General features: G+C 32.7%; 3 protein-coding genes and 3 long non-coding RNA genes across 12 annotated transcripts; 3 read left to right on the top strand and 3 right to left on the bottom strand.

The window, feature by feature from the left end:
- Positions 1-9,893: 9,893 nt before the first annotated feature.
- On the bottom strand, positions 9,894-12,571 carry LOC108471305 (uncharacterized). 4 transcript variants are annotated; one of them, XR_008274321.1, is made up of 6 exons: positions 12,393-12,571; positions 12,094-12,316; positions 11,894-11,988; positions 11,518-11,801; positions 10,699-10,983; positions 9,894-10,334 (listed from the first exon to the last, which is right to left on the bottom strand). It is a non-coding gene; the product is annotated as an uncharacterized LOC108471305 (long non-coding RNA). The 4 variants fall into 4 exon arrangements; XR_008274322.1 differs by having other exon boundaries at positions 11,894-12,093; positions 12,170-12,316; positions 12,393-12,565; XR_001869505.2 differs by having other exon boundaries at positions 11,894-12,304; positions 12,393-12,565.
- Positions 12,572-18,154: 5,583 nt separating this feature from the next.
- LOC128283833 (uncharacterized) lies at positions 18,155-18,958 on the top strand. The gene has a single exon (XM_053021227.1). The coding sequence runs from the start codon at positions 18,155-18,157 to the stop codon at positions 18,956-18,958; it is 804 nt and encodes a 267-aa protein (XP_052877187.1).
- A 14,279-nt stretch (positions 18,959-33,237) lies between these two features.
- On the top strand, positions 33,238-39,613 carry LOC108474200 (uncharacterized). 2 transcript variants are annotated; one of them, XR_001869875.2, is made up of 5 exons: positions 33,238-33,447; positions 33,707-34,226; positions 34,503-35,298; positions 35,400-35,524; positions 39,362-39,613. It is a non-coding gene; the product is annotated as an uncharacterized LOC108474200 (long non-coding RNA). The 2 variants fall into 2 exon arrangements; XR_001869874.2 differs by having other exon boundaries at positions 35,381-35,524.
- A 520-nt stretch (positions 39,614-40,133) lies between these two features.
- Positions 40,134-42,935, bottom strand: LOC108472929 (zinc finger protein GAI-ASSOCIATED FACTOR 1-like). The gene is made up of 3 exons (XM_017774494.2): positions 42,420-42,935; positions 41,759-42,155; positions 40,134-41,434 (listed from the first exon to the last, which is right to left on the bottom strand). The coding sequence occupies exons 1-3, from the start codon at positions 42,682-42,684 to the stop codon at positions 40,372-40,374; spliced, it is 1,725 nt and encodes a 574-aa protein (XP_017629983.1). The 5' UTR covers positions 42,685-42,935; the 3' UTR covers positions 40,134-40,371.
- Positions 42,936-45,427: 2,492 nt separating this feature from the next.
- LOC108470600 (uncharacterized) lies at positions 45,428-50,156 on the bottom strand. Of its 2 annotated transcripts, none has more exons than XM_053021500.1 (4): positions 49,940-50,156; positions 49,704-49,833; positions 48,175-48,999; positions 45,428-47,590 (listed from the first exon to the last, which is right to left on the bottom strand). In XM_053021500.1, exons 2-4 carry the CDS (start codon positions 49,707-49,709, stop codon positions 45,947-45,949), a joined length of 2,475 nt encoding a protein of 824 aa, XP_052877460.1. In that variant the 5' UTR covers positions 49,710-49,833; positions 49,940-50,156; the 3' UTR covers positions 45,428-45,946. The 2 variants fall into 2 exon arrangements, with proteins under 2 accessions (XP_052877460.1, XP_017627447.1); XM_017771958.2 differs by having other exon boundaries at positions 49,704-49,749.
- A 3,039-nt stretch (positions 50,157-53,195) lies between these two features.
- On the top strand, positions 53,196-58,324 carry LOC128284026 (uncharacterized). 2 transcript variants are annotated; one of them, XR_008274320.1, is made up of 3 exons: positions 53,196-53,305; positions 53,505-53,555; positions 58,042-58,324. It is a non-coding gene; the product is annotated as an uncharacterized LOC128284026 (long non-coding RNA). The 2 variants fall into 2 exon arrangements; XR_008274319.1 differs by having other exon boundaries at positions 53,251-53,383.
- Positions 58,325-72,089: the final 13,765 nt, after the last annotated feature.

The following is a 72,089-nucleotide window of genomic DNA, read 5'->3' as shown; positions in this document are numbered from 1 at the left end:
AATAGACAAGCTTTTCACAAATGGTCATACCGACCATAAATATAGTAGATCATCAGAAGAGATTTGTATTCAACCCGTTGAATACAATTTTCCACATTCACTTTCGAAAACAACAGTTGGCTGAGATCAACTACCATTGTTAATATAGCAAAACAACCCCTAGATGCAAACATGTCATCATATGTTTCGGATAATAGATACTTGGCAGCCCAGGTAAACAGATCCATGTCATCATATGTTTCGGATAACACTCATCTGTTGAAAATCCCGTATTCCAAGGCTACACAACTAGATAATGGCAAAAAACAACACATGGACCTTTTGTCAACACATTCAAGAAGTCATCGCTCAACTTAAACCTCACCATAAAGTAGTAATTATCTAAGTCTATAAGTTGAAACGGTTAAATCGATCTCCAAATTTCTAACCCCATGTTAAACAGAGTGTTAAACCCGATCTTCCTTCCCAAGAACTTGACAACGGTTGTGTTCTTCATATTATCCTCTAACAGTTTGTGCACTTGCTTAGAAAATTTGATTGACGGCATACTATAATTGGCACCCATCTGCACATCTTCAGCCTCAAACAAGATATCCTTCGCTACAAAATCATCACCCCTCATACCACCTCTCCCACCAAACACGACCACCTTATCTCAAAAAGACACCCCTGACCAGGAAATGCCCTCGTCGTCGGGCATCGCTTGTAAACCAGATGTAGCCTCCTCCTGAAAACGTACCTTCTTACTTGCACCATTGTCAACCTCACCACTATTCAAACCCGCCCCCTTTGAAGCCCCATCTATCTCCACATCTAAGAAATCCGTAACTTCTATGAGTTTCGCAGGCTCCATAAATATTCTCCACCAATAAGTTTAATATTTACTTTTTTTATTAACTATATGTTTAGTTTTTGTTTTGTTTTTTTTTAATTTAAGTTATTTTTTTGTTTTATTTAATTTTTCTCATAATGTTAGACTATCCACGTGGACTTGATGGTTTAGAAAAAAATTCTAAGTGTCAAATTTTCATTGGCTAATTTGGCAATTTACTGATGGTGCTAACACCAATTACCATAATAAAACACAAATTAATAGTTTAGGTATCAAATTGAGTGTAACGACCCGAACTTTAAGGTTATTAGAAAGATGTATTTTCGGATCACTGTTTCGAAAATGGATTAGAAAATATTTATTAAAAATATTTATGAAGTTAATCGAGTGGTTAATTAGAGTTTTAGTTAAGTGAATTTAGCTTAATTAAGAGTAATTAGGAAAAATAACTAAATTGAATAAATGATGAAAGTTGAATTGTAAATTAAAAGAAAATAAAAGGGACCAAATAGGCAATTATGCCTAATGTATGAATTTAGGTGGCAAAAGATGGAAGAGTCTAGGATTTTCTTATATTAATTAATTAATTTATTATTATGGTTATTATTATTTAATTGATATTAAGTTATTATATTATGAAATAAATTGAAATAAAGACAAATGTCTGATGATAAAATTGTACAAGTGTAATATATGTATTTGAACACTTGGAATATAATTGTATATTTACTTAATTTTAGAATAAAAGATATTTATTAATTAAATAATTAAATAATGAGATTTTTGTTTGATAAATAAATTAAATAATGACAATTGTAATGAATTTATTGGTACAAATGTGAAATATAAGTGTGTACAATTATAATATTAATATTTAATATTAAATAAGATATTTATTAATTAAATAATTATATTATGAGATTTTTATGTAATAAATATATTAAATTATGACAAATGTATGGTAAAATTTGTGACATGTGCAATAATAAAAATGCGTACAAGTGTTAAATAAATATTTGTTATTAAATAGATTTTTAAATATAGATTTTTATTATTATTATATTATATATATATATATATATATATATAGTAAATAAATAAAGAAAAGAGAAAGGAAACAAAGAAAAAAACAGAATAGGCAAACGAAAAGCAGGGAAGGAAAGAAAGAAAGGAGAAAGAAAAGAAAAGGGAGAATTAGGTTTGAAGGTTTGGAAGTTTAATAGGTAAGTTAATTTAGCCATTTTACTTAATTTTGATGTTTTAAAAGCTTTAAAACAAAGTTTTGATGAAATTAAATTAATATTTTGAAAGTTATTAGAATTCTAAATATTGTTCATGTTGAATAAAAAATGAATTAGGGGTTAGATTGATAGGAATTCAAGTTAGAAATGAAATAAGGATTGAATTGTAAAGTAATTCATAAGTTTTATGTTGAAGGACTAAATTGATGAAATTTTCGAAATTAGGAAAATATGCTGAAAATTTAATAGTTAAGTATGAGTTTGGACAAAATTTGAATAGAAATGAAGTATGAATTGAGATAGAAAAAGTAAGTGAATTTAGTTAAGATTAAATTGAAATTAAAGTAGAAATTGAATCAAAATTTATTAATTAGATATAAATTAGCAGAGAATTAACGAATATGAATTGTTTTAATTCCATAGCTAATGTTGTCTCGGAAATCTCGGCTAAGCAAGGAAAAATGGCAAAGACAACGGAGTTAGCTCGAGAAAATACGGTTTGTATTTCTATAATCCGAACTCAGTCATTATTTGTTATATTTATATACGATGACAATTGTTAGTGTTAGAATTATGACATTTTACAATTGAAATTGATTGATTTTGGTATGTGATGAATTTATCAAATTTATATTGATTGAAATCATTTTGATTGAATTTATATTGATTGAAATATATATTATATATATGATTTATGTAAAAATTTGAATATTGAATGAATGTTATATTGAAAAATTATATTGATTGGAATATGAGGAATTGATATGAATATATGAGATTTGTGATAATTGAATATTTGATATTGAAAAGTGAATTGTGTTGTATTGAATTATGAATTAATGTGAATAATTGAAATATATTTGTTGAATTGAATGAAAATATATGAAATTATGGAAATGTGTGAATATATGTGATTATTAGAATGGTAGATTGATGAAAGATTTATTAAATTGAGAAAGTGAATCAAATACCCTATTAACAGTATCGGACCAGATTGGATACAAATGGCATGCCATTGGATTTATGATGTGATGAGGAGATTTGTAGTTCGGCCGAGAAGATGTTTCTGTTATTATATACTTCGGTTTATCTGAAGAGGCATTTAATGCCTTATTGGTGTGTTTGGGAGTATATAATATACTGGTGTGTGGATTTATAATATTCCGTGGTGTGTTTGGGTTGGATATTCTGGTGTGTTTGGGAGGAATCCACGTATCTATCAGAATCCGAGTCTTGTTAATAGGGGTAAATAAGTGAAAAGATAAATCGAGTGAATTTGATTGATTGAGCTATTGGAATGAAATGAGAAATTGAATTGAGAATTGAAATTGAGATATGAGATTGAAAACATGAACCAAAAGGTTCGTGAAATGAGTGAAGTTCAAATGGATGATGATTGATCTTAGAATGAATTAAAATGGTATATTGTTAAGAAGTAAAGTGTGAATACAAATGAATTGTGAATATAATTTATACGGTAAGCAAATGAAAAGAATTGAGCAAATATGTTGTTGTGTTTGTTATATGGCTTGTATAGAATTTTTATGGTAAGTAAATGGAACTTATCTATAAAATAAATAAATGAATAGTTATATTTGTTATTGTGATTTTAAGTTTAATTGTTATATTATCAAGTGTTTGGATTATAGAAATACCACTGAGTATACCATACTCAGCGTACGGTTTGTTTCGTCTTGCGAGTAAAGTAAAGATAGAACGTTGAATCAGCATCCCAGGCCGATCCCGAATTCAATGAGGTAAAGTGTGTTAATTATGGGTAATGACATGTACCTAAGATGTCTTATGTGTGTGTCATTTTGAAATTTTAAATGTAAGGATGAAATAAATAAATTTAGGTTTGGTTATGGTATAAAATAGGATTTGACTAATTTGGTATGAATTTGAATTTTTGTGAGACAATGTCAGATTGATTTTGGAATTCCCTATTCTGAATTGGGAAAATCATTAAAAATTGTATAAAAATAATTATGAGCTATAATTTATATTTTTAGAATCTTTAATGAGTTTATTTTCAAGAGAAATAAACCGGAACATCATCCGAGTCCTATGCTATGAGATAATTAAATTTTAGTAAAAAAGGGTCGAAGTTGTCAAATAACAGACCAGGGGTAACTTTGAGGAATAAACTGTACTAATTGGCTATATTAAAAATTCTGAAAATTTTATGGTAGAAAGGTATATGAGTCTAGTTTTAAGGAAAATTAACGGAACTTAATTTGAAGTTTCGTAGCTCCAGTTATAAATATTTTAGTGACTGCTGCTCAAGAAGACAGCTTTGACATAAACATAAGAAAATAATGGAATTCTGTGTAATTATTCTGTAAACTCCGGTAATGCTCCATAACCCTCTTCTAGTGACGGTTTGGTTAAGGGGTGTTACATTGAGCATTTCCAAAGTACAAGTACCACATTCGACATATTATAAAAATATATGTGCTTAAGAGTGAGCAAAACTCGATGCGATTCGAAAAATTGAAAAAAATTCAAATTTCGAGTTAATCGAATCAAGTTATTTGAATTATTCAAATTATTCGAGTCAACTCAAATAAGTAATTCGAGTTTCGAGTTCGAATCGAGTTGAATTTTACAATTCGAGTAACTCAAATAATTCGAATAGCAGATTTGTGTAAATACCATTTTGGTCCTTATCAAGTTTGAAAATGAGCAAATTGGTCACTCTCTTAACAAAAATTACAAAAAAAATAAAAATAAAAATTTAAAATAATTTTTAAAATTTATATTTTAAAAAATTCTAAATATTCCAAAAAAATCTAAAATATATAAAGAAAGTTAAAAATTAAAAATTTTATAATAAATTTGGGACCTAAATAAGTTAATTAATTATTCAAGTTTATCATACTAAAATATTTTTATTATTATTTTGCTTTGAAAAAGTTTTCAAATATATATGGTTTCAAATTTATGTGCTCCAACATGAGATTATTTATACTGTAACAAGATTTTAATTTGACATGTTTAATTTTTTAATTTAACTCAAACATTTCACTTGATTCAACTCGAATCAAGTTTTATTTCACTCAACTCAATTCGAAAAAAATTTCAAATCGAGTTTGATGATAAAGTAGGACTTGTTAACTCGAAATTTTATCACTCGATTTGATCGAACACTCATTTTTACATGTGCTATAATAAATACATATTAATAGTTCAAATATCATACTAGACATTTTCAAAATATAAATATGATACTAAACATTTTATGAAATTACAACTCAACTTTCAATCAACAATCTCATCTCCTCTGTGGGAGGTTCAGAGGTGGAAAATGGACTTTGGGCTTTTTCCCAAAACCCAAGGAGATTACCCATGAATTTGCAGTAATGGGTCTCGCGAGTTCCAGATGCCACAAGAGTTTGAGTCTTGCTGGATGACTGTATTTTTCCTTATAATTTTTATCATATTTAATCATTTTATAGCATTAGGCCTAAAATTAAAAAATTTAAACTGACGGATGCAATTAATTTAACTAAAGCAACTCAAAATTGGAAAATAAAAAAGAAAAATAAATTAGTTGTGTAATTAACCCCTGCCAGTGGGACAAAGGCAAAAGCACAAATTCTGTAAAGGTGAATGTCCAATTCCTATGACTAGACAAAGATTTCAATATTGAGTGATAGGTATTGGGTTCCAATATTGCACATGGAAATTCTTCTAATGTAAGATTCCACTCGTTTTGATATTAAATTTAATTAGGATATCATAATTTTTTTAAATAAAGCAAATGGATTTAACTGACTTAGTTATTGAATTTTTTTAACAGTTTAAATAGGTTTCAAAATTAAATTCCATCAAATAATTTAATCTATTTTTGTAATTATGTTAAAATATGATGATATGTCATTTTAAGATTATTAAAAATATAAAAATTTTAAAAATGAAATCTAAATAAAGATTTAAAAATTATCAATATTATATATATAAAAATTCGATCGAGAGCTGCATCTAGTAACAAATTTGCCTTTAAATTTGTGGTATGGGGTAGGGATAATTGTTTGTGTTTTGCTTTTATCTCCGTATCATTGTTTCCATCTTTTTGCGTAGGAATACAACGTCCCTTTCTTCATTGCAAAAGAGAGGACGTGGGGCTGAGGGTGGGGCACGTATATTTTAGTGAGAAGCAGTAAAGCAAGTTGAGAAAGCCAAAAAAGAAAAAAGAAAAAAGAAAGAAAGAAATAAAGAATTTTTTTGTTATTGAAATTGGATTAAGTATGGTTTTTATTGGGAAATCCCTTATTTGCTGGAGAAAAGAAAAAAGAAAAAGATATCCCTTATTTGATTAAAAAAGAAAAAAGAAAAAAAAATAAACCAAGAAAACAAACCCAAAAGATGGTGGAAATTGAAATAACAACATCGGGTGTGTTGATGTAAAAATTAACTAGATCAACGATGATGAAGATGAACATTTTGAATTTAATTTTGTTATAACTATTTGGAAGGGACATGTGATACTATCAGAAGGCATTTAAGAGACTTCTATAATGGCTATTTGCTTACCTCTTAGCATACAACACTTGGCATATTCTTCACCTAAGCGTTTTGATAGTCTCCTACCCCCCTGGTCACTAGATGCCCAATCACCCGGAGATCTCATCCTCCAAGCCACTCGCTTTTAGCTAGTGCACATCTACTTTCAAAGAGGGGACTACTAAGCGTAACAATTTTGTATTACCTTAACTAAGGGAATGTCATAACAATATCGTGCATGAGGACCACTCATGTACAACGATCTTGCAACCTAGACAATCGTATGATCACCATATCCTAGATTTGCCGATAACATGACCTCATTGAGCACGAGCCCTCCTTCCTTATAAATATCTTGTGGGATGATAAATAAGGGATCGAATCTCCTACCTTTCAGAAACCTTAAGCACTACTCAACACCTAGTCTCCTCTACTACCTCCTCCTTACTTACCTCCTTTCTCTAGCTTGTTGCTTGCTTATGTGAACTAGAGCCTTCCTTGTACCACCACATCCACCTTTTTATCTCCTCTCTTTTTGACACTTGTACCAACAATTTTTATTAAATTAAAAATAATTTTTAATGTTTTTTGTTCAATGAAAACTAGAATTAGGTGAGTAGATAATTTTTTATTTTATATTAATTTTATATGTATATTTTAAAAAGGAGAAGAATCCACTTATAGTAGTATAAAATTGCATTAGTTTTACATTATTTTGTATTTTTTGTACTATCAATATTTAAATGATCCAACCTTTATATTTCATATTTCATTTACGTGAACCATGCATGTTAAATTTGATGTAAATTAAAAAATTCTAACTACTTATTTTATGTAAAAGAACTTTTAACTATTTAATAAATATTTATATACATAGTAATTTGGACCAAAGTGATAGACATATCAAATTGATTTAGAAATTTACGTGCATGAAAAATATAATTATTTCTATAAATTTAACGGTTAAATTGTTAAAATATTAATAGTACAAAATGTGTTTAGATTTTTAATATATATATATATATATAATATTTTATAAAAATTCAAGTGATGATATGACACGATATTTATAATATCACATCATCACATCTAAACTACATTAGAAGACAAACAAACACGCTTAATGGAACATAAATTTAAAGAACAATTTAGATAAAAAAATTTAAATATCAAATTAGAAAAACAATTCAAATTCAAAGAATACATTGGATTTAAATTCACCCCAATGAGTTCAAAAATAAAATCCTTTCTTTTTCCACTGAAACACAATGGTAAGTCTAGGTGTTTGGCAAGACATCAGTCCATTGGTATAATCTCACTAGATGTTAACAATGAAACTGGTGTTTTACGCACCGTCAATCCAGTGGTATAATCTCACTGGATGTCAAAATTGAAACTGAAGCAAAAGAGTATTTATTTAGGTTTTCTTTGGATCACAGTTCAGACTATAATCGGTGAAGTTAAAAATAATGATGGTTGTGAGATTAATTATTGTATTAATGAGATTAAATATTGCAATAGTGAGATTAAAACCAATGATAAAATGTATATTTGGATTCAAACGCAATTATAACAATGAGATAAAAATAAAAATGACCATTAAAAACATTAAATCAAATTGTGTATATGTAAGATAAATGATAAAACTATTAAAATTCTATTTATATTAATAAAATAATATATAAACCAAATTATATTTATGTAAATAATAATTTATTGATACATGATGTCAATGGAAATAGAGAATTAGTGAAGGTGGTGTCGAAGAAGGCCACTTCACTCATTCTAGGGTTAAGAGCCAGAAAAGTAAAAAGATTCAGGTAGAAGTAATTGAGAGCTTAGTGTATTACGATTTTTGAGTGGAGATGAGTCCCTTTTTATATGATATCCTGGGATATTTATAAATAAGGATCCTACTCAATTATACTACTCATTGGATTTTCGGTGAATGGATGATCTAATTAAAGGTCGAACTAGATCCAAATTAAAGTATAGATATAAATAATTAATTAATAAACTAAAAAATAATTTATTTTTATATGAAAGAAATTAATTATATATATTTTGATAATAATTACAATATTTTATAATCTTAAATTATTCAACTAAAATATTGATGCATATAATAGTTAATTCAAAAAATAATTCAAAAAGTGCATATAATAATTGTTGTTATTTTATTACATAATATTATACATTTACAAGAGTAAATAAATAAAATCATGGCTTCTTAGGTAATAATGGAAAATGGTATTGCAATAAGGCTCCGTTTGTTTACCAGTAAAATATTTTCCGGAAAATGATTTCTAAAAAATGATTTACTTTTCTGGTGTTTAGATGAGTCTGTTTAAAATATTTTCTGTTGTTTAGCAGATTTCCTGAAAATATTTTCCGGAAAAGTTGTTTTACATATATTAATAAATTTATATTTTAAATTATTTTTACATATATTGCAATGATTTATTTATAAATAAATAAATCAAATTAAATATATAATAATACTCAATTATTAAGCTAGGATATTAACCGTCATAAATTGAAAACAACCAAAATCAAACAAATTATTTCTAATTATGTTATAAAATAATAAAAACAAGGATTGAATAATTATATAAATTAATACTAGAAACCAATATATATAAAACCCTTAATTTTATTAAAATACTCATGTCATATATATATATATATAATATTAATATGTATAGACTCGCGTATGGGATAAACTCTTTAAATACATGGTTCAACATAAGTGTTAGAACATGAATCTTGCAAGAAAAATGAATAAACTCCATAAAGCAATGTTTGATGAAAATTATGACAACTGACCATAAAAGTCTTAATTAGAATCTTAATTCCTAAGAAGAATGTATATGAAAATCCATTAAATTAATCTCTTCTTTTCTATTATCTTCTTAAACATATTTCATCTTTGTTTCGATCTTCAGTAGGTACCAAAATTTTGTTCCTTTATGTTCCTAAAGCTCCTGCCATTTTCTTTTAATGGTTGAAAAAAAAGGAAAAAGAGTGCATTGAAACGGCGAAGCTCCAAAGGAAAGGCTTCTAAAGTATAACAAACCCTTCTCTATATGTGTATAGCAATCAATCATTAATGGATAAGCTATGAACAGGTATTGAGACCTATACATCATACATACATACTTACATACATTTGAATTTTAAAGGCGATTATAATCTGTCAAACTATTTATCAATTCTAAGATTATTACAGAGATGTCCTAATTCAGGCCTTGCATCCATCCAAGTTGTGAATTTCATCTTAATTGGAGATGTACTATATAGGTAAGATCGGAACGTGATGAGAAAGAAATAACGCTTGCAAAATAAACAAATACAAAAGTTCAAGGGTCATGAAATACAAACCCTGGTATGTTTCAATCCATAGTAGCAACAACCTAACCCCGATCAGGCACTCTAGATTATCAAACCATGAAAGGAGGAAAAAAAGAGAGAAAATTGAGTTTCATTAGCAATGAAAACCGACTAAATGCAGGAGCATGGCTTTGAAGTTCAAGTTGAACCCATCAATCAATACACAAACACTAATTGACATGCTACTTGATTGAGGCAGTAAAATTGTAGTTTGCTTTAGATGCAACTATGTAACAACTAACCTCATACCCTTAACGCCCATATCCATGATGTATGCTCGGTTCTCATCATCGTCGCTTGGGACCTTCTCCAGTTCCTTACTATAATGGAGGATATCATCTCGTAAATGCCTTGTACCAGCACACCTTCACAAAAAAACAGAACAAACTCAGCACCATTTAAGGGTTAAAAAGCTGATAACTGGAATGTTAAATGGCAAAGGGCAGGGATAAAAAACTGGTTGCCTAAAATATGAAACAAAATAAAAGCCTTGAAATGAAAAAAAATAAAAAAGCAAAAGGTGGGCACGTTCAATTGAGTCCAAAAAGAAAAGAAAATGAAGAAATAAACTCAGTACAGTTATCCATCATTTTGTTCTCTAGACCATCTGAATCACGAATCTGATTATACATATTGCTGGTATAGTAAAAGAGTGAGAAGATAAATTTCATTCTGATTCTTTAATATCTAAATAAAGGGGGAAAAGAGAAAAAAGGAAATGAGACATACCTTTCAATAATAGTATCAACATTTTCTTTGCTTTTGGGACTATGTATGAGAACTCTTGTAAGGCTTAGAATGTCACGGTAATCACCCATCCTTCGTGCTTCTTCTTCAGAAGTCTAGGATGGCAAGTTTTCTTTAGGTGTAGAATGTAGATGTGCATCACCCAATGATTATGCATTGGATGTTCCAAAGTTCACCTTTGCATCAAGTCTGCAGCAAATGATTGCCATTGCGTATGCAACTCCTCCAAATCCAATGTGTGATACATAAAGGTAACACCCTGAGGAGCTGTAGAAAACATAATTGCATCTTCAAAACAATGATTTAATTTCAAGGAACCATTTAAGTATATATTTACCTCAAAGTCCCCCTGAGCAATCACAAGAGAAAATACTTCTTCAAATTCTTGGTATTATAATGACTAAAATGGTCATCATATCACTAAATGCAGTTTTGGAAAAAGAACAATCCTTAATAGATGCTGTTTGCTTTTCCAAAACTACAAATGATGAGGACTTTTCCAATTGTGGCAGTTCTGTTTTAATTGCCATTCTCCCCCAACAGGAAAAGAACATATAGGATATCTATTCATATTGACAAATTTTAATCTGTGCTGCAAATTTTTGAAAATAACCATAAAGCCAGCCACAACACATTATTCACCTAAGAAGCCATTAATACATAATATCCTGAGCTAAAACTATGTTACTTGTGCAAGCATGTGTGAATAGATGTAGGTGGAATCAGATGCAACAAAAACTTTGTAGGAATAACTTCAATAGACTGATGAACAAAGCACTAGCTAGGCATACAAATACATACTCATCTTGACAGTTCTGGATTTCATCCACATCAGAAGCTAAAGCCTCCCTCTCTCTAGTTAATAGAATCATCCTATATTCTATATTATACCCCTCATCTTTTAGAGCAGCATATAGTTCAACAGCTATCTTCACATCATCAGTAAAAATGTTTTCCCAGTATCCCACAACACTGGACTGATTTGATGATGGACTGAATTCTTCACGATGTACAAGCATTCGACCACCGGACTCTCTAACCTCTGACAATATATCTTCCTTTAGTCGTGCCTCCATGTGTTCCACCTACATAATTTTTCATAATGCAAGAAGTTGGCTGAAGTAATGGTGCTAAATAACTTGCCAAAAAAAGTAAAATAGGTGTTAAGATAACATACCACAGGTCCAGTAATTCCGACATGCTTTAGGGTATCAACAGGCTTATTTAACTCCTTCAGTACAAATGGTGTGCCATTAATGTACACAATTGCTTCTTCTCCAAGATCAGTTACCACCACAAAAATCAAATGCGTTCCAGTAATTCTCAATTATTTACTCCATTTCAAAGAAATCAAATGCGGGAAAATCGAATCCCAACCTGTAAATATAAAAAATGAGTTCTCTGTAGAAGATGTCCGAGAACTTCTCTCTCAAGGTCCGAAAACTGCACGTACAAACTCAAGTTTTGGCTCAAACCCGAAACCATATTGCCAGCATTTTAACACCGACCCTAGCATTGGTCCTTGACCAAAATTTCTCATCATTGTTCTTCGAAATCGCACAGCTCTTGAGGAAATTATGTAGGGTACCTGGCAAATTTGCTAAGAGATTGAAGAAAATAAGATAGATAGATAACAAAAATCAGAATGATCGGAGAGATAAAAATGGGTAGGGTACCTGGCAATGGCACTGATTTGCAAGGGGAAGGGGAAGGGGAAGGGGAAGGAGAAGGGGAATGGGAGAAGGCGTTTTCCTACTGAAAAAAAAATTGTAAGACATTTTCTTAAAAAAAGACGTGAATTTCCCGTGTTTTGGAAAAGCATTTACAGTGGAAGTTTATTTTCCACCAAACGAATAGCAGAAAATGAGAAAAATATTTTCTAAAAAAGTTTTTACCTCCAAACAAACGGAGCCTAGGAAGTAAAATTTTTCGCTCCACAAAATAAAGTGTTTCTGCTGTACGCTCTAAAAAATTTAATAAAATCTTTTATCAAATTAATCGATTATAAGTCCAAAGGAGACTAATAGAGATAATGTTATGTAAATAAATTTATTGATATATATTATAGATTTTGTTGAACCTTATATGATGATTTGATGGTTAAAAGTATTTACCGTCTCAAGTGTGAGTTGGTTTTGAGTTATGCTAGTCACATTGGTTGTTCGGGCTTTGCCTATTACTATAATTCACCAAAAATATTATAGATTTTGTTATTTATATAAAATGTTGTTATAGAAATAGATATGTTAAAAATCATTAAAAAATTATAAAATTATTTATTGGCATTAAAATTTTACAATTTTAATTAAATTTTTAAAGAATTTTTACAACATTAGATTTCCTATAAGACTTTGAGTATTTGGTTAGAAAATTATATTTTTCATTACGGGTTTGAGTAAATAGTTGATGGTTTTGATGGTTGTTAGAGAATATAGTTATTTGTGAGATATATTGTTATTTAAGGGATATTTTGTTATATATCATATAGAGAAATTGTGAACTGATGACATGGCACGTTGACCTGGATGTTGATTGGCCAAAGGGGTTAACGTGTCATGTCATCTTTTCACAATTTCTTTATATGATACGTAACAAAATATCTCCTCAATAATAATATATCTTATTAAATAACAATATTATTTAACAACTACAAAAACTATCAACCCCTAATGAAAAACACAAATATCTAATCAAATAATCGAAGTACTGTTTGAAAACCAAAGTTTGTAGATATTTAAAAAATAATAATAATTAAAAATTGTAAAATTTATAATGCCAAAAAGAATTATAATTTTTTTATGATTTTTAAAATTTTTAATTAATAACGTTTTTACCATTTTTAAAGAATTTTTACAAATTTAAATTTCCAATACGACTTAACTATATTCTCTCTATTTTAGTCCAAGAGTGCTTTGCTTAGAGTCCTAGAGAAAGCAGTAACTGCTGCGGCTTGGGATGGAGGAAAGTGGTGGCGGCAATAGAGAGGGGACAGATGAGATCTCTCTTCTGCCAAAAGAACTTATTCAGTTATCAGTTAAAAGTTCGATGGTAGTACCAAGTGCAAGTCCAACCCTGATCTGTACAATCTAGACAAAAAAATTATTAAGCCTAAAAAGTTTTAGGGCACAGATGAAAAGCATATGGAAGACAAGGAAGAAATTTGAAATTCAGATGGCTGGGCAGAATTTATTCTTGATTGTGTTTGATTTAGAAGAAGACCTGGAGACAGTAATGGAAGGGAGGCCATGGCTTTTTCGTAAAAATCTTATATTATTTGACAAATTAACTAAATCGATGGAAAGGAACTAACTACGGCTCAATTCTTCACCATTTTGGATTAAAATAGGTTCATGTTTACTAGAATTTGACAAAAAAGACCTTCTTCATGCAATTGGAGTCACGTTTGGAGGGGTAATCAGATCTGAAATTATTGGTGATTCATGTCGTCTCAGGATAAATCTTAATGTGAAGCAACCCCTTCGACGAGGTATTTTTGTTTAAATAGATAATATAAATAAATCGTGGATCTCGTTCAAATATGAGAAATTACCAATGTTTTGTTTTGGATGTGGAATAATGGGACATGATTTTAAGGTTTGTCTTCAGCTAAGTCCTGCAAAAAAGAGTAAATTTAAAGACGATCCACCATACCTGTAGCATTAAAAGCAGAATCAAATTTAGTTGGTAAAGAAAATATGAAATTTAATGCATTTTTTAAAAAGGCGGCTTCCCAATATTCTTATACTGGTTGTTCAGAGTCGCCATTGAATTATGCCAAAGTAGCAGTAGATGGGAATAATATGTTTTGGAGGTCTCATGAGAATTTAAAATTGGTAGGTTCGAAGGAATCGTCAACAAAACAGGGGATAATAAAGATGAAATAGTAAATGCAAGTAACAACAAACTGGCTACAAATCTGAATTCAGCAAAAAGGGCATCCTGGGAAAGAATATATCTAGTGGCTGGGTTGAATAAAAAAAAGAAAGAATGCACTTTAAGGAAGAGGAAATCCCTAGAAGAGGAAATCAGAGTTTTCAGCGCAGAAGTTGAATATGATGATGGACTAAAAAGACTGAAACATGAAGAAGTAGCAGATCGAAGTGTTGGTCGAACAAGTATGGAGATAGAAAATCTGGAGCAGAGTGTCAACTCAAATTTTATAGGATCGGCGGCTGCTAAGAGGCAAGCCGACCGAACACAATAAAAATCTTAATCTGAAATGTCCGTGGATTGGGGAGTCCACGGGCAGTAAGAAGGCTGCGGTATTTTGTAAAGCAGCAAAATCCTCATCTGATCTTCTTTATGGAGACAAAAATTGATAAAAATCGTATGGAAAAAGTTAAGAGTTGTGGACTACTGAACGGGATCGATGTTGAGGCAGAGGGTTCTCGGGGTGGATTATGTTTGGCATGGAAAGCGGATATCTCCGTTAATTTGAGAAGTTTTTCAAAAAGTCACATTGTCGTCACACTAAAGGAAGAAGGCATAAAAAAAGAATGGAGATTTATGGGATTTTATGGCTCAACTTATGTTCATAAAAATAATGATTCTTGGAATCTACTAAGATACCTGGGTCAACAACAATCTTTCCCATGGCTAGTAAGCGGAGATTTTAATGAAATCATGTTTTCTTTTGAAAAAGTGGGGGCTTACCAAGGGAGGAGAGACGAATGGAGGCCTTTCGTGAGACTTTAGAGGACTGTGAATTAGTGGATATAAGGTATTTAGGGGTTTGGTTTACATGGGAAAGGGGAAACTTGCCGGAAACAAATATAAAAGAAAGACTTGATAGGAGTGTGGCGAATGAAAAATGGAGGCAGCTATTTCCAACAGGATACGTTCATCATTTAACCCACTCATTGTCTGATCATTGCCCAATTCCTTTGAATACAAATAGCGGTAACTTGTATAGGGGAAATTCAATGTTTAAATTTGAAGCGTGGTGGATCATGGAGGAGTCTATAGAGAAAGAAATTAAGACATCATGGGAATCAAAAGTAGGCACACTAAATGAAAAACTTGAGAGACTGCAGATACATTTAAAGAGCTGGGCAGGAAAAATTTAAAAAAAAAGGACAGAGGGGCTCAAGAGGAAGCTTACTAAGGACTTAGAGATACTGATTGAGAAAGAAAGAGATGATGATACGATGGCAAAGATTATTGCTACTAAAATTCATCTCAATATGGAAATGTACCGGGAATAGAGGGCAAGGGCAAACTGGCTGGAACTAGGAGATAAGAATTCAGCCTTTTTTTCACAAATATGCCTCAAATTGTAAACGAATAAACACAATATCAATGCTTGAACTCGATGAAAGAGGAGAGATTACTGAAGAGACAAAGATTCATGAGGCTACCACATCATTTTTTCTGAAGCTATTTACGTCAAACGGTGTTGGAGACCCATCTTATCTACTAACAGGTATTGAAAACAGTATTTCGCAAGATATAAATACTTTTCTACTGTCAACAATTACAGCAGATGAAGTGTACATAGCTTTTTACAGCAGATGAAGTGTACATAGCTTTAAAAGGGATGGGGCCTATTAAAGCACCAGGACCCGATAGTTTTCCAGCATTATTTTTCTAAAAATTCTGGCACATCGTTGGTAAAAACGCCACAACCTTTTGTTTGGGAATTTTGAATGAAGATAAAAATTTTGGGTTTTTCAATTCAACGGATATAGTGCTGATCCCAAAAACCTCAAACCCCCAAAACCTTGTTAATTACAGGCCTATTAGCTTGTGCACAATTATTTACGAAATTGTGGCCAAGACAATAGCCAATCGACTCCAAGAAGTAATTGAGAGATGCACTGATATGACTCAAAGCGCTTTTATCCTGGCAGATTAATCACTGATAACGTGCTTTTAGCTTATGAAATTTTGCACACTCTCCGACTAAAGCGTAAAGGAAAGAAATGATATATGGCAGTGAAGCTAGATATGAGCAAAGCCTATAATAGAGTTGAATAGGACTTTTTAAAGGAAATAATGTTAAAGATGGGTTTTGCTAGGGAATGGGTGGCATTGATTCTGAAATACATTACCACAGCTTCGTATGCAGTAAACATTAATGGAGGAAGAGGAAAATTTTTTGAATCTACTAGAGGGTTGAGACAAGAAGACCCTCTGAGTCCTTTTCTTTTTCTTTAATGTAGTGAGGGACTTTCATCATTGATGAGATTGGCAATAAAAGAGGGTCTGATAAAAGTCGTTTGTATATTGTTTGGAGAAGCAACTTGTAATGGAGCAAAGGCCTTAAAAGGTATTTTGAAGAAATATGAAAAGTGCTCAGGACAATGCGTGAATTTTAACAAATCTACAATTTTCTATAGCTCGAATACATTGGAGGAGAGAAAATATGAAATTTCGGCATTAATAGGAATTCGCAATTCTACAAATCCAGAAAAATATTTAGGACTTCCCAATGTAGTTAGCAGACAAAACAAAGAATCTTTCCAAAATCTTAAAGAGAGAGTCCAAGCAAGAATTGAAGGCTGGAGTGTCAGATTATTATCACAAGGGGCCGAGGAGGTTTTTATCAAATCAGTGCTTCAGTCAATACCCACCTATGTTATGTCTTGTTTTCTTCTACCAAAATCTTTCTGTGGGGACTTAGAAAATATCTTTGCTAAATTTTAGTGGCAAAAGGGATATAGGAAAATAGAAATTCATTGGCGTCAGTGAAAATTTCTATGTCAATCGAAAGAAGAGGGTGGAATGGGTTTTCGGAGTATGACCCAATTTAATACTTCATTATTAGCAAAGCAAGGATGGAGAATCTTAAATAGTCCAAATTCTTTAATCGCGCAAGTCCTTAAAGCGAAATATTTTCCAAATAAGAATTTTTTAAATTCGCGACTGGGGAACAATGGCTCGTATACATGGAAAAGTATATGGGCGGCAAAAGGAATTTTGGGAGAGGGACTTTGCTGAATGGTGGGTAGGGGCACGGATATCTCAGTTCTTCATGATGCGTGGATTCCAGATAAAAGAAATTATAGATTATCGTCGATTGTTAATAATTTATGTGATTTTAAAGTTGCTGAGCTTATTGATGTTAATAACAGAAGATGGAAAAGAGAGAAGATTGTTAATTCCTTTCCTAACGAAGTAGCTGAGAAGATTTTGCATATTCCTCTGGCGAAAGCTCCTCATGATGATTTCCTGGCTTGGAATGGTGAACTCTCGGAAGAATACTCTGTCCGTAGTGCCTATAAACTATTACAAAGGTTGGAAGATCCTAGTGCTTATGCTTTACAGACCGACTACAACAATTTCTATAAAAAAACTATGGCTATTAAATCTACCCTCCAAAATTAAGATTACAGTTTGGAAAATCTCCTGGAATTATTTGCTTACATGAGCTAACATGCAATACAAAAAGCTAATTACTAATGCAATCTGCCCCCGATGTGAATCAGCAGTGGAAACAATGGACCATCTCTTCCAGGAATGCCCTGTATCAATGACAATAAGGACAGAACTATTATTCCAGAAGCTTCTACAGGAACCTAATATGGAATTTCTACAATGGCTAACCTGGGTGTTTTCCCAGAATAATATTTCCTTGTGTAGATTATTTTGTTGCGCGTTATGGGCAATCTGGGGAGAAAGAAACAATAGATTACATAAGAAAGTTAGTAGATCTGGGAAAGAAATTGCAAATTTTTTCCAGAGCTACATCAGTGAGGTAGATGGGAATGAAAAAGAAACACAAAAAATTACCCAAGAAGTCAGTAAACGGAAACATCCACCTGATCAGACAGTGAAGATTAATTTTGACGCAGCATATGATGAAACATCTAGTCAAGCGGCTTTGGGGATAGTGGTTAGAAATAGTGAAGGAAAGGCCTTAATATCTTGCTCAGAGATTCATCACCAGATAGGCTCAGCTTTCGCTGCGGAGGCACTCGCTTGTCATAGAGTAGTCCAAATCGGGATGGAGATGAAATGGTCCAAGATCATTATTGAGGGTGATTCATTATCAATCATCAAGAAATGCAAGGAAAACAGAGAGGACAAATCACATATCGGAGCATATATACATGACATCGAGCAAATAATGTATAGATCTAGAAACTTAACGTTTGCATATATCCCAAGAGTAGCAAATATGTTAGCACATTTACTAGCCAAAGAATCAATGAAGAAAAGGGAGGAGATATACCTGGTGGATAGTTTTCCTGAATATGCCGAATTTCAGAGAGTAAATGATAGTGTGCGTGAACCGGATTGAAAATGGATAGAGAAGAAGAGAAAGAAAGGGAAGCTGTGAAAATGGGCAGATCAACAGACAAAGTGTTAAATGCTCCCCTTGGAATTGTGAAAATGTCTTGAAGAAGAAATGCTAGCCTAGCAGACAAAACGTGCAACAAATTTTCTGATTGGGCAGAATAGGGGTTATAATTATGGTATTCTGGAATACTCTTAATTTAGTTTTTGAATTTCCTTTCGGGCCAAAGCTTAAGTGTTAGGCCTCTTTTTGTCTAGTTTATTTCTGTTTTGATTTGTTGGATATTATGTTTTATAGTCAAATAAAGCCCAATCTGATTTTTGTCAAAATAAAAATAAAAATTTCCAATACGACTTTGAATATTTGGTTAAAAATTATATTTTTATTAAAAATTTAAATACATAATTCATGGTTTTAGTAATTATTAGAAATTTATGGAAATAACCAGTCATCTTTCATGAAAAGGGCAATGAGATTATCAGCCACAAGTGAGTTGAGTAGTAGAACATATTCCTCAAGATTCCATACTACTAATGCTAAAAATAGGATCCAAGGGACCACTCTATTATTATTATTATTATTATTATTATTATTATTATTATTATTATTATATTTTTAATAATTTATTATGTATTAATATATTCATTTTAAGGTCTTTTAATAATATTTTTTTATTCTCACTTGCATTTGAATTTAAGCATAGTTATTTTTTTTTTGATCAATGATTGACTGGGTGTTTATTGATAAAAAACTAAAAACTACAAAGGGTTCAGGCTTGTAAAGATGGGCCCAAAATTCAAATCGGCCTGCCTCATATCTTAAAAACAAAACATTAAAAAAATAACAAAAGAAAACATAAAAAAAATGAAAAGGTGAAAACAAATGTGCCTTGAAAAAAGGAAACCTACTCCACCCACAGTCAATCTTCCAACGGCTGAAACCCTTTGTCAAAACCATTTTTAAAGTTTTTGAAAAAAATGAGAATCGACTTTAAAACGAGGTATGGAGTCGCCACTGATCTTTTTTGAGGTGTAATCGGATCATCTTGAGATTGACCATTTTAATAAAACATTTTGATTTATTAAAACAATAATTTTAGATCTACAAAATTCGAGGAAAAAATATTCGGGAGTTGGTTATACACGAGGAAAGATTAGCACCCTCGTAACATCCAAAATTGGTACAAATTGATTATTAATGTCCTATTGTTGAAAATTTGGAAACAAAACATTGAAATACGATCCCTTTAAAAATATATGAACAAATCGAGTTGGATTTTAAGATTCACTCGTTCCAAAGGAATAAAATATCACATCCAGCACGTTAGGACACGATATTTTAAGCCTCCAAAAACTGAGATCACCTCACACAATAAAATTAAAAAAGAAAGGGTATTCGGTTATTTGGTCATACGATAAACCGAAACTCAACACGTTAGGGCACGATCTTTCGAATTTCCAAATATAGAACATTGCCTTATTTTGAAGTTTAGAAAACACAAACGAAATTTTAAAGGGATATTCGATTATTTAAACAAACAGAAAATCGAAACCCAACACGTTAGGGCACGATTTTCTGAATTTCCAAACATCAAACATCTCTTTTATTTTATAAAGCCGGTTCAAAACGCATCAATTTGATTTGAAAATAAATTGGAAATTTTGGATCGATAATTGAAAATTTCAATTGCAGTGTGATACTCACAAAAATTTTAATTATACAAATGAGGGGCAATATATGAAAATAAATAAAAAAATAAATTAAAACATACACAACAGTAATAAACTCACGTCATACATTATGCAAATGTTTACATTGACATTCAAGAATTTATGTACCGAAGAAACGATTTTCAAAGAAATATAGAACCAATTAACACAAACAAAATGTAACAGATTTTAAAACGATGATAAACATGTTTGAAATCAATGATGCTAAATCAAATAAGAAATTTGAAATTATAATACATACAACAATTTAAAATTAATTTAGAAAGGATTTTATGATAAGTAGCCAATGTGACAGTTTGAAATATGGAAAAAAAAAAGAAATAATATATAAAATAATAATATACTACAGGAAAACAGATTTTTAGCGGCGTTTTTTTTGCCTTTAGCGGCACTTTTCCAAGCGCCGCAAAAAACGTCGCTATATGTAACGCCGCTAAAGAGCAGGACTTAAAAAAGCGCCGCTAAAGACCAGGACTAAAAAAACGCCGCTAATTTGCCCAGTTTTGCAATATGTATGTTGCACCTATATCCAACCCTCCTGCAAGAAATTCAACTAAAAACAGCAAATATACCATGAAATCCAACCAAAACTTGCAAATTTAAATAATAAAAATTATACGAAAAATATATTATATAAATTGTAAATGAATATTCAAAATATTCTTACAATAATGTTAAAAGTTGCAAGAAAACAAATGTCTAAGATGGCGGATTTTGAAATTGCTTGGAACATAGTCATCATAGATCAAGTCAGAGCTGGAGTTCATTGTATTTTCTGCTCGCTCCGCCTCCTCATTCTTGCCTCCGCTCTAAGTTGAGAAAATTTCTCATCTGTGCTAGCTTGTATCTGAACTATCGATCTTTTAGCCTCGAACTTCACTTGACTTTGACTCGGAAGGCATGTATTGGTGCGAGGTGGATCCAAAATATTGGGTCAAGTTAACACGGATCCTTGAAATCTAACCCACCATACCTTTCAGGACCCAAAACTTCATTAATAATTACATTATCAATATCCTCAAAATTAACAGAACTATCGATCAAGCAATGCTTCATACTCTACCTTCTTATCTTTTAGTTTCTCCTAATAAATCACCAAAGAGTTAGAAACGAAATATACAATAAAAGGAATACAACATAACATTATTTAAATTAAACTAATAAAAACGCATTTAATTAAAACATTAGAATTAAATATTATAAATATTTATAATGAATCAAATTTTATTAAGTAAATATACCATAATTTCAACCTCGGATGTCATCGGAGTTCCATCCTTTTTCACATGCGTAATGTCAAAAAGCTGAAGGCGTCCAACTTTTTGACTAGACGAGGCTTCCTACAATATAGTAGTAAAAATATTATTTAATAGTAAAAAGTCATTAATACTTGATAGAATTAATAAATTAATAGTACCGCGGCCTGAGCTACACAAGCAAAACTTCTCGACCCTGCCGTATGCATAAATTTTTGTTTTTGCCTGCTGCTTGTTCCAACTCGCTCACGGTCCTACATAATGAAATTATTATTACGTATATAGTAAATACTATAAACCGAAAATTTTATAAGAGTTTGCAAGTACATAATACCTCTCCTTTCTTCAAATTCCAAAATTGAACCGCATCTTCCCATTGGTACCTCAGCATTCCCGGTGGGACATTTTGCAATTTTTCTTCGAGGCTTATGGGTTTCTTAAAATATTCTTTTTTCAAAATACTTTTATGGTCTCTCCATTTTTTACCCAATGCCTTCTTGATATTGGCATCAGAGACCTCTAAAGCAAACCTTTCCTAAAAAATACAAGTTTAGGAAGTAAATATAAATGAAACTTAAACCAAAGTATTATAATTTACATTAACGTTTTGTTACCTTAATATTAGAGAGCTTGATTTTATTGCTATCGGGCATGTTATGCCATGATTAAGTAGTTGATGGGCAACATATTGGCATTTCATGCTATAATGCCCAAATAGCCTGCTAAAAGTCGAGCTTCTTGTCCAACAGGCTGACCATGGCTGTTTCTAGTTACTTTGACACGCTCGATAGAATTTAAGTTATATAAATCTGTTAGGAGCGTATGTCCTCGACCTCTGCGCGTCCCACCATTTTCAGCTGAAAAATAATATATTATTACTATATTGAAATTTAAAAATAAACCAGTAATAAAATTTAATACAATTTGTAAAATAAACTTAACATTACTTTGAAATTCCACAGACTCGTCAAGTGTCTCCGGCACGCTTGAAGATCCAACAACTGCCTACTGTTTAGTACTTACTTCTTCCGAATTTGTAGTATTCTGTACAATACTAAGATCTCTTAATCTTCTTCTAGGCATTTTTTCTGCAACACATAAAATAGTTAAAATTTTAGTAAGAAATAACAACAATTGTAAAAATAGAATAGTTAAATTATATAACATGACCAATGTTAAAATTATAACATTACATATAAATAAAAAATCATAAAATCTTACTACATCATAAATCGAAAATATCTTCGTCCACATCCTGACGAACCCATTGAAATTGTGTACTAGTACTAGGGATATTTTCATTTAAGTTTTGTTTTGGAAAAGACAAAGTTTCTGATCTTTCAATGATGTCATCTCTACTTCCATTCCCCATGTCAAACAAGTCTCTAGGGGTGTTTCGGAGTACAACGTACCAACCCTCATCAATTGGATCTTTCAAGTAAAAAACTTGTTTAACTTGAGAAGAAAATACATACGGCTCGTCTATCAAATGTTCTCCAGTGTGAATTAATCGAGAGAAATTCACCATTGTAAAACCAAACTGATCATTTTAATTCCATGAGCAAGATTAGCATCACCCAATCACATCGAAATAAGACAACTTTCCATTTTCCATAGTAATCCAACTCAATAATGTCGGTTAGAAATCCGTAATACTCCACATTTCCCTCGACAGGATTACTGTCCCTAGCACTAGTGTAACTTGTAATTAAAGAATTAACAACTACTCCACAATTTTGAGTTCTCCTCAATCTCGCGATATTTGGTATGAAATCTGAATCCATTCATGATGAAGCCACTATATCTTTTTACTACTCGATTCGGACCTTGGGAAAGCCATTTAACTTCGTCATTAACGACATTCCCACTCCAAACCTATTGAATCAAAATTAAATTGAGTAATTGTAAATGTTATGAGAAAATATTATTATTTGTCAATAAAATGTTGAGTTGCATACCGTTTGGCTTAACCATTCATGAAAAAATTCGGCGAATAACCTATTAATCTCGCGATGTTGTAATCTTTGTGAGCGTGAATGAGATCTTAAGATTTGTTTGTACTCACTATGTTAAAAACATGTTTAATTCGTTAAAAAATAAACAAATCAAAAAAAGATGAATATTTATCATATTCTAGTACTTACTTGCGTAATTGTTCAAGTGCATCGTGGTGGAAAAGAACATATCTATGTGCTTGTATCCAAGATCGGTCATCTAATTCTGCAATTTCAACTTTGCCGATTGGTTCTCCATAACTTTGAAATAAATAAGTTTCGGCCAAGTTAGGATCATTGAGTCCGGCATTTCTACTTGGTCTATTCAATCTTGTTTCAACATTTTCTAAATATCTAGAACAGAATTTCATACACTCTCTGCCAAGTAGCTTTCAGCAGTTGATCCTTCTAGATAACACTTGTTACGACAATAAGACTTCAATTTGTTTAGGAACCTAAACACCATATATAACATTATCAAAACTGGTAACTATAGGTATAAAGGTGAATGCCTTTGAAATAAATTAGCACCTTTCAATTGGATACATCCAACGATAGAAAATCGGCCCACCAATTATTGCTTCACGAGGGAGATGAATGACAAGGTGCACCATAATAGTGAAGAAGGAAGGTGGAAAGATCTTCTCCAAATTGCATAATGTCAAAGCGGTTCGATCTTGTACTTTTTCAAGTTCTTCAACATTCAGAACTTTGCCACAAATTGCTTTCATTATATTCGACAGTTCAATTATACAGGACGTTACCTTCTTTGACATACAGCACCGTAAAACAACAGGAAGTAGATCTTGTATCAAGATGTGATAGTCATGTGATTTTAATGAATATAGTCTTCGATCTTTAAGACTTACACATCGAGATATATTTGATGCATACGCATCCGGAACCTTTATATCCTTCAACACCGTGCAGAACATTTCTTTCTCTTCCTTTGACATTGCAAAAATTGAAGGCGGCAACCAATATTTTCCATTAGGAAGTACTTGGAGATGAAAATCACGCCTAATTCCCATGTGAAATAAATCAAGTTGACTCTGAAGATTATCTTTTGATTTACCATCGACGTTCAAAAATGTTTGGATGATGTTCTCGCAGACATTCTTCTCAATATGCATCACATCAAGATTGTGGCGTAATATTTGATGCTCCCAATAAGGCAACTAAAAAAAATACTTCTTTTCTTCTACAAGTCCACCTCATTAGGGTCATCCTCCTCGTCAGATTCAGCATCAGATTCATCCCTCGATCGTCTATTTGTTTGCCTGTTAAATGGTCGATTCAGCTTCCCGTAACTGAAATCCATATCTTTTAACATGAATAAGATTTCAGATCCAATGGTCTGCTCATGAGCTTTTTTCAACTCTTCAGTACCGTCAAATAAAGCCCTTTGAAATCTATAGCTATGATTTTCAACTAACCACCGACGATGCCCCATATAGCAGAACTTCTTCCCATTATATAACCACTGTGAACAGTTTGAACAGTACGACAAGGACAAGCATAACGTCTTCTGGTACTCCAACCAGATAAATTCGCATATACCGGAAAATCATTAATTGTCCACAGCAAAGCAGCACGTAGGTAAAAGTTCTCCTTTCTCAATACATCATACGTCTCAACACCCGCCCATAATTGTTTTAACTCTTCAATAAGTGGCTGCAGATATATGTCAATATCATTTCCGGGGCCTTTCTCTCCTGGGATAATCATAGATAATATCAAAAAAGCTTACTTCATACAGAACCATGGAGGCAAATTATAAGGAACAAGGACCACAGGCCAAGTACTGTACAAGGTGCTCATGATTTTAAAAGGATTAAATCCGTCAGATGCTTACCCGAGCCTTACACTCCGAGGATCACTTGTAAAGCTTGGAAATTTATTGTCAAATGATTTCCATGCTAAAGAATATGCAGGATGCCTTAATAATTCATCATTCGTTCGTTGATCATGATGCTACGTCATAAACTCGGCTGTCTTTGACGACATGAATAGCCTTTGAAGTCTTGGGACTAGCGGGAAATATCGCAAAATCTTGTTCGGCTTCCTTATTGACTGTGGCCCATATCATCCTCATTAACATCTTTTGCATCTCTATTCATCCAACAAGATTTACCGCAAACATGACAAGACTGTTGATTTCTCCGATCACCCCAATACAACATGCAATCATTTGGGCAACTATGAATTTTGTTGTACCCAAGGCCCAAATCTTTTATCACTTTCTTCATGTCTTTACATGATTGAGGAATTTTTGCAAACGGAACATTTCTCTCAAAAGCTCTAACAAAGATTGTCAAAGAGTTTCGGTCCATCCTCCCAAACATTTTAAGTGGAAAAGGCGAATCTGAAATGACATTTTCGAAAATTTTGATCCCTCATAAAGTTCTTCATTCATTTCACCAAGTAACGTGTAGAACTTCGCCGCTTCTTCATTCGGTTGTTCATCCGGTACACTTCTTCTCGTTTTCATAAAAGTATTCCCACCGATATTATAATCATCGGATGCAACATAGTTTGGTGGAAATGATTGGAAACCTTCACTCCGCATATTAAATACATCCCGCATCATACCTTCAATGTCATCTTCTCTAACATACTGACGGTAACCAATATAAAGATAACCCGGATTAATCGTCGAAGAGGCTCCACTAGGTGTACACTCTGCATGGAAAATCTATTTTTTATACCCCCGAATGAAGCCATCAACAATTAGATGTTCGTAGACAACTTCACGATAATGCCAATAAATATTGCCACACTTCTTACACGGGCAAAGAATCATATTCTCTTGGCTTGAATTGTGAAATGCAAAATCTAAAAAAGATTGTACTCCAGTTTGACACTCGTTGGTTGCCCTTGAGAAATTCATCCAAGTCCTATCCATTTCGTAGTTGTTGAAGTCTAAAGTTGGCAATAAGTTACACGGGTAAATTGTTTATTATGTAAGTCTTGATATGATATATTTTTATGTTTTATGTAAGTTATGTAGATTATGTAAGTTATGAAATTTGAACTTTAAACTATATGCTTTTAAGGAAATTATGTGAGTTATGTAAGTTGTTATGTAAATTATGTAAGTTATATGAGTTATGTAAGTTATGTAATTTATTTAAGTAATATTCAATAATTAATAATATTTTGATAAAAATTAGTTATAACTTTTAAAGACATTTAAAATTATTAAATATTAAAATCAAACATTATTAATATAAAAATAGTAATTTGAATATAATAATATCAAAAAGAATCGTAATTTAATTTTTATAAGTAAATTGGAAATAAATTAAGGTTATATAAATATTCAATAGTAAATGAGCTCGATAAAACTTTTTCAAGTCTTTTTGAATTTTTAAGATTCATCATACGTGGCGTTGATACACCTAGGGAGGATCCATTATATCTTACAGCTCGATATAAGGCAACCCGTCAGGTTTCCAGCCTATATACTTTGAATCTTTAAATATTTAAAATAAGGTTGGAGAGAAGGTTAGCTATTGTTGTAATTTTAATGGACAAGTAAGCTACATGGTAATAAAATTAATTCATACTTATTCATACTTAAGTTGAATCAAATAATAATTAAGTTGAACCAAATATAAAACTTATTCATACTTATTCAATTCAATTAAAACAGAAAACATATAAAATTAAAAACTTATTATAGTGTAACTAATTTAAAAATACTTTCAAAAGCCAAAAATTTAAAATTAATTTGGAAACAAAATAGTTCTGCTCCAAACAGAACCAGAAATTAAATCTTTACAAAATCGCAACCCCAAAATATTAATTTTTCCAAAATCATCATGATAAAACTATTATTAATTTCCAGAAATAAAACGTACCTACTGGTCTACTCTACTCTCACCAGCAAACATACCTTAATAGTTTTTCTTTCAATTTTCTAAATGAAATTCAAGAAAAGTGGTAATCCTCATATTAGTGTTCAACTTTTTACCTTTATTTGATATAACAAATGGGGTTTGGACTTCTAGCCCAAGTTCTAATGTATGCCTGCAAATTCCCAAACCATGATGATTCTAAAATGTGTAATGTGGCAGCAATTCAATTTTTTACCAACAAAAATGAATAAAGAGATCACAAAGGGATTTGATAGATACCAAGAAACTAAATGTAAAGGCAGCATAAATTGATAAAAGGTAAGCATTTCATGGTAATGTCTACCAGAATTGCTTGAGACTGCTTTGAAGAGCTGGATTTGGGCAACATTCATTAAAGTTCATTCCCTTTTACATTTCAACGTTTTCTTTAAATAATATCATTTTAAAGTTTAAAACTAGCTTTATTTTTTTAGTGTGCAATTTGCTAATAAAATTTTCAGTATTTAATATAAGATAAATCTGTTCTACTTAAAAGAGTTGAATGGACCTACTGTGCCATAAATAGCATGGTGGAATATATGCATGGATATGATGATAATATTTCTGCTACAATGGGGACAAGAGAAACAGTTTTGCAAATATACATACCTCTTAAAAATTGTAATTTGGATGGTAGAGTCGATTAAAATAGATGGCAATTTAAATTACACCTGCAAACAATGAACAGGCACGAAATTGAAAAATAATCTAAGGATAAACAAGAATAGTAATTTAAAAAATGAAAAAAAAAGAAAATAAAAGATTAACTAACCTTTTCGCTATCTAGGCTTTCTATGTATTGCTTTAGTGTATAAAAAGAGTAGCAAATGCAGGTCCTGATAATTTGATGCCAAACTGCTAGAAAAGAGCCAATCAAATGGGTTTTCTATGCCTTGAATCACTTACAACACCAAGGAAACAAAATGTAAAAATTAGGGTTTGTTTTAAAAATGTGGGTTAAAAGATCCAAATAAATCAAGCTAGATAGACTATATATACAATCAGATAAGCAACAAGGATTCAAACCAAAATGAAAATGAAGTAGATTTTTTAGGAGTAAAACTCAAATGAAGACCACCGGATTACTTTCTGACCAAAGTGTAAACTTATTAATATTTCATTGACCACGAGTGCAATTCACCCAAATTTTTATAAATAAAATTATTTTTACCACCGACATCAGATAATAGCTCATAAACATTCTCAATATTTAGAAAAGAAGGCAAATTGATGACTTCATTACTATGCACCACCCAAAATAGCTCAAACAGTAACTGTTAGGGGAAAAAAAGAAGACAAAAACAACCACAATCACCTACATCATCCTCAAAATAAGCATGTAAAAAGCAGCAAAGCCTAAAATTACATAAAGACGAAAGAAGTGAAGAATATCATTCATTCATAAATAAACCATGCAGTTCGAATGACAAAGTAAAGAGAAAGCAAGAATTATATGTAGGCATCTCAATAAGCTCTGTAAGCAGAGTAAACATTTTTTCAATAACATTATGCCATACCATGGAAGGTTTTACTAGACCAACAACATCCAAGGAAGAAACAGTGACATCGGAGATGAAACCCAAATATGCAGAGAAACAGAAGAACAAAGGAAGTTACCAGAGGATTTGCTTCCAAACTTTGGAACAAGGTCAAGCAAAGGTTTTTTAGGAGTTCAGAGATGCATAATCAAGAACTGCGGTTAAATATCTTATCGTGAAATCTGATGTTCTAACTCAGTTGATTCATGTTTTATATGATGACATTCAACAGATCCAAGTTCGAATCCTTGAACCTGTAATCTCTTTTATGAGTGTGTGTATGTATATAACTCATATTATGCAAACAATATAATTGAAGATGTGTGATCGACTACAGTTAAATTTCATACTGTAAAACCCAAGATTTCCACCTATTCTCTTGTCTTAGAATAGGACAATCTCATATCATGTATAGGGCAGCAGATCTCGGATTTGAACCCCAATATCTATAATTGCATATAAAATTATAGTATTTATCCATTCCATTATTAGCAATAAAACAAGAAAAAAAAGCAAATGTTTGCATGAAATGTGAATTAAGCATCTTATAGAGCCTCGAGTGCTGAACCCTTTCAAGCAATGCCACTATGGTTTTAAATCTTCTAACTTAGAACTACTACAAAAATTTATAACATAAGGCAAAGCAACATAAACAACACAAACAGGAAACTAAAACATATATTAAATATTTCATTCAAAAGAGAAGGCTTAGCCGAGGGCGATGAAGCAATGGTAGGGTCAGATTCTTACCGATTGACTGCAACAGTGGAGACTGACGACGACGCAACAGAGGGTTAGCCGAGGGCGATAAAGCAGTGGTAGGGTCAGATTCTTCACCAGCGGATCGGTTGAGATTTAGACTAAACCCAATACCCAATCCCTAAACCTTATAAACTAATCCCAATACCCAATCCCTAAATCTCAATCCCTAAACCTGAATTGGGGAAATTTTGCTAAGGGAAAAAACAAGAAGTATCGAGGGAGTGAATTGGAGTTAAACGAATGAAACCAAAATGACACAGTTTTGGATATCAAGAAAATGACATTTGTAACGTTTATAAAGAAGCGCCAGTAACTCAGTTTTTTTTGCGGTGTTTTTAGGATAGTGCCACTAATTCCTAAATCGTGCCACATAAAATGACGTATTTTCATTCGGTTTCTCATATTCTTAGTGGCATTTATAAGGTAGCGCCACTAATTCCTAAACGCGCCACATAAAACGATGTAGTTTTCATTCGATTTTTCATATTATTAGTGGCGTTTATAAGATAGCGCCACTAAATCCACTACCCGCGAAATAAAACGACGACGTTTCAATACAATTTCTTATACTTTTAGCGGCGTTTATGACCTAGCGCCACTAACTCCACTGTCCCTTTAAGTAGAACGACGCCGTTTTCATTCTTTTAATCATATTTTTGTGGCGTTTTTTAATAAGCGCCACTAACCGTGCCACTTAAAACGGCTGCGTTTTTATTCAATTTCCCATATGTAAAACCAATACGGCGCCGTTTTGTTTAAATTTAAATGTTTTTTGCGGCATTTTACACTAAAACGCCGCTAATGCCTTTGATTTAAACACAATTTTTAATAAGTATAATTAATCCCAAAACCAATACACTAAACCCCAATACCCTAAACCCTATAGACTAAACCCAATACCTAATCCTTAAACCTTATAAACTAAATTCTAAACCCAATACCCTAAACCTTAAATTTTAAACCTTAACCCCTAAATCCATGCACCCTAAATTCGTTTGATTTTTTCTCATTTTTATCAATACTCCTAATTGTACCTTAAAACCATAATACTCTAATAGTCCCTAATCACTAAACCCACTAATAGTAAAAAAGAACATCACTATTTTTCAACTTTTTGCTAACCATAATTTAAGTGAGATAATTATTAATTTCGAAAAAATAATTTTCATAAACATAAACGTAATCTTCAAATATATGTTGGATTGATATTCCATTTGCCAAATGCATCATTTTGCCATTTCACTTTTTTTCCCTCTTTCATTATTTGTGTTTTGTTTTTTGCTTTTATATTAATATCTATATACACATTAATATTATATTAAAATTTATTTTTAAGATTTTAGGGTTTATGATCTAAGAGTTTAGAATTTATAGTTTAAGGTTTGAAATTTAAGGCTTATAGTTTATGGGTTTAAGGGTTAGGGGTTAGGAGTCAGGGTCAATGAGTTAGGATTTATGGGTTAGGGGTCTAATGTTTAGAGTTTTAAGGGTTTAAAGGTTTAGTGATTTAAGGTTTTAGTGCGTTAGGGTTTAGATAAAATCATAAGATTGATTAATTTAATTAACAGATTGGTAACTTAAGTTATCAAATTGTAATTTTTCATAATTAAGTAACTAAAATGAAATTAATTTCCCATAACTAAGTGAATGGTGTAGTTAATTTATATTGTTAATTTAAAAATTAGTCGATTTCAGTTATGATCAAATTAAATAAAAGCGAAATCAAAATAAAAATAAGACCTTATTTAATTTATTATAATTTGTCCTATCTAAAATAGATAGTTACCTATCCTTATCAATCTGTTACTTTTTTTATTTAGATAAAATAGATAGTTACCTAAACCACAACCATTAAACCCATATCAATCCCTAAAACTTAAAATAGTTATCGAGCTTTAGCGGCATTTATCAAAAAGCGCCGCTAATACTCAATCTATTACGGCGTTTTTCAAAAAAAGCCGCTAATGCAACTATTAGCGGTGCTTTTTTAAAAACGCTGCTAATGCCACTAAATCTCAAAGTAAAATGACGCCGTTTGGCTTAATCTTTTAGCGGTGCTTAATCAGAAACACCGCTAAAAGATTGAGTTTTAGCGGCGTTTTTGACACAACGTCTCTATAGATCAATCTTTTGCGGCGTTTCTGATCAAGCGTCGTTAATGCCACTAAAGCTCAATCTAAACGATGTCGTTCGGATTAATATTTTAGCGGAGTTTGAGAAAAACGCCCCTATAGGTCGACCTTTAGCGGCGTTTGTTTAAAAACGCCGCTAAAGGTCGACCTATAGCAGCGTTTTTTTGTAAACGCCACTAATACTCTATCTATTCGCTTTTTAGTGGCATTTTCTACTAAAGCGCCGCTAAAAACGCCGCTAAAAACCTGTTTTCTTGTAGTCAAAACTTATAATATGTACAATATGAAAGGAAATTTAAATTTAGTAATATACAAAACAATTTAAATGGCGTACACTAACCCAATAGAAATTATATTCATGGAATAAAATTAAACCAATAAGAATTATGCATACATGTACATAAAATAATATTTAAAGGTATTTACACTAGCCATCAGAATAATTTAAACAATACAAAAATATAAAACAATTAATTCTAATGTAATGCACTACATAAATATGCAATATAAAAGCATATACAAATGAATATATATATAAACAACAATTTATATAGCATGAAATCAAGAAAGAAAAATAATTCCAAAGAACATTTATTAAACAAATTTTCCAAAGAAAATCACGAATACTTACAACAATTTAAAATGGAATAAAAATAAAAATAATGAAATGATTCAATTGAAGTAAAAATGAAATCAAAAGGATAGTTTACAAGCAAATAAAATCTATCAAACAACAAGGAGGATTAAAATGCCATGCGCAAAAACCAGTAGGGATTAAAAAAAATATACCAAACCCCCAAAACAGAACGTTTCAGCCCGAACTGATTTGAAACAGCGTGCAAACTCTAGGGGAAATTTTTAAAACGAATAAAATTCAAATAAGGGCCAATTGAGAGCTAGCGCGAAGATGGGGGACTAATTACGTAAATCCCCCATTCATAGGCAAAACACACGGTCAAGCTCTTCCCCCAAAAAAAACACTGTTTCATTTTTCACTTGAAACCAAACCTGGTTTAAAGCCCTTTTTTTTTTTCTTGCTTTTAAAGAAAACTTTTGTTCTTTCTTTTTAAAGAAAACCCTTAATGCCTTGGAGTATCTCTCAACTCCTTCACCTTCCTCCCTGCCTTAACAGCCCCAAATCCGACGACGAACGAAGCCCTCCCTACAACGCGAGTATGACGGTGAGTCTCCTTCTCTTGTATTGTTTACATACAGTAGATAAAAATCAAAGAAAAATAGAAATAAAATCAAAAGAAAAAATGAGACCTTAAATCACCTTTTGAAGTATATTTTGATTGCTTTCTATTGATTTTGTATGTATTTCGTGTACAATTTCCCTCAAAAACCCAAAAGGAAAAAAAAAAACCCATTACCCACAAAATTTGAAGGCTTTATAGCCAAATAAAAACAGTTTCTTGCTATTTTTTGTTCAAATTGCAGGTGGAGAAGAGCAACATGGGGCGTGGGTGCGATCGTGGAGCGGAGCACACAGGAGACATGCGTGGAGGTGCTGGTGTTGCGTGCGTGGAACCTGTCACGAAGGCAGCAGTGGCGCAAAGGACCCCTTCCTTAGGGTTTCCTGGAAACTGTTAAGAAGATGGGCCAACCGGACCTGCTTTGATTTGGGTTAGGGGTCTATTTATTGGGCTTGTTTAATGAAACTAGGCCAGTTTTATTTTGGGTTTATTTGTAAAGGGACTCATTTGATGATCTGTTTTAATTTTGGTTTTTTATATGTGTAGCCCGGACCAATATTGGGTCTTACACCCATTAATTTCTCTTGACATTTCTTATCATTTGTCCCATCCGTTCTCTCCTTTTGACGATAGCGTTTCCCAAGGTTTTCATTGTTTTCTATCTCTTTTTAGACATAAGTTCACTTCCAGTCTTTTTAGTCCAGATTTCTAGTTCATTGTTCCTCTACTCTCATATCATGCTGAATCGGCTCCTCGTTCACCAGGTGATTTCTCTCGCTATTCTGTAGTGCTTCCTTTGCAATATTATGGGCTGTAGTATTCATTATTTTCTGTATGTGTTTAAACTCAATCTTCTGAAAATATGGTTTCTTGCTCTGGATATCTTTGATAATGGCTCCAATGTCTGAGTAATCTGTTGTAGATTATTGACCTTTCTTGATTACTATTAGAAAATCGCCCATTATTTGGATTTCTTAAAAACCCATTTCGATTCCTAACTTAATTGCTTCTAATCTTGCAAATGCTTCCATTGCAAACAGAGAAGCAACATTACGATGAATAATCGATTTCGTGGTCAAAACTTAGTTCATCGGACCCCTATCTACCAACCCCGACGCTGATCTGAACTCTCTGTTGTTAAATACGGCGTCGAGCTGGATCTTCATAATCGGTACGTCTTCTCTATTTCTTTGATTGTGCCTCGTATGTGATGAAGTCATTTTAACTTTAATCCCTTTGTATACTGCCACATGATCCTGAATTTTTCGTGCGAGGTCTCTACTCGTTGTATGTACCCGTTCATGCAAAAGTTGGTTCCTTGAATGCCACAGTATCCATAAGCCATAACAAAAATACCTGCATTGTTCATTTGTTCCTTGGTTGAAGATCAGGGTGAGCCACTCCCAGAAATCTTGATGCACAAAAGTTGTGATCCAAGATAGATTTAAAAGTTGCCAAACCTCTATACTTGTGGAATATTGCCGAAAAATATGATGACAGTCTTCATTTTCATCACCGTACCGGGGACATCTGGCATTTGTCATTAACCTTCTATGTCGTAGATTGCTCAATATAGGAATGTAATTCCATGATATGCGTCAGATTATGATTGTGATCTTAGGTGGTAATTGTAGTTTCCATAGTTTACTGAAAAATTCCTTAGCTTCAGCCTGTAACAAATAATTACTAGGATTCAGATTAGCAATTTGTAATAGTTTATAGGCACTATGGACTGAGTATTCCCCTATTGGTTCGCCCCTCCAGACTTGGAAGTCCTCGTATGCTGATTCTGATAATGAAATCTGTAAGATTTTGCGAGCAGCCTTCAAGTAAAAGGTATTGTTAATTAGCTCTACCTTCCAGCTTCTATTCGTATTATCAACAAGATCCGAAACAAGTTCTAATCGCATACTGTCAGACCTGTTGTACCTTTCCAGTAAATCAATTCTTTGGACCCATCGATCATTCCATATGGAGACTTTGTTCCCTTTACCGATTCGCCAGCTTAGGCCTTGTTGAAGGAGCCCCTTAGCTGCCCAAATACTCTTCCAGATAAGTGAAGGTAAAGTTCCTAACTGAGACTCTAAAAAAGTCGAATGCGGATAATATTTTGCTTTTAAAACCCTGGCTAGTAATGAATTAGGATAATGAATCAAACGACATCCTTGTTTAGCAAGCAACGCAATATTAAATTGACTCAAATTTTGAAAACCAAGGCCGCAATTCTCCTTTAAAAAAAAAGATTTTTCCAAGTACACTAATGAATTCCCCTTTTCCCATGTCCCTTTCGCTACCCATACTTCGCTATAATATTTTTAAGATCACCACATAGAGAATTCAGCAATAGAAATCATGTTATTGTGTAAGTCAGAACTGCTTGGAGAATTGCTTTAATAAAGACTTCTTTACCTCATTACGATAAAAACCTGATACTCCAGTTATCAATGCGTTTTTGAAGACGATCTTTCAAGTTCTGAAAAGCTTCCTTCTTTCTCCTTCGTATCATATTCGGTAATCCCAGATAACGTTCTGGCTTGATTGAACTTCGAACACCCAGTAAATTGACAACCGTTTGCTTTTTTTCTTCTGAAGTGTTTTTGCCGAAAAATACCGTTGATTTATCGAAATTCACACTGTCCCGAGCAAAGTTCGTATTCTTGCAATATGTTTTTGAATAGATGCGCTCCCTTTCTTGTGGTTTCCCCAAATAAGATGCAATCGTCGGCAAATAGAAGGTGTGAAATCGATGGACCATTTTTGCTAACCTTCTGTCCTCTTAGAATTCCCTCTTGCTTTACGATCCTCAATAAACTAGATAATGCCTCACTACATAAAAGCAATAAAAATGGACTTAATGGATCACCTTGACGAAGCCCTCTGGTTGGTTGAAATTCCTCTCCTAGATGTCCGTTCATGACCACTAAATAAGAAACAGTAGTAACACATTGCATGATAGTTTCTACCCATCTGTTTGCGAAACCTATTCGAATCATTATCTGTTTTATGAATTCCCACTCGACCCTATCATAAGCTTTACTCATATCGAGTTTTACTGCCATGAACCCTTTCTTACCCATTTGCTTCTGCTTCAACGTATGTAGAATTTTATATGCTAACAGCACGTTATCAGAAATTTGTCTTTCTGGCACAAAGCCACTTTGCGCAGCATCAATACATTTTCCGATCACTTTTTGAAAGCGGTTCACAAGAGCCTTTGCCAAAATTTTATAGAGAACATTACAAAGACTAATCGGACGAAAGTGCATCATATTATAAGGGTTAGAATTATTCGGGATTAGTAAAATATTTGTAGAGTTAAGGGATCTCACGTCCATATCACCGTTTAAAAGGTGCAAACAGAAATTGGTAACTTCATCTCCAATAATGTGCCAACATTTCTGATAAAAAAGTCCTGGAAGTCTATCTTCTCCTAGCGCTTTCGTAGAACCCATGTCGAACACCGCCATTTGAATTTCTTCTTTTGAATAATTTGTAGTTAAATGTTTATTATCCTCCTCATGTATGCAACGTTTAATGTTTGATAACAGATGTTCATAAGGACCCCTCTGTTCTGTTGAAAATAGTTGTTGAAAATAAGAGCGAACGATTCCCTACATATCTTGTAAGGTCTTTGTTTCCCTGCCATCGTCAGTTTGCAACTTACGAATACAATTTTTCTTCTTTCGTTGTGTTGTTTGACTATGAAAGAATGTCGTATTTCTGTCTCTGAACTTCAACCAATTCAGTCTGGCCCTCTACTCCCAGTACTGCACATTCTTCTCGATTTCAAAGTTTAATTGTATTTTTGTTTCAATCAGCTCAGCTAAACTGTTGTCATCTCTATCAACATCATATAAATCGGTTAACTTAGCCGTAACAGCCTTCGTCTTCTTCTGTCAATTCATTTGGATCTGTCCAGCCCATTTGGCCAAGCCTTTCTTCAGATTCTCTAGCTTTTGCATTAAGTCTCCTGAAGATATTTCCCAAATTTTAGTAACTTCACTAAGAAAAGAGTCCTCTAGCACCCATCAGGCTTCAAATTTGAAAATTCTGTTCCTCAATCTTTCACCTATGTTGCTTGTATCAGTTAAAAGAGGACAGTGGTCTGAGAAAGAATGTACTAAATATTGCACTTTCACCTCCGGGAACATGGATATCCATCTCGCATTAGCCACTCTTCTATCCAGCCGTTCTTAAATGTTCGTCTCTAGAAGGTTACCTCATTCCCACGTGAATCATCTACCAGAATATCCTATATCAGACAGTTGACAATCCTCCGGAGTTCTTCGAAATAGTTCCATTCTCTTTTCATCCCTAGGTAACCCTCCCTTTTTTCAGATCCGTACATTATTTCATTGAAATCCCCACAGATAAACCAAGGGATGTCGTCATCAACTTTTAGACTTTTCAAAACATCCCATGAATTATTTCTGTCACGTGCATACGGGGATCCATAAAAACCTATAAATCTCCATTTAACTCCTAATTCATTATACTTGATATCCACATCAATGTGTCTCTTTGAATAAGAGCGAAGAATGACCGAAATATCCAATCTCTATCCCAAACATAAAACTCCTCTACTGCCCTCTGAATCAACCTCAATACCATTCCCAAAACCACATTTTCGTCGCACTCCTTCTATCTGTCTTTTATCAAGTTTTGTCTCCATAAAGAAGACAATTTGGGGATTGTACGTCTTCAGCAGATGCCAAAGTCTACGTATCGTCCGTGGTCTCCTCGAACCACGGACATTCTAACTTAAGAGTTTTATTACGCTCGGTCGGCTTGCCTCTTGGCAGCTACCGATAATAATTGGTTAGCATCCATCAATCTCCTGCTCCTTACCATTAAGCAGTCCATATCTTCTTTCTCCGAGAAGTTGTCCCTCGCTCCTCTAGTTCTCTTTTTTCCTTCTTCTCTAATAAGGAGACCTTCCTCCAAGTCGTGCTCATCCTTGTTTGTATCAATTCTGACTGTCTTTTTTTCCTTTTGACTGTCATAAGATAAGGATCCCCCTTCTAGGCTAAAACCCAATATTGGATCGATAGCCTTCCCACTCTTTCCATTGTTATCCACATTTCATATTCGATTTCTTGGGGCCCAATTGTTTCACCTATCCCCTTCATGATTCTCATCATCCTCCCCCCGAATCCAGATACTGTTCATCGACAAAGCTCACGTGACTGGGCACACAAAGACAAATCCCACCCTAATTCTACAATTTCCACTCCAAGCAACATCTTAGCTTCACAAAACGAGTCGCTATGCCCCAAACGGCCACAGTAAAAACAGAACAAAGATAATCTCTCATACTTAAATCTGACATATGAACATCTTCCGTTAAACAAAACCTGTTTTTTCCTTTTCAAAGGTCGTCTGATGTCAGTCTGGGCCCTTATACGCATGTAGTTACGATTCTCCTTCCCTAAATTTGTACCATCATACTCCAAAAAATTCCCCAAGAAATTACCCAATTGTACTACTAATTTTTCAGAAAATAAACCAACAGGGACATAATGAATTTGTATCCAAAAAGGGGTAAATATTAATGGCACCTTTAATGGGTCCTCTTACAATTTGTAAAGAACCAACAAGTGATTGTTAAAAGTCCAAGGCGACCCCTTTATAACTCGCTCCATATCCATTATGTGAAAAAATTGGAATATATACCTTTTATCTCCCAGATCCTGGATCTGAACTCCACGGACTAGATGCCACAAATTTTTCATCGTGCTTTTCATGGTTGGAAAGTGGATTATACTAGCCGTTAGAAAGCAACCTACTAGTTGGAATTTGCTCTTGTCTCTTCCTGGGATTAGATCCATTGGAATTTCCAAAATTTCATCCTCTTCTTCATTAAGTGACAAACTTGCTAATTCAGTTTCCATTATTGCAGGTATCGAACGCCAATCTAAATAATCCTTAATTCAAGCAGAGACTAAAGGCTGATTTGTGAAGAAAGATTTGCAAAAAGACGAAAGAATGCCAGAAACAAAAGACAAGAAACAAGAAAACCTAGATACTCATGCTAGCAGCGACAGACTTTGACTTGCTAGGGTAGCAGACTGATTTTTAAAACATAGTTAATTTTAATTTCACTACTATGTAGGAGAGTAACGATTTAATCGGTCAATATTTTTTAAATTAACTTAATTGATTTTAACATGAAAAAACCAATCTGGTCAACTATAATTAAAAAAAAAAAAGACCAAACTGAACCGACATTAATTTGACCAATTTGGTCGATTTTTAGTTAAGCTGCCCAAATTTTTCGAGTTGGGTTTATATAATAATATATTTATTATATATTATAAAAAATAATTAAAAACTGAAAACTAACCGATTAAACCGAGGTTAAGACCGACTAACTCATCTCACCCAACTAAAAAGAAACCAAAATAACTAATTATACGAATTTTTTTCTATTAAAACAGAATATTACTCTCCCCTAAATCTCACCACACTAATAATTAATCTCATCATCATTCTTAAACTCGAAGGAGTGATACAAAACAAAGATCCTACAGCTTATGATTGCATTAACAATGCCCCCCCAACTGAGTCTTTTTAACCCTTTATTTTGTTTGTTTAATTCGAATTGACTGTTGGCTTGCATGTAGTTGTCGGTTACAAAAACAAAGGATTATACGTTTGTGGTTGGTTTCAACTTTGAAAGAAAAATGAGGCTTTTTGGGGGAGTGGATACAAGGTTTACACATTGCTTTCCCTTTCCCACTGTTCATCATTCATGAACTTAAAAGGATAGATAAATGGGTGTGGACCCTTTGAACCCTCTTTGGTACCTAGCTAATGCCAAATTGGCCATCTCAGCACTGTCACCTGGAAAATCTTCCAGGGAAGGCTGACAACATAGAATAACCAAAGAAAAACAAAAAACAATAGCTCTCAGACATCCCAGATGGGCTTTTCAATAGTTGAATCCCCATCCGAGTACTGTTGCTGGAAAGGGTTCATCATTGGCAGTCTTTGTTGGCTTATTGCTTCCAATTCCAACCTTTGTTGCAGATGCTGCTGTTCGTGCAAATTGGTCGGCCTTGACCCTCCGATCCCCATGAAATCAAGGGTCGTCATGTTACCTCCTCCACTGCTGGCTCCATATATTGATGGCCCCGTTGGCTTCCTTCGTTGCAACAAGTTATAAGAACTACCACTACCTTCATGTTCCACGTTCTTCATCAAGCCTTGGTTTCGGTCAACTCCACTGATGAGCATGTTAGTCAACATTCCCATCTCGTTCATTGCTGAGCTTCCTTGAAAAAGTTGGGCGAATTCATTGGGGCTTTTTTGCATGAGTTGGTTGGAGAATCCCTCGCTGATTCCAACCATGCTTGACTGGTCAGTTTGTGATGGGAATTGGTCATAATTAGATATGTTTTGCTGCTGAATACCGCCAAAAGTTGGCGGTCTAATGGCCTGGTAAGGACCTGCCATGCTACTAGCAAAGCTTGTTTGCATCATTGGTGAGTTTATACTATTACTTGCAGTTGCACCCATTTGGGCTGCTTTCTGCAGCAAGGCTGTTGCAGACATGTGGGGCGACTCGGCAATTTGGCAACCTTTTTTGGTATCCTGCAAATAATTGAAGCCAGATGAACCGTTTGAACTGAGCTGTAGGCTAGACGAAGCTGAAGAAATGCTTCTCGTGGTGCCAAATAGAGTGCCCGAGCTGCTTGAAAACATGCCTCCTCCTATGTTCATGGACCTAAATGGCATTGGCACTAGCTCTTGGGAAAGGGATTTGAGTGGGGTACTTTTCGAGTCAAAGTTGTTGAAATCAGATATTCCCATAAATGTGTTGTCATTGCACATTGGCATTGATGACATGAGAAGATCTGGCATTTGGTTTTGTAAGTTTGATCCCGCGTTATTCATTAGCCCTTGGTTCACCTTGATGTTTTCTTCAGCTATTGCATCGCAGAATGCTCTATGGGTGATGAAGCTGTCTCTCCTGCAGCAGTGGGATCAAATTAGGGTTATTATTAGATTCAAATCTTGCTAAAAGAAAGAAACAGTACATTTAGAAAAAGAGAGCTATTTCGACGCATGATTTACTGGCAAAAGGCGTCAAAAAGACCCTATCAATTGTCGGCCATTGTCTAAGTGATAACTAACGCATATATATATTATAATCTATATCATCAATGCAGGACAACAAACATCCAACATGGTAACTGCACTGCACCCGATTGTACCTTTTTAAAGGAAAACACATCTTTTGACGTCTCCATGCAAAATCATTTGTATGAAGTATGTACAGATAGATAAAAAAAACCTTGAAAAAATGGTTCCACAATCACATTTGTATTCCTTAGTACCACAGGTCTTCTGATGAGCTTTCCAATCCGATTGCACAGCGTATTTTTTGGAGCACTTGTCGCATTTCCATTTCTTCTCCCCATGCTTACGGCTGAAATGCTTCTTTATTCCAGTGAGATCCCCCAGTGCACGAGCAGGGTTGTGGTGGACACAAGTGGGCTCGGGGCATATGTAGACTCGTTTCTTGACTTCAGTGGTGGTCCTTTGCCTTAGCTTCCACGGAAGATTGTGGCCTCTCCGGTGCAATTGTAGGTTCTGGTCCCTTTGAAATCCTTTGTTGCATATCTCGCATACGAACCGATTTGTCGCCATAAGCGTCGTCGGTGATAGAGCTATAACTTCAGCATTTGGATCTGGTTTTATAGAAAGTACAACAATTATATACTTAGTATAAAAAAACAGTCAGAAAAAAAGAAGAAGTGAAAAGTGCAATCAAGCAAACAGTTGTTGGCAATTATTGTAATCTCATATACATATATGTAGCAATAATTGAACCCGTTATATAACAGCTTAATCTTTTCTTAAAAATAACTGTAGCAAATGGTTCAAATCTACATATAAATTTGGCATAGAAATAGAAAGCAAAATGGAGAATGATGGTGGGTAAAAGGAATTGCCTGGAGTTCCTGGTAAATTTCTCTTCCTCTTGACCGGTGGCTGTGGCTGTGGCTGTGGCTGTGGCTGTTGAGAGGAAGAACTATTGGTGTTGGAAACTGAGGCCGGTGGGAAGTTATTTTTGAGGAGCAGCTGGTGGACTTCCTCTCCAGTGTTACCAGAAGAGAGGCTTCCATCATCGCCTGAGATTTTTGACATTTGAAACTGAGAGGAAACCAAGAAATATAGTGATAATGTGGAAAGCTTGTCTGTTTCCTTAATTTTCATCCATGGCTCCAAATTCAAGTGTCAGTTTCTTGTTTTCGGTGCGGTAACGAAAGGTGGGGGCTTGTTTTTTTTGGTAAACATAAAATCAGGAACCTGCTATCTGTAGAGGAAGACAAAAACCAGGGAATTCTCCTTCATTTCTGGTGAAACGAGAGGGCTCTATCTGCCACAGTAGTACCATTGGAACCTGTTCTTCTTTGGTTTTATATAAATATAATATTTATGTTATAGTGTCAAAGCTTGATGAGGACAACGGCATGGGAATTGGCCCCTTAATTTCCTGTTTATTAATTAATTGCCGTTCCCGTCCTTCTATTTTTTTTAAATATAAATTAATCTTGTTGATTTTCCAAGATGGCTTTTCTTGTATAGAACTAATAATGTGATCATGATGATGATAATTAAAAAATATTGTTACCTAGTTTCCAACAGGTATATAGAGAAGTGGATGCATAAGTGGCAAGCTCTCGTCATTTGGAGAAATAAATTTAAACCTACAAATGATATTGTTGAGAGGACAATTATAAATTTTGAACATAAATAGTAAAATAAATATAAAGAATAAATTTTTTTTTAAAATTAATAATTTCATTTAGAATTTTCTAAAAAATTAGAGTTTAATATTGGGTGTAAATATATATAATTATTAACTACATAAAACTAAATTACGAGTAATAATATATAGTAAGAATAAATGGCAACAGATTGAAAGAAGCTTATCAAACAAGCTAATGTACATAGAAATGGTTGCTTGCTGGCTGCTACCTTGTTTTCTAGGTATATTATATAATTATATAATTTTTAGAGTAACTACGACAAGTAAATCTACTTACTAAAATAATAATTTATAATTTTCTTTGCCTTGTTTCAATACATTTTTATCAGAAAAATAAAATTATTTCTCCTATAACATTGTATAAGCCTATAAATTCCCATGATTCTTGATAAATGCCTTTTTGAAATTATCCCAATGGTTTTTTTGTGTCTTTTATTGCTCCAAATTGAGGGTAAAAGAAAAAGGATAAATAAAAAAAGTGCATTAATTTTTTGGTAAATTACGTAGTTGGTCACCCAATTCTTAAGGTGTTATCATTTGGTCACTAAAAAAGTTATTTTCTTAATATTGTCGGGATAAAAAAATTTAATGATTGAAGTAAAAAAGCGATAAAAACTAAAATAATAATACTTTAAAAATGATCAAATTTTACTTGCTGAAAAATTTGATAACCGACTAAGTAATTTTTATTATTATTTTGTTGGGGGGTTAATAATAAAAAGTGCATTAGCTGTTTCCCTTACTGACAAGATGATAATCCTGAATTAATGAAAGAACAAAACAAAGTCTCCTTCATTTGCTCAATACTAGAAGTTAAATAGAAATGTACACTGTCTGAATTTTCAGTTGACAATATCATTAGCGAAATACTATTGCATATAAAAATACCATTATATCACTTGACTCCTACTTTTTATTCATTCTGGAGGCTCAAATTTGCTCTGTAAGTTCATATTTTTTGTACTTGAATGACCTGTAGAAGAAATTTCAGGTAAAAAACACCAATCAAGAAATATTTTTAGTAATTCATGTTAATTATTAGCAGGGATTTTTGGGTAACAAGCATTACTTAAACTAAATATGAAAATTTCAGTATAATGGTGAATACAAATAGAAGTGCTTAGTTATGATCGAAGGAAGGGGGATCGGTATGATTTATGAAGAAGCAAACATCAAACACCAACAGTGTGAAGACAAAGCAATGTTCCAACTTTATACTTTGAAATATATTATGGCAAAGATGGAATATACAGGAGGACCCTAAGCAGAGCATTTCAAGATGATGAATAATTTAGAAGGAACTAGGTTGCTAATTGACATAGGCTAAGTAACCCCATGGATAAAAACAACGGAAAAGACGGCCACGGCCCTTATATTCTTTCCCTTATCTCTCTCTCTATGATTTTTCTTCGTAATGAAAATGATGTTTGATCGAGGTAAAAGAAATAACACTAATGAATATTCTATTGTTGAGAAAAGAAAAGAAAAAACTCTTTTTTTAACATAATTGTAAAGTGATAGATTTGAAAGATTTAATAAGTTGATTTTTTTTTTTCTATTCGAACCCATGTTCTTTGAAATACTAGTCCTAATCTGACCTGGGAGCTGAGTAGGTAAGGGTGGACTCAGCTTACTGCGGTTTACCTAGTAATTCAAGCAGGCATTTTATGCCTCATTTTCTCACCTACTAGAATGTGTAAGGCATCAATTGCAACCATTCAATATCATACGAAACTGGGGTAGACGTCAATCAATTTCAATGAATTTTTAGGTGCCACTTTCCAATCCTAGCCTAGAATGCACATGCTTTTCATAGGGATTTAAGAGGAAAGTAAGTTCCCAAGGATGCTTGCTTTTCTTTCTCTTTTTTTTCACCTCTTCCTTCCTTTTTTCCTCTGTTGGGTGACATGCAAGCTAAGATAATTTTGAATTTGTATTATGATTTGATAAAACCTTTGCTTTCTGTGTTTTTTACTGGATGCAATTCAATTGCTCATTTTTCTTTTGCCTGTCATGTAACTCAGATCTTTCAACTTGTTGTATCCAGAAAAAGAGAACTCACATATCCTGCAATGGCAATGCCATCTTGTTCCCCATTTTGACCAGCACACATCAGTTAAGCTTCAATTTCGCTTTCAGAATAGCATATCTGCAACTAAAAATTAACACTGCTAATAGTAGGACAACTTTGTTAAATTGCAAATTGACCCTTTTATGAGGACATGTTTACATAGAGATAAATTAACAGTCACCTTCATTGGGATCAGATTTTTCAGCATTCAAACCATTTGCAAGTCAATAATATAGAAGACAGCAACAACAACCTGTGTCAATTGTTCCTATACTGAAAAGTCTCCGGTAAAGCTTTTGTTTCCAAGCCTCTCCTTTCTGAGATTATTACACTGTACAAGACTGGCTTCATCTAACTTTGATTTTTCACTGGACACTGGTCTCGAATCTGCAGCTGGTTTGGTCAACGGGGTCTTGGTATTTTACTAGTACAAAAAAAAAAAGGAAATATTTGGCTTCCCAATTATTGACCAGAAAAATCGAAGGCACCCAGAACACAACTGCTGTGTAGGACATCGGGGGGGAAATGTGGTTTTTTCATGAACAGCTTTGTAATAGTCCACACCTGTTTATCAGATGATTCAGATTCAGATTTGAGACTAACTGGGTATCTTTTTTGGCACTGTGCAAACAATCCTAACTCTCCTCTATGTTGGGGTTATTAGCACCATTTCTAAAAAGGGAACTAACAACAGGCCTCCCACGAACTCTTCGCGAGTTATTCTGTGGAGCCCCTGCAGCCTTTCTCTTCCTCACAGGACTGAAGAACCCACATTCAAGAGCTTCTAATGCTTTTGTGGTTAACGGTCGGTTCCTAGTGCTCTGCCTCCGATTGTGCATTGTAGTATGCTGATTGATCTCCGCAACTTTATCAGGATGCCTCAACAGCTCAGGCCGCACCATTATTTCAGATTGAAAGAACAATACATGTGGACACTTGTCACTATTTTGCACTGTCTCTGTAATTAATGGTCCATCAGATTCAAAACCTATTGAAACTTGAGGAACGTTTAAATCTATCAATGTATGTGACTGAGTTTTTGTTGAATATTCATCTTCATCCGCATTGCCTTTAGACAAAGAAGTCGCAGGTAACAAGTTCACGGATCCTGTTTGAAAAACCATATCTTGACAAGCATCAGGCTGGTTGAACCTACAGTGTGAATATTCTTCATTTGACATCCTGTAAGAAGCAATGTTTCCAACACCACAGCTTGATTGTCCATCAGTTGAATTCTGCTGTCTAATAAGAGGAGTCGTATATTTTGAACTGCTAGATGGCACCTTTTGTCTGGAATTATACTTCATAACATTTTCTTCATCATCAAGAAGCAGACTTGTGTCATGGCTTCCATGGTTTTCCAGTGATCTAATTCTGTCAGAGGCGCAGGGAATGCCAATATTTGAATTACTATTTACACAATCTGAGAAGTCCACACATTCTCCACCATCAACTACGGCCTCCACAGCATTTGAAGTACTAGTTTCTTCTGCTTCATCTTCTGAGTCATCGGATGTGTCCTCTTCTGAATCACTGGATGTATCAGTGGGGTGGGACAAGCTAGTAGCTTCAAGAGGTAAGCTTCTCAGCTCTCGAACCTTGGATTGTTCATCCCTTTGGACCAAACTAGTATCTACAATCATAAATTTCATTAAATCCCGATTGCAACCAGAATTTCGTGGCTTGAGGTAACGATTGTGTTTATTTACCACAAAATCAGGAGCTTGATTAATTACTGGCTCCCACTTATTCTCTTGGTTCTCTCTGCTGCCTTCAGGCACTTCGATTTCAAGGTCAAGAAGCCCCGGTTCTGAAGCAACTTTATTAAGAACGTCAGTAACAGAATCAAAATAATGGTTCCCTTTCACTAGTCTCCGCCTTGAAAACTTCTTTACACCGGGTATAAGGAACACAAGAGAGTTCTTCAAACCAGCAAAAACCTGATCCTTTGCCTGTTCAGAGTGCCAACCTCTGGCTAACAGGCGAGGCCAAACGGCTTCCCAGAAAAGATCGCTGGATCTAGCTTTGCTCAACCTAAAATCTCCTGTTAAAAACTTGATAATATCTGCTGAGGTAAGAGCAGAACATGCTTTGCCAATTGGTATTTCAGGACGCGAGGAAACTACATGATTGGCTTTTACTAGCTCCATGGTAGTCAGGTCTCTCTTTCCTTTGCCAATACCTATAGCTTCTATGAGCATACCAAGGCCAACTGCATTCTTTATAGTAAACACGTATTCCTCGAAGGAAACTTTTCCCTCACCAAATGTCTTAGAAACCTGCAATAACCAGAACTCGTAAACCATCATGATGAAATATTTTTGTCAAATCATAGACCAAAATTGCTGCAAAATTAGGTTCAATGATTCAGTGTAACAAGAAACTTCAACATTCTTCAATAATCCGTTTCAACTTTCTTCATCTCAAACCCTAAATAGCATCTATACTATTTTTTGGTTTATAACTTTAGACTCCACAAAATCATCACTAATTACCAGTCTCTAGTATGCTTCTTTCCAAAGTGATCTGACTTCAATCACCCTGAAAAGATGCACAATCAACGAAATATGCATACATGCAGTTGAAACTAAATTTGCAATTCTGCATGATGCAAATTTACACAAGCAACACTGAAATAAAATTCAGAAGATGACAAACCATGCTAATTGACAAAACTAAGGTCCCCATGAACATAATGTAGTGTTCCATATCATGTTTAAAGGAAACAAGGAAGAAACAAATAGACTAGGAAGCATATATGTGTGCACTTTACAGCACTCAAATTACATATAAGGACTAACTAACGAATTAAATATATGCCTAATTATTTAGAAAGATCAAATGAGTTGGATTAGAAAAATACCTCAGACAACATGTCTTGACATTCTTTTGAAAGATGAGAAAATAATCTCGATAACAACTCCTGCTGCCGCCATCCTGTGAACAACTTTTGTCCATGAATGCACCTTTTGCTTCTTAACTTTCGGCATTCTGACCATCTACAGTATCCATCAGACCCGTAAAATTTTCCATAGTAGAAAGACAAAATCTCTCCCATCTCTTTACTCCCAACAAAATCTTTCACAAGGATAAGATTTTTTCCAAAGATGTATAACCCAAGAAGAAAACCGTCACATTCGATATCCTTCCATACTTCATTTGAAGTGTCCGGAAGAGGACAGAAACCTCTATCCACCCGTTTCACCTTAGAATTTGGTTCCTGCAGAAAGAGTAAATCAACGTACATCTTCGATCTGGTTGTAGGATGAAGTTCCATATACCCTTCCTTGTCTTTCTGATCACCTAGTGCAGAATACAGACTTTCAACTTTGTATTCTGCACATCCATGGCATGATGTAAAGCATCTCTCTTTGCTGTTTTCAAATTCGAATGCACCGTTTAATCTTTCAACCTCGGTCTTTGTCCAGAAAATAGGGATTGGCAATCCCATTGGAATAGGGTTTGACACATTCACTATGTCTTTTGAATCAAGTGATTCCTTTACAACCTGTAAACCACGCCAATCTTCAACTAATGGTGGAACTTGTGCTTGGTATTGATATCCAACACGAGGAACCACCTCTGGATCTCCAAAAATTTCGTTTAAAAACGAACACGACACAGGTAATTGTTCAGCAGACCCCTCTTCATTGTCCTCCATGTCTTTATCCAAAAGAGTGGTATCCATCTGCTCAAGAATTGAGTACAAAGAACTAAACTCACCAAAAGAAAAGAGAAAAATAGTGCATAAAAACAGCTCTGGAGTTGACATTTACTTCAGAGGGTCCTGAATGCAAACATAGGGATTTTTTATGGATGGAAAAAATTATCATGGCAATTTTTCAACATTTTGAGATCGAAAAGAAAGAAAGCTTGTTCAAAGTTCAACAGCCAAAAATCATAAATTCTATAATCTTGAAATGCAAATACAACCAAAAGCTCCACAAATATTAAACCAAGCATAGTGAATAAATTTACTAATATACATCTCCAAGCAGAAAAAAGAAACGGGAGCCCTTAACTCAAGTATGAAGCTCAAGTCATTATAATCATGTGGATGCCGACATTCGAATCCCAGGCACAAATTGTTGACAAGCCCATTGAGCAGACAAAGAACAACATTAAACCAAAATCCAAAACTACCCCCAATTACATATAGCCGTCAATACATCAACATCAATCAATCTCATTGAAACAGTAGTATCCATTAAAATGAAATCAATCAAGAAAACATGTCACTCCATTTCATTGAAGTTATTACAAACTAAAAAAAAAAGAAGCTAGAAAACAGTGAGAAAAAACTACATTAACTAATAAACTGTTGATAAGAAACGTATATAAACATGCAAAAGAACAGATTTTAAAAAAGAAAAAGAAAAACACATGTCTAACCTTCATAGAAGAACTCGGACGTTAAAACCCACGTGCCAAAACCAACCTGGAAAAATGGGTTTTCATTGTTATAAATCTTTGAACTTTGATTGTCAACTTTTTTTCCAATATTTCTTTTTTCCTCTTCGCTCTTTTCTTGTTGCAAATAAATACAGGCAGAGCAACAAAAAAAAAACTGTGAAAAAGATAAAATTAAAAAAGAACAAATAGGACAAAGTAAAGAAAACTTTAGTTACCTTGAAAGAGAGAACTTAGCTTTCATGGATACGAAAAAGTTGAACTCTCGAGTACTTAGCAGAGAGAGTTAACAATAAGAAAAAAGGTTTTTTTTTTTTTTTTGGTATAGAAGAAAAAAATGGAAAACCCAGAGAGAGAAGATGAAGGTTTGTGTTCGGTTTGATTTATGAGAGCTGAGACCACACGCGTTCGTAGGTGGGTTTTGATGCATGGGTCATTAAATGACCAAAAACACATGTCTATCTTCCTTTTACGTTGGCTTTCCACAGTCCTATTTTCGGTATTTCATGGCTTCTTTTTTGGATTTCGTTTTTCAACGATTACATATATTTTTTACTGAAGAAATTTTCAATTTTATAATGAAATTTTTTAAATAGCACATCATACATCATATTAACAATATAATTTCATTATAAATACTTGTACAATTATTCTAATAAATAAAGAGGAAATATTTGATACATTGTCAAAAATTTTAAACTCTACAAATACGGTTAGAGGTTAATAAAGATTCTATAAAAATATAATAAAATGTTAAAAAATATGCGGTAATTTTTAATATTGCTTGTAGAATAAAATATATAGTATTAGTGACCAAATATTAACTCATAAATATAATTATTAAAATTTTATAAAAAATCATATAAAGTTTTAGTTAAAATAACAAAATTAAAATCTTAAAATTTATCATATGTTATGTTTAAATCTTATTGTGTATATTTTTAAATGATTTTATATAAATATAAAAGACAAAACATCTAATAATATCATCTAATTTTATTGTGTATATCCATTTAATAGCCCATGTTTGGGATTTATGGTTGTTCTTACCAGTAATGTCATCTTCAAGATTCGAATTTGAATCCTCCCTTAAAAAATACAATATGCATTATTATTACAATCGAACTACTTATTAGTAATATTTTATTAATCTTTTAATTAAATTTAATGTCAAACTTCCCTTACCACATCCAACTAATAAATAGTTACAAAATCTAAAATAAGAAGTAAGAAATAATTACAATAGATTATGCAAAAGGGTTATTAAGCGAAGTAGAAGATTATGTAAATTAGATTAGAAAATGTATGTGATTGGAAAGGAAATTTATATGGAAAAAAATATTAACAAAACAGAGTATTGGTCATTATTTGTTTATAATTTAAAATAATTATCGATTAAATTTTAATTTGATTGACATGAGTATACTTATAAATATAGGAGAATGTGAACGCATTATTTTCCTATTTATAGATTGAAAAAGAACTGTAAATATTTTTAAATATTATATAAAAATAATAATATAATAAAAGTGGTAAAAGTAAAATAATTAATTATTTCATTGGTTACGTTAAATTGAAAGGGTGTAGATATGATTTTGATATCATGAAAATGTTTAATATAAAGAAAATATTATCTCTCTGTCAAGTGTGAGATTTGATGTCCCACATTTACGAACTTTTACCATTTGAGTTTCCTTTTATTCAATAAAATAATATTTTTACACACACTAAGCCATAGTTTTTTCCTTTTTCTTTTTTGCCAACCAATGGATTTTTAAAATAAGCGAAAAAGAAAAAGTTATATTATTCCGCCTTGGCTTGGCTTGGCTTGGCTTGGCTTATGGTCTTTCTTTGCTACAAGTTAAAAATAAATAAGGACTTTTATACAAAATACAATAAAATATGACTTAAGATGCCACATAAATCTCATAAAAACAGTTCAATAAAAAATAGTTTTTGCGATTTTGAGTCCCTGCTTTACATCTTTGCCTTGTTTTTACCCTTAAAAATTTGTTTTGACCTGTTTTACCATTTTCTGACTGTTTTGATATTATTATTTTTATATCTAAATTTAAAACCATATTTTATTATTAAATAATCATTTAAGTTCGTTTTAAGAAAATAAACTTTTATTAATAAAAACCATAACGGTAATTTTGTTTTCTTAAGAAAATATTTCCTCTTATTATACTAATCATAAACAACAATAATACATAGTATAAATAATAAATAAATACACTATAAATTGCATTGTTAAAACTATTGTTTGAAAAAAAAAGTCTTAAAAATGTCTATAAATGCATCATAGCTCTATTATTATTAGTTCAACTCAACAAGTCAACCAATTAATCACTACTATAAGTCTTATTTTAGTGATGTACGAAAAATTAAGTCTCAAATAATTTATTATTCTCAATATCTTAGATTTAATCTTACCATTATAATTCTTTATCCTGACAAAGTCCTTCAATAATGAATTCTAATAAATCTAAGGATGTCCTTATCTTAGTAAATAGGTTAAAATACAATTAAAAAATTAAAATTAAAAGAAGAGAAAATTAGAACCATCATAACTTTCAAAGAAAATAGAGTGAAAAAATCATTGCAATTTTCAAACAAAACAAAATAAACTGGGATTAAAAAATAAAACTAAAATCACAATTGCTTTTAAAGAAAACAAAATGAGTTATTATTTGTTAGAAAGCTTTCACATGGTGGTGCCCAATAAATATAAGGGTCCTTTTGGATAAGTGGTGTGTTTACTTGTAATTAATGTAAAAATAATTGTAATCATAAATGACAATAAATAAACAAGACATAAAATACGTACCATAAATAAAAAGTAGTTGAAAAACAATTTGAAAGTAATCATGGTAAAATAATTAAAGATGCATATCTTTTATCAAATGTTAATAATTACATCTTAGTTTGTTATTGTCAAACTAGTTAAATGACAAATATAAATAAATTAATTGACCACTAACAAAAGATCCTAAAAATTCTATCATGTTGGTGATGCACGAAAACTAAATCTCAAATGATTTATTGTTCTTCTCATCATATCCAAGTTCATATTACTACCAAATATCAATAATGCATTTATCTTAATAAATCTCGTAAATGAACCAAAAACACAATTGAAAAAAAAATTAAACCAAAACCCCAATTAAAAATATAGGTTAAAACAAAAATTAAACTAAAAGAACTATAAACTATTTTCTACTGAATTCAACTCTTAACCTATAAAAATACCCTCAGATAACCTCTTTAACCATTATTGTATCTATTGATCTCTTTTGTTTTATCATTTTCGTATTGTGTCACGCCACGGTGATCACCACAATATTTATGAATTTTTTCTTCAAAATTTTTACAATTTATTTATTTATTTTAATTATTGAAGTTTATTATAAAAAAAATCTAAAAATAGAAATAATTATTTAAAAAACTATAAAAATGTTCCCTCACACCAATATCAACGATTCCGTCCTCGCAATCGCACTTTCAAAAAAGAAAAACAATTCAGTCCCTTCCTTTTCTCTCTCAATCAACACTTTCTTTTTCCTTATGTTCCCTCGTATCATGTTCGTTTTCTCTTCTTTGCTCTTACTTTTCTTTTTTCTTCAAATTTTCATTTCCAGCTCTTAGCTAAACTTATTTTGGTATTTGATCTTCATTTTGTTATATTTTGTTTCATTGTTTTAAGCTAACAAATTATCAATTCAAACACCAGTACACTACTAATTCCGGTTCCTTTTTGTGTGGCTTATATTTTTTGCTTAGGAAATGGGCGATGTCGGACGATTCTTGCTTCTCCGTCAGAAATTGTATCCGGTAACATCATGAAGCACTTCGCTTTTTGTTGTTTCTTAGAAATGCTTGTGTTTTGTATTTTTAAAAATCAATTTAAATTTTATATTACAAATTTATTTTATTTTTAAAAATTATTAATTTTACATATACTTTTCAAAAAAAATATTAAAATATGTGCCGTATTATTAATTATCAATATCACCTAATCAAATTCTAATAGCATTACTCAAGAGATATCTACCTGCAACAAAATCCAAATTTAGGTATGAATTAAAGTGAGCAAGCTAAGGTAGAATATACATTAAACAGAAAAACATAGTAGGATTATCATTTTCTCAAGCGTAGTTTATTCAATACGAAATTCTAATATTTAAGACGTGGGCTCCATCTTAAGTTGACGACCCTGATCGACTATCGTATTGTAGTCGGGGATGAAAAAGAAAGTGAATATGAGGGATTTTGAGTTAATCTATTTGATAGTGTCGGTTTGGGAAAAGAACTTTGTTTGAATTCTAAAATTAGTCTTTGGGTATATGTAAAATTCACTTCAAAATAATTATTAAAATATATATAATATTAATTTAAAATTAATGACAATAAAATTTATTTTAGTATTTGCTTTTAAATAATTATGCGTAACAAACCATTAATAATATAATTAAAATATAATAAATATTAAAATTTGTTCTATTTTGATAAAAATATAAAATTAAAACTATAACGCATCGTTTAAAATATAACTTTCATTTTTCAAGTAAGGTTTAGGGTGAATAAATTAATATTTAATTCAAAGTTGGGTGAAGGTTAAATTAATTTAAATAGTATATAGAATTTAGAGTTTGTTTCGAAAATTTTTTAAAATTTTGAGATTTTGAAAATGATAAAATTTACCAACTCAAAATGTTTAGATTTGTAATTGTTTTGTTAGGATAAATAATTTATTTTAAAAATAGGTTAATGAAATTTTACAAATTAAAAATAAATAGTACAAAAAATATTCAATATGGATATCATTATATTTGTAAAAATTTATAAATAGTTTCAATAAAATAAAATTTAAAATATATTTTATAATTAAATAAAATATTTTTAAGTTTAATTTTTTATCTTATAGTGAGACTATGTGTATTAAATCAAATAAAATTATGAGAAATTTTGAAAAATCACTTATTTAGGTGGAATTTGGAAAAGGAATTTAAGCTATTAAAATTATCTCTTAATTACTCACAATATTGATATTCTCAAATATATTTACCCAAGCAAGTAAATTCTTTTTAGAATTTTTAAAACCTTGATACTAATGATATCTCTGTTACAAACTCCTCACTCAAACACATCATTAGAAGAAAATACTATCATTTTTATTTTGTTATAGCCTCGCTCAATGGCTCCAAGATTTTGGTGAAGCTCAATCATGTGATCTTATGAGAAAAGCATATCATCTAAACATCATGTCACAATAGGTAGATTCACACAATTCTAAAGAGAGATATGAGGAAGAATTCTTGACAGTACTTGTTAATCTATGAAGTCCTCGACTTGATGAATGCCTTGTCTAGTCTCTTCAACATAACTCCAACAAAATTCTTGACTGACATCCATTACTCTACCACATGTACTAAAACCATTCTACCACCTATACTTAAAAGGTAAGAAGCTCAATGGTTGAGACCCTTATCAATTGTTAGTACAAATATCCGGTGAAGAAAATCTCGAACACACGAACGGAACTCGAACAGAAGAAGAAATAGGATAAGGCTCCAAGACGTGTATCAAGCCACTATCTTTAAGGTTATATTTGCCTCCACCTATCTTCGGTGTGCAAACAAGTTTCAAGCAAATTAACCTCTAAGATACAATGAAGCCGATGACTATTTGCATTTTGCACTGACGAGAATAGCCCACTACACGCTAAGCAATGTATGACAAGGAACTCAATTTCTATAAAAGATTTCTGCAATAATACTTTATAGAATAATCTAATAATATTAGAATATGAAGGAAGGAAAGAAACAATATTAGAATTTGTTGGTATAATTTCCAAATGAAATTTCATTCCTATTTATAGGAAATTTCATGTCTCTTCATAGAGACATCTTTCATCAATAGGTGTCTTTCTGAATAATAATGTATTTAAAATAAACACACAATTATTCATTTATGTAACACCCTGAATTTGGGCCTAGAAGTTTTGGGCCTTGAGCATTGGAGCGGTTGAAGGCAGCTTATAATATTTTGTTGTGCGTGTAAATTTCGCTAATGAAGGCTTGTTTTAGTGGTTAAGTGTGTTGAGAAGTGTTGGAGAAGTCCTGGGTTTAAACTTGGACTCTAGCAAAAAATTTGGTTTAAGGTGAATCAAACCCTGGGTGTAGTAGGTAGGCCTTAAGAATATTGTTGGAGAAATTATGACACAAAAAGCCTTGTGGTCTAGTGGCAAAGTAGCGCCACATAAGAGGCGGGAAGGTTGCGTTATAGAGGTGGCAAGGAGGTCCGTGGTTCAAACTCATGGCAAGCAAAGAGCATTTATTTTGCTAACAAGGGGTGGCAAGAGTTGGTGTTGAATTTAAACTCGATGATGGAGGATCCCACATTGAAAAGCTAACATAAGAGTGGATGCGAAGCTGGCTTTAAATAGAGAGAACCATGAGGAGAGTAAAGGTACCTTTCTTGGCTGATCCCTTTCGCTGTATGGCGTGCTCGTTTGGGTTGGGCGTCGACTAAGAGTGCTCGGGCGCGGATTAACTCCATCTCCAATCGGTGTGTACTTCTCGCTACTCTAGTCAGTAGGATGGCTACTTGGTATGATGGGTGAAAAGGGCCATGTGGGCCCAATGGGCCTACGGGCCCAATTGGATAAGTTGTTTGATTGTGTAGTTAATGTTGGACTAGGCTAGGTGAACTCATATCTGTGGCTAGATTTGGGCTAAAAGGGCCACACGAACGTGTGGGCCCATTTAGGCCGAGAAAGGGCTTTAGGCCCATTCGTATTGTTATCCCTGTTTAGAATACTTTAGTTTACCAAATTACTGAAATACCTTCGACTTGTAAAATTACCAAAGTACCCCCGATTTATAAAATTACCCAAATATCCTCGATTTGTAAAATCATTGAAATAAGATAGAATTACCATTTTACCCTCGATTTACAGAATTACCATTTTACCCCCGATTTACAAAATTACTGTTTTACCCTCGATGTACAGAATTATCGTTTTACCCTTGATTTACAGAATTACCGTTTTACCATCGATTTATAGAATTACTATTTTACCCTCGATTTACGATTCTGAATTACTGCTTTTACCTCGATTTATAGAATTATCATTTTACCATCGATTTATAGAATTACCGTTTTACCCTCGATTTACAGAATTACTGTTTTATCCTCGATTTACAAAATTATTGAAATACCCTTAGTTTACAAAATTACCAAAATACCCATGATCAATAAAATTACCAAAATACCCCTGGTTTGTAAAACTACTAAAATACCTCTGGTTTGTAAAATTACTAAAATACCCCTGACTTGTAAAATTACCAAAATACCCCTGATTTGTGAAATTATCAAAATACTCGATTTGTATATCTCAAATACCCCTATAGGGTAGAATTATCGCAATACCCCTATAGGGTAGAATTACCGAAATACCCCTATAGGGTAGAATTATCGCAATACCCTGTAGGGTAGAATTACCGAAATACTCTTGTAAGGTAGAATTACCGAAATACCCTTGTAGGGTAGAAATACGGAAATACCCCAGTAGGGTAGAATTCTTGAAATACCCCTATAGGGTAGAATTACCGAGATACCTTGTGAGGTAAAATTACCATTTTCCCCTAGGGTGTTAAATGACCTGCTTTGCCCTTGTGGGCAAGTGGTGACTTAATTTGTGTGGTTGTGAATTTGATTGTGAATATATGTTGGTAATATGAATGACTTGATTGTGGATTGTTTGATTCAAATATGGGCGATATTACGATTCGTAAGTTGTATGCCATGACATTTATATCTCATTGCATGGGTTATGGGTTATCTTGATGGAGGAAATCTTGAAAGTGGCTTGTCCACGTCTTGGAGGCTTTGCCTCAACTTATCGATATCTGAGCGACAATGCTTTGCAATGTGGAGTGTAGAAATTTGGGTGGGTTGAGCTATTCCCACATGGAGTGTAGAAATGGTACGGTGGAGTGTAGTGGTTGGTTATAGGTCGGGTTGGGATTGCATTCACATTCGATTTTGATTACATTACACGATCTCGATTCGATTCGATTACGTCACCTAATTCGATTCGATTCGATTCTAGTTCTGATAATGTTTCTTATTCTGTAATGGGTTAAAGCCCATCTGGTACTGTCTGTTATAATGGGCTAAGGCCCAATTGGTACTGAAACTGTAAGTAAGGCTGGGGCCAGACGTTTAATTCTTTTATATGACTGACTGTTCCTTTTTATAGTAGGGGATTTCACACTGAGTTTTCGTAAACTCACCCCGTTTATTAACCTTTCAGGTAATTTCCAGCCTTAGACGGATCGGGGCTACGAGGGGCTCGGAGGAAGCCACACACACTATTTATGTTATAGTTTTGATTATTGCTTTTAAATGTTTTTATGTGGGTTGTAGTAAAGCCGTTGTAATTTTTTGGATTTCAAATTTGGAATTTTATTTATTGTTCTTATAATTGCTAGTATTAGAACATGATTTTCCAAAGCAACTACTGTTGTTCAAAACATCACGTAACCGCAATTGTTTTTAAATTAAGTGTCAGCAACTGCCAGGATTTTTTTTACAAAGTTGTTAAGAATGATATTCAGCTGAGGTTTTCTAACAAGGTTTAAAAAGGGTACAAGTTTTTAATTACTAAGAAGGGTTTTTAATGGAAACATGGTTTCCAAAAAACACTTCAATGTGACACGCCAGATTCGAGCCAAACTTCCAGGCCGGGTTTGGGGTGTTACATTTAGTGGTATCAGAGCCTAGTTGTAACAACTCGGCTGTGGATTGGGTTTTCAAAGGTTGAAGTTCGAAAATTATTTTCAACTACGTGCTCGGTTTGAAGTATTTTTCTTAAAAAGTGTGGCACACCGAGTCTCCTGCCACGAATCCGTAAGTCTTCAATACTTTTGTCTTTAGAAATTAAAATCTCGTGGATTCTTTAGATATTGGTCTGAATTTAAATTTGGTATTTATTTTATGTGGATGTGATGTTTGGATATAGAAATTGTATATATGTGTGATAAATATGTGTCTGCTTCAATGAATAAGTGTTGTATGTATGAGATGTTTCAAGTTCTAGTTGAAGTGTGATAGTGATAGTAGGATCAGAGTGCGCAGCGGTAGCGTAGCGGGGTAGATGTTACACGACCACCCTGTTAGATGGAAATTTCGGGGATGAAATTTCTTTAAGGGAGGTAGAGTTGTAACACCCTGAATTTGGGCCTAGAAGTTTTGGGCCTTGAGCATTGGAGCGGTTGAAGGCAGCTTATAATATTTTGTTGTGCGTGTAAATTTAGCTAATGAAGGCTTGTTTTAGTGATTAAGTGTGTTGAGAAGTGTTGGAGAAGTCCTGGGTTTAAACTTAGACTCTAGCAAAAAATTTGGTTTAAGGTGAATCAAACCCTGGGTGTAGTAGGTAGGCCTTAAGAATATTGTTGGAGAAATTATGACACAAAAAGCCTTGTGGTCTAGTGGCAAAGTAGCGTCACATAAGAGGCAGGAAGGTTGCTTTATAGAGGTGGCAATGAGGTCCAGGGTTCGAAACTCATGGCAAGCAAAGAGCATTTATTTTGCTAACAAGGGGTGGCAAGAGTTGGTGTTGAATTTAAACTCTGATGATGGAGGGATCCCACATCGAAAAGCTAACATAAGAGTGGATGCGAAGCTGGCTTTAAATAGAGAGAACCATGAAGAGAGTAAAGGTACCTTTCTTGGCTGATCCCTTTCGCTGTATGGCATGCTCGTTTGGGTTGGGCGTCGGCTAAAAGTGCTCGGAGCGCGGATTAACTCCAGTCTCCAATCAGGTGTGTACTTCTCGCTACTCTAGCTGTAGGATGGCTAATTTGGGCCGCGATGGGTCAAAAAGGGCCATGTGGGCCCAATGGGCCTATGGGCCTAATTGGATAAGTTGTTTGATTGTGTAGTTAATGTTGGACTAGGCTAGGTGAACTCATATCTGTGGCTAGATTTGGGCTAAAAGGGCCACACAAACGTGTGGGCCCATTTAGGCCGAGAAAGGGCTTTAGGCCCATTCGTATTGTTATCCCTGTTTAGAATACTTTAGTTTACCAAATTACTGAAATACCTTCGACTTGTAAAATTACCAATGTACCCCCGATTTATAAAATTACCCAAATATCCTCGATTTGTAAAATCACTGAAATAAGATAGAATTACCATTTTACCCTCGATTTACAGAATTACCGTTTTACCCCCGATTTACAAAATTACTGTTTTACCCTCGATGTACAGAATTACCGTTTTACCATTGATTTACAAAATTACCGTTTTACCATCGATTTATAGAATTACTATTTTACCCTCGATTTACAGAATTATCGTTTTACCCTCGATTTATAGAATTATCATTTTACCATCGATTTATAGAATTACCGTTTTACCCTCGATTTACAGAATTACTGTTTTATCCTCGATTTACAAAATTATTGAAATACCCTTAGTTTTCAAAATTACCAAAATACCCTTGATCAATAAAATTACCAAAATACCCCTGGTTTGTAAAACTACTAAAATACCCCTGGTTTGTAAAATTACTAAAATACCCTTGACTTGTAAAATTACCAAAATACCCCTGATTTGTGAAATTATCAAAATACTCTCGATTTGTATAATACCAAAATACCCCTATAGGGTAGAATTATCACAATACCCCTGTAGGGTAGAATTACCGAAATACCCCTATAGGGTAGAATTATCGCAATACCCTGTAGGGTAGAATTACCGAAATACCCCTGTAGGGTAGAATTACCGAAATACCCCTATAGGGTAGAATTATCGTAATACCCTGTAGGGTAGAATTACCGAAATACCCCTGTAGGGTAGAATTATCGAAATACCCTTGTAGGGTAGAAATACCGAAATACCCCTGTAGGGTAGAATTCTTGAAATACCCTCGTAGGGTAGAATTACCGAGATACCTTGTGAGGTAAAATTACCATTTTGCCCCAGGGTGTTAAATGACCTGCTTTGCCTTGTGGGCAAGTGACCGACTTGACCGTGTGGTTGACGAATTTGATTGTGAATATATGTTGGTGATATGAATGACTTGATGTGGATTGTTTGATTCAAATATGGATGATATTCGATTACGTAAGTTGTATGCCATGACATTTATATCATTGCATGGGTTATGGGTTATCTTGATGGAGGAAATCGAAAGTGGCTTGTCCATGTCTTGGAGGCTTTGCCTCAACTTATCGATATCTGAGCAGCAATCTTTAATCGTGGAGTGTAGGTTTGGGTGGGTTGAGCTATTCCCACATGGAGTGTAGGTGGGATACGGGTGGAGTGTAGTGGTTGGTTATAGTTTGGGTTGGGATTGCATTCACATTCTAATTTTGATTCATTACATCGACATCGATTCGATTCGATTCATCACCTAATTCGATTCGATTCGATTCTAGTTCGATAATGTTTCTTATTCGTAATGGGTTAAAGCCCATCCGTGCTATCTCATTATAATGGGCTAAAGCCCAATTGGTACTGAAACGTAAGTAAGGTGGGGCAGACGTTTAATTCTTTTATATGACCGATTGTTCCTTTTATAGTAGGGATTTCACATGAGTTTTCGTAAACTCACCCCGCTTATTAACCTTTCGGGTAATTTCCACCTTTAGACGGATCGGGGCTATGAGGGCTCGGAGGAAGCCACACACACTATTTATGTTATAGTTTTGATTATTGCTTTTAAATGTTTTTATGTGGGTTGCGATAAAGCCGTTGTAATTTTTGGATTTCAAATTTGGAATTTTATTTATTGTTCTTATAATTGCTAGTATTAGAACACGATTTTCCAAAGCAACTCATCGTTGTTCAAAACATCACGTAACCGCAATTGTTTTTAAATTAAGTGTCAAGAATCGCAAGGATTTTTTACAAAGTTGTTAAGAATGATATTCAATGAGGTTTTCTAACAAGGTTTAAAAAGGGTACAAGTTTTAATTACTAAGAAGGGTTTTAATGGAAACATGGTTTCAAAAACACTTCAATGTGACACGCCAGATTCGAGCCAAACTTCCAGGCCGGGTTTAGGGTGTTACAATTTAATTATAACTATTCAAATAATATTATTTCAATAGTTATAATTCTTTTTCAAAAAATCAAATAATATAATCTTTTGATTAATTACACCTATTCATTTATAGTTATTGGAACACTATAAATATTTGAAAATGTTCCCATAATCTCCCTCCATTTTCAAAATATTTTAGATTTTGATATTCTTGGAAATCGATTTGCATAAATGAAGGTATCTTACGATTAAACCTTCACTTAGTGGAAACATGTTAAAGTTAATCGAAATTGTATGGTAGACTAAACTTTGAACCAACTATTTTATTTGACTAACCGAACACATCTCACACAATGATTCCAATATCGGTTAATGCATAGTATCTAGGGACACTATTATGGCCATGGGTCTGTGTCCTCTTTTCATGAGTGCTATCAGAGCCATGCCCTTGAGCTTCTAGAAGCGGCCACACTTCCATTCACATAGGTAGATCCCATCAAGAGTGTTCCCGTAATTATAACACTCTAACATATTTATGTTATGGGTCCATTAAGAGTACATTACTCATCATTCCTTTATCATTACAGGTACCTAGCACTTTAATCTTAGGATGGATTTATTTATAGTACTAATAGTCACATACTAATGATGTACTTTGTCTCATTGAACTCAAGACTTGACATTATACCAAGCGTTGAGTCGAGTTTCCATCATGGGTGACTCTAATTAATGGGCTTGAGTTCTATCCCTTTTAAGGTCCTTTTTACTGCATCTCTAGCAAGACTTTTTGTCAAAGGATCCACCAAATATACACAACAATATCTAGAACAATCATCAATAAATGTAACAAAATATTTCTTTCCACCTAATGTAAGAGTATAAATCATTATGTATCAAATCAAGCAATTTTATTTTTCTTTTAACCTTAGGGAAAGGGTTTCTTGTAATTTTAGTCAACATACATGTATTGCATTTTTCAATATTATAATTAAAAACAGGAATTAAATCTAACTTATACATGTCATTCAATTTCCTATAATTCAAATGACCTAATCTATAATGCCAAAAACAAAAAGATTCAACCATATAAGCAGAAATAGTATTTTTATTCTTATTAATAATATTCAGTTTGAACATACTCTCATACATATACCCTTTCCCTACAAAAATTCCTCCCTTAGACAAAATAAACTTATCTGCCTCAAAAACAAGTTTGAAACCAAACTTATTTAACAGACTTCTAGACGCTAAATTCTTTCTAACTTCTGGTACATAATATACAACATTTAAGGTTAAAATCTTTCCAAAAGTGAATTGTAGTTCAACAGACCCTTTGCATTTGATTACTGTGGTGGAAGAATTTCCCATGTAAAAGATATTGTCATTTTCACATTGTGTGAACTTCGTGAACATGCTTTTGTCTTTGCACACATGTTTGGTTACTCCGGTATCAATCCACCATGTATTATCATCTTGTGCCATATTTATTTCAAATATTATTGCAACAAACTTTTCATTATTATCATCCTTAGAAGATGATTTCTTCTTTAAAAATCAATATTCATTCTTGAAATGTCCCAACTTACCACAATGATAGCACGGGCCCTTTTGTTTCTTTTTGAACTTAGGTGCTATATCAGTCTGTTTGAACTCTCTCTTGAATGGTTTAGTAGTCTATACTTTGTCCGTAACATGCACTTTGGAATTTTCAGAATTTAGATTCTGATCTTGCTTTCGATATTCTTCTTCAATACGAAGATGATTTGCCAAAGCCTCAAGAGATATTCCTCTTTCTTATGTTTTAGACTTCTTTTAAAGTCTTTCCAAGATTGAGGAAGTTTGTCTATTATGGAGGATACAACAATCATTTCATCCATTTTCATATCATATTGCTTGAATTGGTGCAACATCTTTTCAATATCACGGAATTGTTCCATAATAGAACGACCATCAACCATTTGATAATTACTGAAACGACTAACAAGAAATTTTTTACTTGTAGCATCTTCGGTCATGTATCTTGTCTTCAATTTGTCCCATAATTCATTAGCGGTAACCTCGTTTTGATAGGTATCGAATAAACCATTAGATAAACCATTCAATATGTGGCCCAAGCACATATAATCAGCATTGTCCCATTTTTGTCTTTCTCGGTTTGTAACAACAGATTTGTTTTCAGTCTCATCAGGTCTTAGAGTATCCAAAACATAAGAAATCTTCAAATTTGATAATAAGAAGTGCATCTTTTTCTGCCATCATTGAAAATTGCCTCCATTAAACCGATCAAGTTTGACAAAATTGGAAGCTAAGTCCCTTAGTGTTCCACTTTCATAAGTTGTAGTAGTCACAATGAATTATAACCTTAAAATTGTTAGTACAAATATCCGGTGAGAAAAATCTCGAACACACGAACGGAACTCGAACAGAAGAAGAAATAGGGCAAGGCTCCAAGGCGTGTATCAAGCCACTATCTTTAAGGTTATATTCGCCCCCACCTATCTTCAGTGTGCAAACGAGTTTCAAGAAAATTAAACTCTAGGATACAATGAAGCCAATGGCTATTTGTGTTTTGCACTGACGAGAATAGCCCACTACACACTAAGCAATGTATGACAAAGAACTCAATTTCTATAAAGGATTTCTGCAGTAATACTTTATAGAATAATCTAATAATATTAGAATATGAAGGAAGGAAAGAAACAATATTAAAATTTGTTGGTATGATTTCCAAATGAAATCTCATTCCTATTTATAGGAATTTTTATGTCTCTTCATAGAAACGTCTTTCAATAATAGGTGTCTTTCGAATAATAATGTCTTTAAAATAAAAACATAATTATTTATTTAATTATAACTATTCAAATAATATTATTTAAATAGTTATAATTCTTTTTAAAAATCAAATAATATAATCTTTTGATTAATTACACCCATTCATTTATAATTATTGGAACACTATAAATATTTGAAAATGTTCCAACATCAATTTAGCCTCCATTTATAAATACTCCATTCCAACATCAAGGCACGTATATAGATAACACACTCAACCTACCTAATCAACACACTACCAAAAAAACATTCTCAAACACCTTTGAATCAACATATTTAGTGGTTTTCCGTATCATACTATGTAAATCATTTTCTCTATATTAACTCTCCAAAATTTCTGCAATATGAACTGTCATAATCGTATCATTTTATATTTAGTAAAACTTAATTGTTACAACAATTTTTAATGAGATTTATTTCATCTATAATATAATTGCAGCAGATACAAATTTATATAGTTTTGATTTACAAAGTCATTATCTATCTATCCAAGGATCAATGCTCGCTTCTCTGTGTGTGGTTTTTTCTTTGAATCATCAATCCACAAGAGAAGTGAGGAATAAAAGGATAATCATAGTAAAAAGAAGCCCAATAAAAACAGCATGGGCTCTTCATGTAAGCTAAAACCCAATACATTTGGACCAACAATAATTGCCGGATACGCTATTGTAGTTATGATTTTTTCCCCCAACGCTAGCATATGCCATTACGGTAGTGCTACTCCCATATATTCGGCGGACAAGAAAGAAAGTTTTAAATTAAAGGCATAATGATTATTTGGCCCTTCAACTTTCCAGAAAAAGTCATTTTAGTCCTTATTTAATTTTTCACTTCTTTTACTCTTGAACTTGTATTTTTTGTCGAAACATCCTCAAATGAATAGAAAATTTAACATTTGTTAATTTTACTAATATGGCATATACATAGATTGCCACATAGATGATATGTCAACATTTAATTAATTTTAACATTTAAAAAGTATTAAAAATATTTTTAGTATTTTAAAATAATTTTAATAATTTTAATTTTAAAAAAATTATATTTTCTAAATTTTAATTTTTTAAAAAATAATTAAATGTTGACGTGTTATCCACGTGTGTCAGCAATGTGAAAAAATGCTAACATTTTCATACATTTAATTTGGGTGATTTGACAAAAAAAAAGTAAATTTTAAGGCTAAGAAGATGAAAATTTAAATGAATGACTAAAATAGTTTTTTATAAAGTTGAAAAACTAAATAAATCATTATGTCTAAATTAAAACTAGATTATAGCATATGTAGTGGGCGAAACAATTATATAAAATTCATATTTGTAAAAAGTTAATAGTTTATCCAAATAAAATTTTGATTGAAAATGCAGCGTTGAGGTTTCTTTTTAAAAAAATTATTTATTCAAATTTAATCTCATATGTTTTTTATGATTTACTAATTTAAAAATAAATTGTCATATTAGCTGTCACATCATTATTTTTTTACATTTGTTTTTAATGGTCTGTCAAAGGTTTCGACAAAAAATTAAATTCAAAGGGTCCAATTAGGTACAGATCATAATTCAAATGGTTCGATTTTAATTGATTTTGTAACATTCCGAAATAGGGCCTAAACGGAACAGTGGTTGCGAAACCACAAATTTAGGGTAAAAAAATATATATATATATTTTTTATTATTATTTTGAGGTTCATGGTATGATTACATGATTGTGTGAAAATTTCGTGATAAAATTCTATGCATAAAGTGCTTAAATTGAGGTTAGGGACTAAATCGAATAATTTGCAAAACTTGCATTCTAGAAGTTTTTAGTATGAAATTATTTTGGAATATTAATTAGGAGATCTTAAATGGTAATTTGACCAATTTTAAGTTCATGGACAAAATTAGGACATGGAAGGAATTTTTGAAAGTTTAGTAAGGAGGGCATTTTGGTCATTTGGTTATTAACATTAATAAAAGGTGAAAAAGATGATAAAATTGTATCATCTTCTTCAAGTTACCAGCAGAACCTTACCTCTCTCCATAGCTGGGGTTTATTCAACTTTCAAGCTTCATAGTAAGTGATTCCAAGCCCGCTTTTAATGATCTTTACGTTTTTGAAGTCCCTTAGCTCGATAAAGCTTATGCTAGCAATAATTTAAGTTAGGAATCAAATTTGGAAAAATACCCATAGGTGAAATTTGTGTATTTTGATGTTTTATGATGGAATATGAGGTTTTAAATTATGTTAGACAACTTGTGCTACTTGGTTTTAAGTGAAAACGAGTAAAAGGCTTAATCGGTAAAAATACCTAATAGTCATAAGTACATGTTAGTGTGTGAATTTGATATTGCCATAGAAGGAAAAATGATCAGCATGTCATAAAACATAAGAAAATAGGATGAAGTTTAATTTACGAGCCTTGGGGCAAAAGTGCAAATATGTGAAAGTTTAGGGGCAAAATGTAATTTTGCCAAAGTTTGAGTAAAGGGTTGTTTTGATAAATGTTGATATTAAATAAGCTAAATTTTCTATTATAGATCAAGAAGAGCGAAATTCGAGAGTAGATCGGGAAAAGAAAAGTAAAGGACTAAATTGTAAAGTTTAGTCACATTTTGTATCGAGGTAAGTTTACAGTAAATAAATGCAATATTCTTTTATTTTACATTATTATTGTCAATTTCAGCATTTATATATTTATGTTATGAAAATATTTAAAGTCGAATTTAAGGTGAAGTGACAGAGGAAAAGTGTTAGAAAGCCCGTTGAACCCTAGGAATGTTAGGATATTAGGGTTGACAGACGAACGAAATGAGCCATGTAAGTCCATATTAGAAATATGGCTTTGGAGACAGGATTGAGCCATGTAAGTCCATATTATATATGGCATTGGAGACAGAATAATTCATGTAAGTCCATGTCAAAGACATGGCATTGGCGAGATATTGATAGACAGAACGACCCTAGTATCCTTAGTATTCCGAGTGGTTCAACGGGTCAGGATACGAGTTAAATTACAGTGAATTAACAGCAAAGGAAAAGTAGATTATACTTATGAAAAGGAAAGGTCGTAAGAAAGAAGGTAAGGGAATAAAGAAGAAGATAGAAATTGAGAAGTAAAGAAATTTATGATGTTAGATGATATTATGCATAATTATCCATTATGTTGAATGTTGTGATTTATTTGCTTGTAAGCTTACTAAGCCTAGTGCTTAATCTATTTATTTTCTTCTTCTTATAGTACTTATCTAGCCACTCGGGATCGAAGGAAACGTCGGAGGCCGATCACACTATCAAAGAAATAACTCGGTATAATTAGACGTTTTGTTTTGTGTATGGCATGTATAGAAACTTAGCCACTTTTGGTATAATATGAACAATGAATGATGTGTAAATACTTGCTAGTGATTAGCTAATAAAAATGGCCGATGATATGCATGTTTATTAATATGTATGATTGAATGGTGATTATCACATGAAAATTATGAAAAATGTGAAAGTAACAGCAATGACGTAACTTTTAAAAATCACTAAAAAATTTTATAAACATAGTTTGAAGATGAATAATATATGAAATTAAAGCTTATTATGTCTATTTTCTTATGGAATAAGAAAAATAGGTAAAGGTATTATATTTCATGATATATCTGAGTTTTAGTGAAACAGGGTCAGAGCAATTTTTGGAACCCCTGTTTCAACTTTGGAAATTCACCATAAATTGTACAAAACTAATTAGAAGGTATACTTTATATGGTTATAATCCTTGTTGAGTCTAGTTTTAATAGAAACAAACGGCTTAGTGATATGAATTTTGTACAGGAAGAAACATGGTTCGTAGTAACAAGAGGTTAGTGCAGTCGAGTTTTGAAACAGGGGAAACTTTAACTAATAAACTGTACTAATTGGCCAAGTCAAAAATCTATGAAAAAAATTAGTAGATATATATATGAGTCTAGTTTCAGGAAAAATTTACGGATCTTAATTTCGAGTTTCAAACTCAAGATATGAATTTTAGGCGACTCTGACGCAGAATGGCAGCACATTCGAAATGCTTAAATAAACAATTTAAACCTATTTAAGGGATAGAATAAGTTTAGTAATGCCTCGTGCTCGATTCTGGAAACAGTCTCGGGTAAGGAGTGTTACAGATTTAGCAAATAAAATTAGCTTAATCGAAGGAGTCGGTTAAGTCAATTTTAACGGACTTAAGGTTTATTTGGATGGGCAGTGTATTTACCTATGGTTAGTATAAAAACAATGATAGCAATAAGATTAGATACTTGAATGATATTGTAACGTGAGACAAAAAGAAAACTAAATGCACTGCACTAGAGATAAACGGCCATCTGGAATCACACTTACTCATGAGTGAGAAAATATTTTGAGAGAATAAATTAAAACTTATAAAATGAATTTTTTTTGAAGTTACAAGTTAAATAACAATTATTAATAATACACAATAAAATATAAATGGAGTCAAACTAATTTACATAGTATATGATTCGAACTTTAAAATTGAGAACCTCAACAGGAGCGAAGTTAGAAAAAAGTTTTAGGGGTGTCGAATGAAATTTTAATTTTTATAGTTTATATTTTTATAATTTGTAAAAGATTAAATCAAACTTTTATAATTTTAGGGAGACCAAAGTGTAATTTTATCTTTACTAATTTAAAATTTTTAGAAAAATTTAAGAGTCTAAAATACCAACCTTAACTGACTCTTCTAAGGCCTTGTTGACTGAAATTTTAAATGTGTTGAGTACGTTTAATTAATTTTTTTTAATTATAATTTTGGTAACCATTATATATAATGAAGAATCCTAGAGCTTGTATAAGCTCTTCCTACGATTGAGAAAAGTGTAACCTCTATTCATATACCAACACCTTGCCTAAGTTTTGGCTGATCCCTTTGCATCTTCATAAATCATAAACATTACTACAGGTTCTCCACACTGAAGAGCTCAATTTTGGCCCGGGCCCAAACTAACAAAAATCAAAAGCACAAAATAAATAAAAATTCCAAGTTTTTAACAGTCCATTAAACCCAAAATTTTACAAACTAAACCCAAACCCAATACAAGCCCAAATCAAATAAACCAAGACCCAAAATTCATCAGCCCGATTGGCCCAAAGGTCAAACAATCTTCAAGAACCCTAAGGTTCCCTTTGCTCCAGCGCACCTTCGTACGGCCTTCACGCACCACCGCACGCCACGTCGCTCCCTCCGTACGCCTCAGCTGGCCTTGTACCTGCAAAGCATACAAAAATAGTAGCAGAGCACAATAGCACAAGAAGAATAGAGATAAAAAAATATTGTATTGTTTCTATTTCGGCTATAAAGCCATATCTTCAATTTTATTGAAGGGAGGCATTTTTTGAAATACAAAAGCAATTAACAGAAAAGGTTGCGCTTTATTCTATTCCCTTTTTTATTTTCGTTTTGATTTTGACTTTAGTTTCGAAAAATGAGAAAATATAAAGGGGGTTACCTGAGTCGTCGCCGATGAAAACCCGAATACCTCAGAAATGTGGAGGTTCGGGCGAGGGACCGAACGGTGTTGAAACCCCATTTGTTTTTTTTTTCTCGAATCTTGTCCTTTATTTTTTTTAAATGAACGAAGGATTCAATGTTTTTTTTTAAATAAAAAAAGGGGTTAAAAAGGGATCGAAAAGACCCGATTTTGGCACTTCCGGCCACCTTCTACAGTGGTGGCTTGCTGGGTTTGGCCGGGGAAGAAGGGAGAAATGAGAGAAAAGGGGAAAGTTTCTGGTTTTTTTTAAGAAGTTAGGGTTGAAATGGGAGTTTTAAAAAAAAATTTAAGTTTTTATAACAATAAGAAACGGCGTCGTTTTGAATCAGCACCCCAGGCGCTAAACAGCGTCGTTTTGACGCGGATTGGACTGACTCGACCCGTTAACCAGGGGATCCGCATGTTTTCATTATTTTTGGGGTATTCACGCCCTTAGTCCCCCCGCTTTTTCTACCTTCTTCAATCGGATCCCTTTCCTCTGCTTTTTATTTTTAATTTTGCCCCATAACTTCGGCCTTTGATTCATTTTGGTCTGCGTCGAAACGATGCGTTTTGTGGCCTTGGAATAATTTCCTGATCAGTCCCCCATCGTTCTTCGCGCCTTCGTTTAAGCCGTGATTTATATTTTATTAATCTATTGCATTTCATAATTTGTACCTCATGTTTTATTCTGATTGCAAGTTAATCCTTAACCTTTTAGCTTCATTTTTCTTTTCCTTACATTATTTATTGTAAACTGTTTTACTATATATTATTTAAAATTATTTATACTATCTAGGTGCTTTATATATTGTCTATTTTAAATCTGTTTTTTATGTATTATTTATTCTAAAATAGTTTTATTACTTAGCTTAAATTGTTCTATATATATTGGTACATGTAATTGAGTTTTTGACTGTAATGCTTATTATTTTAAAGTTCCTAACATTTTTATATATGTGTATATGTGTTGAGATATTTTAAATTTTTTTTGTAAAATCATCTTTAAGTTCTTTATTATATTATTTTAACATTTTATATAATATTTCATTCAAGCGTTTTATATCTACATGAACACATATTATTCATAATAAAATTAACTTGATCCTATATACATGTTAAATTCTATTTTTTCATATAGTTGTTTTTAAATTATTTATATATATATATATATTTTTTTAAGTCTATTATGTATATAACTTATTTCCTAAAATTATATTTTATTATATACCTTTACATGCCTTTTTATATTTCATACATTATTTGAATTTATCTTTATTTGTACATATTGTTAATTGTAAATAAATGTATTTTCCAAATCATTTTGCATATTATTTGGTTCAAATGTCATTCATTTTGTAACATCTATTTTAAAATTGTTTATATATTCTTGGTTTTTACAAATTATCTTAAATTCTAACATGTGTTGTTTGCTCATCAATGCATCATTCTTTAGAAGTTGATTTGTATCACATTAATTTTATGTTGTATGGTATCTCATGGGTTAATTGTTTTTATATTATTTCATGTATATTTATTGTATTGTTGTTCTCCATCCATGCTAGAAGTTCGATTACATTTTTCTTAGATTAGTTATACTTAATTATTGGTTTTGTTAATTTGTTAATTATTAGTTTGTTAATTGGTATTGTATTTTATTTTTCCTTTAGTCTACAAATGTTGCATTATAATTTTCAACTTTTAAAAATAAATTATTCCATTTTATTTCAAGTCAAATTAATGCGTTGTAAGCTGGTTTTACAATTATTCGTTTAAAAATTCCTTAAAACGAAGGCAATGTTTGACGTTTGGAAATTCGGGGAATTGTGCCCTATCGTGCTGGGTTTCAATCTCTCGTTCGTTCAAAATAATCAAATATTCCTTTGAAATTTCATCCGTATTTCCTAAATTCTAAAACAAGGTAATATTCAACAATTCGAGCAATCGTGCCCTACCATATTGGGTTGCGGTTTTTCGTTGGACTAAATAATTGGA

Source organism: Gossypium arboreum, chromosome 11 (genome assembly GCF_025698485.1).
Source record: "Gossypium arboreum isolate Shixiya-1 chromosome 11, ASM2569848v2, whole genome shotgun sequence".
Taxonomy (NCBI): domain Eukaryota; kingdom Viridiplantae; phylum Streptophyta; class Magnoliopsida; order Malvales; family Malvaceae; genus Gossypium; species Gossypium arboreum.
Note: the sequence above shows the minus strand (reverse complement) of the source record. Positions and strands in the feature narration are given on the sequence as shown.

What these genes read in the sequence shown, in the direction of transcription:
- LOC128283833 (XM_053021227.1), top strand. Translation starts at nt 18,155, where the DNA reads ATGGACCATCTCTTCCAGGAATGCCCTGTATCAATGACAATAAGGACA.
- LOC108472929 (XM_017774494.2), bottom strand. Translation starts at nt 42,684, where the DNA reads ATGAAAATTAAGGAAACAGACAAGCTTTCCACATTATCACTATATTTC. An exon ending in AAATTTACCAGGAACTCCAG is followed by an intron (nt 42,156 to 42,419) that starts GCAATTCCTTTT and finishes CTATAAAACCAG; the next exon opens with ATCCAAATGCTGAAGTTATA. An exon ending in TGTGGAACCATTTTTTCAAG is followed by an intron (nt 41,435 to 41,758) that starts GTTTTTTTTATC and finishes CCACTGCTGCAG; the next exon opens with GAGAGACAGCTTCATCACCC.
- LOC108470600 (XM_053021500.1), bottom strand. An exon ending in GTCAAGACATGTTGTCTGAG is followed by an intron (nt 47,591 to 48,174) that starts GTATTTTTCTAA and finishes TGGTTATTGCAG; the next exon opens with GTTTCTAAGACATTTGGTGA.